General features: G+C 41.0%; 1 protein-coding gene across 1 annotated transcript; it reads right to left on the reverse strand.

Moving 5' to 3' along the window:
- Nucleotides 1-15651: 15651 nt before the first annotated feature.
- LOC147433829 (uncharacterized) lies at nucleotides 15652-46203 on the reverse strand. Its single transcript, XM_086490447.1, has 6 exons — nucleotides 46033-46203; nucleotides 45525-45670; nucleotides 42664-42800; nucleotides 42448-42595; nucleotides 42215-42371; nucleotides 15652-16114 (listed from the first exon to the last, which is right to left on the reverse strand). Exons 1-6 carry the CDS (start codon nucleotides 46046-46048, stop codon nucleotides 16023-16025), a joined length of 696 nt encoding a protein of 231 aa, XP_086346573.1. The 5' UTR covers nucleotides 46049-46203; the 3' UTR covers nucleotides 15652-16022.
- Between the last annotated feature and the right edge of the window lie 25886 nt (nucleotides 46204-72089).

Below are 72089 nucleotides of genomic sequence, written 5' to 3' on the forward strand. Positions count from 1 at the left end.
CTTAGTACTTACCATCATCACTTGAAGCCCCTTCTGTGAAAGGGACATTCGCTCACAAAATGTGGTGTGGTTTTTCTGTATGCTATTTGTAGAGATGGCTCGTGAAAAGGTCAAGCCTAGAAGAGCGATAGGTGATTCCTTGCATGCTCAAGCAAGAAGACGTTGATATAAACGAGTAATGCGATAGATATGCAAGAATTGGAGAGTGGGCATGCAATGATCCAGGAGTGCTCTTCTCTGCTTGCAGGAGATTGCAGAAGACTACCTCATTGAATTCTTCAGCGAGACGGATATATCCTGGCTGTCCATGCACATCACGTCACAATCATGCCTCAAGATTTTGACACCCTTCAGAGTTTGCATTTCCGCTATGATGGGTTGCTTCAATCAGTACCTATTGGAGACCATAGAACAATGGATATTCTTAACATCCCCCTCTTTGTGGTACCTTTCAAGTTCATTATAGGTCATGCTATTGGGGTCAGAAACGAGCCAAAGAACCGAGCCAATAGGGGTCCTTGGAATTTTGAAGGCCCCGATTCGCTCAATATTGACCCATGTTTTTGCGGTATTGGTTGTCGACTTGCTTGGTTCTGACCCATGTCGTCACGGCAGTGAGGTTCGGAACCAAGCGAATAGGGAACCCTAATGAATCAGGGGCCCGATTTTCTTGGTACTGACCTATATCCACTAAGCAATATAATCACTAGCATTGATTCAGGTTAGGCACGATATCTCGCTTTTCTCTGCAAGCATGCAAGAAAAAATATACGTAATAGATCCGCTTATCTCTCCTGCATACAATCAAATGTGAGTTACGTCTTGAAAAGTAAAAACTGTGTTGGATTTAGGATCTTCTTTTTCCTCATTAAAGGTTTTGGTGTTTTTTGTGTAGTGAACATTGGAGTTTGTGTTGTTATTCGACGTTGAAGAGAATATTGTCTACTACAAAAACTGTGGGTAAAGCAGGGGATTCCATAGGCGTGTAAAGACGTAAGGCGCATCTTTATGTGTTAGCTTGTAGAGTCTGTTTGTAATGCCTTACTGAGGCAAGTGCTTATGTATGTAGTGCCACAAAAAAAATTATATGTTGTGTAGAGCACATATTGTTAGAACATGATCTAAGGACCTGCCACTCAGCATCGACGGGTACAAGAGTTGGGTAAACTCTAGCTTGAAAGTGTCAAAATCGAATTTAGTCCTTGGATGTGATGAAAATCTCAACTTTGAATGGCCTAACCTCCAATCCACCGTGATTTGTGTCCTTGGTCGTCCGATCCTAAGTTTAACTTGCACTCGTTGAATTGTAGCTCGCACGATCACTTCTAGTTAATTGACTGAATTGTGGCCACACGATCGACAATCGGCTAGAACAATGATATTCTTCATCGAAATGATTAAATCCCGATTCCCAAGGGTTTTTCGTGATTCTAAGTCAAATTCTAGACTTTGGCGAGACTTAAGATTCAATTTTTTGTCAATTTTTACCAAAGTCTGCTAATTTCATCCTCGATTCGCAATTTCGGCGCATGAACAATGCCCTAACGGCCAGCCAAATTCTACTCAAAATTCAGTTTTGAACAGGGGTTTTTGAGTGATTTTTCTCGATCAATCGATTGGGTTTAATGTTTTTCAGATTCTCTATTTTAAGTGGTTTCGCTTTCTGCTCATTTTTAGACAAATTTTTGAAATTTTTACAGCTCACGACTCGCTTGTTCGGTCTTTTTTCTCACTTTTTGTGTCTTTTTTTTCAAGCTTTCGCAATTGTCTTTTTCTGCTTGACTTGCCTTGACTTGATTACCTCTATGGATTCAATAAAAAAGCTTTTTTTGCCTTTATTGGAACCTACCCTCCTTTTTATTACTTTTTTGTTTTTTTGGTATTTTATGATTTTTTTATAAATTTTTTGAGAAATTTTGATTTGTATGGATTTTTTAGTGAATTTTCCATTTTTTATAGATTTTTTGAGAGTTTCAAGAATTTTCTAATTTTTTGGTGATTTATTAATGCAATTTTTGGAGTTTTTTAGTGCCTTTTTATGGCTTTTCAATGACTTTTTTTGTGAATTTTAAAACTTGTTTTTTGACATTTTAGGGATTTTTAAAATATATCTTTGATTTTTGGGTATTTTTAATGGATTTTTATTTTAAAAAAACTCTTTTTTGGGTTTTATTAAATAAAACTAATAATAATAATAAATAAATAAATAACACAAATGAAGCTTAAGTATAATAAACCTTTAACCTATGCTTATGTGAACTGTGGAGGATTCGGCGATGGCAGAGCATAAAAGACGATGAAGATGGTCAGAGAAGACAACACAGATGGTCAGCGCTAAAGGCAAGAGCATGCATGGCGCGCAGTCGGGAGAGAAAAGGCGACCTGGGGTCGACGCACAGAGAGAGAGAGAGAGAGAGAGAGAGAGAGAGAGAGAGAGAGAGAGTACTGCTCTGCTCTGCTGCGCACGATAGAAGAGAGAGAGAGTGTGTACTTCAGGTGGATATATATATATATATATATATATAGAGAGAGAGAGAGAGAGAGAGAGAGAGAGAGAGTACTGCCGCTACTGCGCACGATAGAGGAGAGAGAGAGAGATAAAAGCGACGCTGGCCTTTGTCAGGTGCACGCGAGGCGAGAGAGGGGAGAGAAAGAGAGTCCACGCTGGCGACGAGGATGGATGGCAAGCATGAGAGAGAGAGAGAGAGAGAGAGAAACCAGTGTGGTGGGCTCAAGGCTCGTTGCTTGCCGAAAACGACAAACAAAGAGAGAGGAAGTGGCGACAAAGGGAAAGAGAAAGAAGGCCTTTGTCGGGCAGTGGACGAAGAGAGACAAACAAAGAGATAGATTATCTTAGGCGTTTGGGACAAGGGGGGAGAGAGAGTGGGAGATTATCTTAGGCGCCTGGACCAAGGGGGAGAGAGGGAGAGAGAGTGGGGCGAGAGGATGAGAGAGAGCATGTTAGGAGCGCCTACGATGGTTGGGGGAGGTTTTTTTTAATTTAATTTGTTTTAAATTTTAATAGGTGTAACAGACGATTCTCATCGAATCAATCCATTGAAATCGATTTTTTTGTCGGGGTCGAAATTTTACCGTCGCTCGCCACGAATGTCGATGCCTTGCCGCCTTGCATACTCAAAGCTCGTAAAAATTTCTCGAGCTCACATCGAAGCAAGTTTTTCAATTTTTATTTTTCAAATGTCTGAAAATGCCAAAATTAGCAAAAACGCTAAAAATCTTTCAAAAATCCAAAAAATTATCAATAAATCCAATAACTTTTTCAAAATTTTTATAAATCTCAAAAAATCATCAGCAATCACAATCAAATACTTTTGACATGCACAAACACTCAAAAAATAACAATTTTTGTTGAAAATGTCAATTATGACAAAGTCAACAACTCGGCCCTCGAAAATAGCAAAACCCACAAATCTCAACAAATGAGGGAGCCAAGGTGCTCAAAATCATGTTGTAATTATGCACGCAAAACGGCTAATCAAGATCGCAAGATATCAAAATTTTACAGAATTAATAAAAAATTAGTGCAAAGTTTAGCAAAACATTATCCGAGAAAACTCAAAAATCTCTTAAAATTCTCTACACATAGGGGATTGATTCAACCAAATCAAAACTCAATAATCACATCGATTCAATTACCAATTAATTTTTTCAATAAAAACCAAAACTAAGCAATTAAATCAATCAAATTAGGTCAAAAATTGACACAGTCCAAGTGTGTAAATTCCTTTTCTGAACTCCAAAACACAGTAGTTAACCATCACACCCATCAAATTTGCAATCAAACATCGATTTTATCGTGCACATTAAGCACTTTTTAGGCGCACACACACACACATTAATAATTGGTAGATTTACCAATTTTTAGGTGTGCACACACAAGGGTTAATCATGTTGAATTTGCAAATTGAATTCACAAATGTCTAATTGGTATGACCACAACACAAATCAATCATCACATTTGCAAAATCATTATGAACACACTGATTTTTAGGTGCACACACAAGGGCAAAATATTGCACACACACCTAAAATTAGGCATATACACACTCAATTAGAATGCACACACTTCCACTTTTGCCAAAAGTGTATGCATTCGGTCTCAACAATAGTAAAGTTACTTACTAAATGGATATATTTCATTTGGCTTTAATGCCTTAAGATATAAATACTAACTCTTTGTTTTTCTTAGATTCCAAGACGCAAGGAGAAAACAACATTGTGCAAGGAGTCCTCTCAAATACACTTCACTTGATTGCTTCCAATGGAAGCTAGGTCACATACATTGTGCACGCAATGAGTTTTAATGCCATGCCATCCAAGATGTACATCCCAAAATAATGAATACAAAGACATTTTGTGCCGCTCAAACATTGTTTAAAAAATGTACACTTTTCATTGTTTCAAAACTTTACACATTGTATTGTTTCTTTCAAAATGTATACAATGATAATTACTACTCCCTTCGCCTGCTATTGCTATCCTGTCTCCTCCCTCGATTACTACCACTGCTCCCCTGCCCTCTCCCTCGGTTGCTGTCCCTTCTCCCTTGAGAGACGTTGGTCTTGCGTGCCCTTTTGTGTCTTTCAATTGCATGGACCTTCTCCATGGTGAAGCTTCCCTCTGTTCTTGATCTTTCCGGGGACGTGTAACCCAATCCTCTACTTTTGTGGCATTCACATAATATTGATTGATTGCCTCTTACATGTTTCGAATATCATTTTGAGACTGCTTGGCCCGCTGCATTGCTTCTTCAATGCATGCCCTCTCAAACTCCTCAGCTTGAGCGCTTTTCTCTCTTGACCGTATGTGCATCGAAATTATAATATGCTAAATGGCCGTTACAAAAAAGTTGTGCACATCATAGGGGATGCAGTTATGTAATTGAAGGTCCTATAAAAGCATGATAATAGGAAATTAAGTAAAGAAGTTACTTCTTTTAATACAAACATTACAACAATACAAGCATTGAAACAACACGCATATTTACGTTTGGTACATCCAAAATTTGGCTAGCAAAGAGCATAGCATTCATACACATCCGCCATCCACATCTATAGTCATCAACGTTGGTGGACATGCTGAAGTCTAAATAGCAATGAACTGTAAAATTGCTTTGGAAAAAGTAGTCTTGTCAAGCTGAAGCAAGAGAAATTTGACGGTACAACATTAGCATCTGATAGGAGACAGTTTTTATAGAACAAGCCAACATGGATACGAGTCGAGCCAAGAGTTCAAGTGCAGCAGAGATAGCTAGTAGTAGTGGCAACACAAGCACAAGTGCAACAAAGAACTTTTACAACTATATAGCTACCGTGGAGATAAAGTACTATATGCAGATTCAAAAGGCCATAGGAACCTTATGAGTAGCAGCAAAAGTGGCACAAGAGCCAAGACCTTATTGATTAGAGTGAAGCCAGATCCAGAGAACTCCCGAATGTTTACATACTTCGGTGGAGCCAGGTATTGCAAGCTCAAAGATGAGGACAGATAGAAGTGCAAAAAATTGACCCAAGTGTTTATTGAGACATCTGCAAAAGTCAGTAGACCATATAGTTGGTGCATATGCAATCAAGGTCATTGTACATGGATTATAGTGGTTGGATCTATAGTCGAGAGCTAGAATTGGAAGATCCAATAGATCACCCAATAGAAGCCAGTCTAATTGGAGAACCGAGTCAAAGTACAAAGGTCACGACGAAGCAGTCTACAACTTGATGCTCACTGTTTTGAAAGAAGATGACGACAACTTGGCAAGCACAGAAGCGGAAGCTCCTCAACAAGAGCTTGACATGACAGAACCAATTGAAATATCACAGTCGTGGTGTATTGCTCAGATTCTGGAAGAAAAGATGGACATTTTCTAGAGAATTGTCCAAGAAATCCGGACAACAGAGGCATAGCAACTATAGAGCAAAGCACGGAGCAAATTGCAAATGCAAAATTCGATGTGAGTGCATCTAACTTATCATTCTTTGTGCAATTAGATGCTCTTGCATTACCATTAGAAGCACCTGTAAAATTACGTAAGTTCAAATTCAGTATCAAGATACACATGCACATGAAAAACTTAAAATTGATCCTCTAAGCAACAAATTCCTGCGTGAATTTGGTCAAAGCGTCCAGATATCACCGAAGGTCGAAAACAATGTTAGGTTTGCAAGTGATTTTGCATCCACTACCGTTAATGTGAAATCATTCACGAGTCTAAGGGACACATCAAACAGGATGATGTTAGCATTGTATGGCACCCATAATTCATATGCACAACTATGTAGGCCAAAAAGGGAAATTGTACAAAAAGGTTTGAAAGGCCTACATACCACCTCATAGAATTGTGCCCAGTGATAGATTGGGAAGGATGGTTCATTTCAAAGGAAAGAATCGATTGCAGCCCATCCTCTCTAGAGCTGAATGACATTATCCGAGTGAATCGAGAAATCAAAAATCAAGCTTCGACGTTGTGACCAAACGAGCTTATACTTTGACCAAAATCGACATAGATATAGACAAGAGTCTAAAATCTATGCTGCCTTTGGTCCTGAAACCACAGAAGCTCGTGTCATGGGAGACCCACGGGATAGAAAATATTAGGGTGAAGATAATGCTATCTACAGCTTGACTTGGGGAATCATATGTCATGTTTCACGAAGGTACATAGGAAACTATGCAGAAGGTTTACAAATGCCAAACATCAACAGTGCTACCTACAATGTACCTTCACAGTCCAAAAGGTGAGATCAAACCAAATTCAAACAATTCTAAGCCCGGCTCATGGAGAAAGCTTTAGTGATCACCCTAAGAAGGGGGAAGTTGTAAATTCATCAAACTCAGCTCTTGTATCGGGAAATGCAACACCAGTTAAAAGCCCTAAAGCCTCTAGCTAGTAGACATCTTCAAAGCAAAAACCATTGAAAGATCATATGGTTGCTGGAAGTTCCTAGTTGACCCATATTTCCACAGAATTTGCAGACAAACACCTATATGAAGATAATCAGGGACAAAAGTTTCAGTTGACTTCTAAAGTCTGTCAAAAGCCACGAATCCCATAGTGTTCAAGCAGTTGCATGTGACCAAGCTCACATATGCATATCGAGATGCAGATGGCAATGAATACCATAATGTTCATGACCTTGTACAAACCTTTACGGATGTTAAAGTTAAAGATTATTTCAAGATGATGCAAAGCCTCAAGTTGCCAGAACAGGTAATAGAAAGGTCAAAATCAACGAAATCTAAAGTTCAAAAGGCTACACAAAGGTCACCAACCAAAATCTCATCCGAAGAAAAAATTCTACCAAAAAGAACAATGGATCTTTTAAGATCAAAGGTTACCCAAATGCAAGCATAAAATACTTAACAATTGCAAGGAAAAGGTATAGTATTATAGCAAATTGAGCCAACATCGACTGAAGCACTTGATTAAAGAAAAGAAGATGCAAAAAAAGTTTGACTCAAGGCACCAACACAGCAAGACCAATCAATTCAGAAAGAAATCTCAAGAAGATCAAGTGCAACATCATCGTGAACATGAAGAAAAGTTGTCAAGTGAAGTAAAGCTAGATTTTCAGCTAGACAAGAACCTCATGTCTTTTTGCACTTGGAAAAAACGAAGCCAACCACAATTACAAGATTCTCCTGAATTCATTAGCATATCTAGAAACAAACGAGCAGAATGTTGGGGAATCATCTCCACCGCCATTCAAGTAGGTTCACAGATCATCATAGCCCAATTTCATGTGATAACAGCAAAAGATATAGCAGATAACATCATAGTGGGAATGTCACTAGCCCAGAAGGTTTTAGAGATACAAAGTTCAAACAAGATACAGTTGTCACAAACAACGATGAAGACCGGACGACAGCCCAAAGTCCTCGAGTAAAACTCAAATGGAGACCGATGCCAAAGCAAATCTTATTGAAGATGTTTCATCTCCAACCAAGACAATCTCAGAAGAGCTTAAAGCAGATCAAGCAAAAACAAACTCATCACCAAAAACAAGTGCAGTTCAAATAGAGCAATAGCAACCACAAAAGCTATTGAGCAGGTAAAGCCATCAAGGCAAGAAGTTAAGAAGATTGAGGTTGCACATAACCAGGAAGCAATAGGAAGTCCAAAGGTCAGTCAATCATTGCCAACAAAGTCAACAGATAGAAGTCTTAATGGAAAAGAAAGTCTCAAGTCACCTTCCATAGAGACCAAGCTTGATCAAGACAAGACTCTGGCAAAAGAAGGACAAGGACCTTCAATAGAACCTCCAATGAGAATAGCTATAGTGCTCAGTAGTGCAAATGGAGCAAGTGTCAGATGCAATGCTCTACTGGGGATAAAGAAGAAAATTGCAATATGGTTGCAGACAACATCCAAAGTGTTCTAGAGATTACTCCATGCAAAAAGGACACTAAAGCAATGCTAGGTAAGGCCACAAGTAAAGAAGAAATGGTTGCTACTCCTAGCATCCAAAAGCATGAAGAGCAGGTGAAGTTTTAAGGAAAGTCTTCAAAAGACATGCTCGTCATTCTTGGACATCAGTGGTTAGACCAACACAAGGCCTACAAAGTAGATACAATGTTGATACTCTCTTTCCTAAGAAGTAGCAACAATTACAAGTACCATTAATGCTAGATTCAGAGTTGCAAATGTCCCAAGAATCAAAGACATATCTTGGAGACGAAGGTAAAGCTAAAGTGGACCTACAAATGATTAGCACGAAAGGTGTGGCAACATATGCCTCTACATCAAAGAACCCTCATGGATCAGCTTCTTCAAACAATTCAATCTTTCAAAACGTCAAATCAATTGCTGGCCCAAACAAAACCTCTAGGGAGACACCCAGAAATGCAAAGGTATTTCAGTCCAAGTACTCAAGAAAGTAAATGAACGTCAAGTAGGTGTTTTTCCCGAGTAGTTTAGTAAAATTCAATGATCCAGTGTGGATTGAAGACAGCGGATCAACACAAAAGAACAAACACATGAAATGGATAGCATCACAATGGAGCTTAAAAGAACATGAGTAATATAGAGGTAACAGACAAATATGGGTACCAAAACCAAAAATTCTAGACATATGAAGTGAAATCAAAACCCTCCCAAGAGAGAAGGCCAACAAGGTATCAATCTCACAATATCCCAAGATACCAAAGAAGTAGATGTCAAAAGGACAACATCGCGAATGCTACTCAAGTCTACCAAAATTCTCAAGAGAATACAGAATAGAAACGGATTTCAAGGAATGTTCCTTGCGCAAAGATTCTACACAAGCTATACAAAGATTTGGAAACCAGTTAATCAATGGCCAACTACAATTGAAACAAAACTGCATAAAGATCTCAAGGGTTCAATAAGACCTCAAGCCAACCAAAGTCATCAAGGAAGATACAAAGATGATAGTAGGATTTAGTTTCCTAAGTCTTCCAATCCTCTAAGTCAATAGCTAGATGTCGACAGTGAACAGAGGTCTACAACAACCTCAAAGACTCCTTTCAACATGCTTAATTGGAAAATCAATCAAACAATAGAGTCTTCATAGTCAAAGAAGGAGAACCCAACCAACACAGCTGCAGATTCAAAGTTGATTAAACAGATATGGCAAAGCAAACCTTCAATGCCAACTTGGTCCTTTGCTAATCCACTCTTTGAGGATTCAAGCTTACTTCTACGTGAAGAAATGTTTTTAGTAAGCACAAAAATGTGAAAAGTCAAGTCGCCAAGGTGCAAAAACACTCTTTGGCATAGTCAGGGTCCGGCTGTTGAGCCATGAAACGAACAAAGTGTTAGTCCCAAAGCTTCAAGTCGTAATAAACTGTGTTCTAAGAATCGTGTTATTAAGCTTACACTCAAGCTGGAAGGGTTGAGCATATCTAAGTCGTGTCGCTCATGTTGGACGAGATGACCATAAGAGTTGAAGTCTATTAACTTAATCATGTTGGAGTAACGTAGAGTCCAACACTCACACGCAGTGCACAGTAAGATGAGAGCACACACATATCCTTGACGGTGAAAACCCTTCTTAAAGGGGTGCCAGCTAGTAAAGCCACGTCATATGCTTTTATAGCTACCCCTTCTTTTTGAAGAACCTCTCAAAATTCTTTCTAGTACAACATATTGTTTTCACATGCATTTGTGTGTATGCATGTATAGAACGTCCCATCATTGGACTTACTCATTAGACACTCTTTTTTGCTTCCACCTACGTACCTTTTAGCGGACTACAACAAGCAAACCAACTTCCCATCATGCTACCCTCATATATTTGCTACCCTCTTATTTTCATGTCCATCAACAAATAATCCCTTCAATCCTTTAATAATATTTCCTATGCTCATAAGTACTCCAATAATGCGTGTATCCCAAAGGAACTTTTTTTCCACTGGGTTTTTGTCATTTGGTCATCTAGGTATTTGACCCTAATTTAGATCCTCATCATTCTACTTCCCTTGTACATACTCTTAATAAATAAACAAAGCCTCACTATTATGCTGCTACAACGAAAAAATGTGAAATCGTCTCTCACATCAGAGACAAATTTGGACCAATGAAGATGCTACAATCAAATAAACCTCATCAACAAATTCAACGACAAATGAAACAATATAGCCCATCGACAACCAATCAAAATCCTTCCACAGCCTCCACAGAACAGTGCCTGAGGACGGGCACTAAAATTGGAAGGGGGAATGTTAACTGAGCCGACGTCATTTAACAAAAGCTGCTAAAGGTCCAAGCGTTACAAATTCACATCGAAGATAAATATGAAGAAGTAATGAAGATTGGAATTACACAGTTTTTTCAAAATGGCATGTATTGTAAATTCTTGATTTAATTCAAACCATTGTAATATTTGTAATGTGTTACGAGGTCAATGATAGTTCCAAGTTGTAAAGAATAGGTCAGTTAGTGTGCTGAGGTTGCATATTCAGTAAGTTGTGAAGTCCTAAAGGCCTTGGGCGTCCGGACATTGCGTATTTTTAACATAAGTATAATAGACAGTGTGTAAATGAAATTAGAATTCTCATCTTCATTTGTTGAGACCACTCTTTGGTGAGAGCTCATCAGGTGTGTGGCTATGGAGTCATTGAGCTTCTCCTTGCTCATGTGACTTGATTAACACTAATCAATGCTTAATTCTCTTTCACTACGTCTCTCTCATACTCTTGTGATTTCTAATGGTGCTTTATCAATTAAATCGTAACTAATTAGTGATTAATCCCGTTCTAATCTTGTGTGATTGCCTTCTATTCTTTGTGTGTGCATGTAGATTTTATTGGAGTGCAGATGCTCAATAGATCTATGTGTGTGCGCTTATAATAGTGTGTTGCCTAATGGGTTAGTGATATGTGCATCTTTGCAATCGTTAGTGTGTGTGATTGGGTTGATTTGAGGTGAAGAGAAGTGGATATGGAGATTGCCAGACATCATGGCTTAACTCCTCCATAGGCCGAGAAGCTCACCTCATAAAGTCACCATTCGTATTACCATGATTAGCTCACTAAATCGATGAGTGTTTCCATGCCCTAGCCGGGTAACTCATCCCTCCGCATTGACAGTTATTGTGGTCATTGGAGCTATGCTACGATGGTACCCCCAAGAAGCGTACGCATTTGTCTAACTGATCTCTGCATAATTGAAGAGTTGTCAGCATATTACAAGGGTCCCAATAAAGTCCCGGAGCAAGTGATAACGTGTGTGTGTGTGTGTGTGTGTGTGTGTGTGTGTGTGTGTGTGTGTGTGTGTGTGTTTGTTATTGATAGATCTCATATGACAATAATCTAAATCTTTATAAAACTATGATGGTCTAACTCAAATTTTACTAAATACATGTGTGTGCATCGTCGTGTGTGCAGACGTGCATGCTTGTCTACACGGATTTGTTCATTTGTGTGTGTGTGTGTGTGTGTGTGTGTGTGTGTGTGGTGTGGTGTGTGTTGTGTGTTTGTGGTGTGGTGGTGTGTGGTGGGGGGGGGGGGGGGGGGGGGGGGGGGGGGGGGGGGGGGGGGGGGGGGGTTGATGGCCTTACATGTTTCCTTATCAGAGCTACACTACCTTTCAAAAGAAGTGGAAGAAATTTTAAAAACTATTTTCAAACCCTTCCAATTTGTTAGCAAAGAAAATGGGAGTTTCTTCAAGGCCTTCAAAATGAAAAGTAGATTCATTCTTCAATATGCTGGCTAAAACTTGTATGACCTTCCAATTTACGTATCTAAAGAAAAAGGAGTTTCTAGAGAACCGCCATATTTTTCCTAACTTTGAGAGTGGGAGTCTGCTTTGTGTGTTTCTTTTTTCTTTGTGAAACACCAAAAGTGAATGTGTGCGCATACGTGTGTACCTGGGCAAATCATAGTCTACCATTTTTGCATATCAGATAACTTGGTGCAACCTTAAGATGGTGATAATGTGACTCAATCTTTAGAATGTTAAAGATATTGGTGCCGGTCCAAGTCACTTTTTATAAAATCTAGGTACATGTACATGTTTGTGTGTACACATGTGTGCTCGTGTATGAGGCGGGGCCCTTTGATTGCAGTCCGAACATGGAGGAGTATATAGTCAAGTTCAACAAGACACCATTCTCGCGGATGAGCAGATTATAGCTCAAGGTTTCCAATTGGTGTCATTTCACCTAGGGGGAGATGTGTTTTGTAGGAGCTATATATCATCAAGAGGTTTTTCACAGTGGTACTCAAATCAAAAGTCAACATACCATATTTTTCAAAGCAAAAGGCAAAGCTTCAAAGGTAAAATATTTTTGAAGAACAAGCCTCAGCACTAAAGGGCACGAAAATTTAATGAAGCTAAGCAATGGGATCAACGGTGGGGGATAGTGCGCACAAATCTCAAGGATGTTTAAGGGCTCAAAAAAATGGGCGTCAAGTGTGTGCACTGGATTTGATCCGAGGTGGGGGCCATGAGAGGCTTGTTGCCTATCCAAGAGTCCCGTGCGCACATGTTGTCCATAATGGGAAACATATGCATGATAAGTAAACACGGACAAGCTCCCTGCTTGTCCAAGTTTATTTTTTTGTGTCCTAATTTACTTTGGCTCTACCTACGGCTGCGCGCGTCCCGATCTCCGTGTCCTAGTTCCCCTGTCGTAGATCCCACCGCTTGGGCTTAATTAAATTGCCCGTGCCCTTTAGTGCTGAGGAAGAACAAGCTTCAATATCAAGGCACTAAGATGCAACTCTTTCTAAAGGATATTGTGTACTCCCTCCCATACTCCAAAACCTCTTTAGTTGAGCTACCACGCATCCAAGCACAACAATGGCTTTGTATGTAATATATGTTTATGGGGATGGCATATTGTTTGTGCAATTATGAGGAGACAACACTAATTTTATAAAGTATTCAATAGCTACAACCTCTCCATTAGCACAAAGGGGGGACAGATTGCAAAATTTAATGGTGATGGCTTCCACACATGGCAAACGAAGTTTAAGGGTTACCTTACGAAAAAGGGTCTTTGAAGAACCATAAAGCCAATCACTTCAAAGATGCATAAACCCATTCTAAGAGTGTGTGAAATCTAGTAAAATCAAGCAAGCTCTAGGAATAATCATCATTACTTGAATTTTAATGATGAGTAGTGCTTATGCTTGGCTTCTCTCAAAGAAGAGCCTCATGCTAGAGTCAAAATGTCCAAAATCGATCTAAAGAGAGAATTGTACAACATCACTATAGAAGAGTCTGAAGACATTGCTAGCATGATCGATTGACTAAAAAGCATTGTCACTCAGCTCGCCTATATCAAATGTGAAGTACCCAAAGACGACAAAGTACCATTGTGCCTTGCCCAAAAGCAATGATCACATTCAAAGCTTTCAGTCGTCATTAATTCCCTTCAAAAAGAAGAGCAGAAGCAAAAGAGATGTCAAACTTCAAGGAAATGAGCTTTCGTAGTTCCATCCAAGTTTGGAAAGACGAGACATGTAGCCAAGGATTGTTTTGCATCCTAAGCTTGTACTCGTTGTGGGAGTTAGGGTCACCCTGCTTCCAAATGCTTTCAAAAGAAAAAGGTAGAATCATCAAGGGGAGCTTGGGAATTGGCAACTTCATCTGCAATAAGAGCGACTAGCATGGGAGCAAACAGCCTCATTCAATGAGGCTGGTTGAGTGTCTCTTCCTTTGAAGAGGGGATTTGTGTTACTCTTATATGGTGGCATGTCAATTTAGTGCTCCAACTAAGACAAATAATTGTTGTCCAAAATAAGTGTCAATGAAAGGAATAGGACCCTGGAAAAGTAGCGTTGTATGTACAGTGCTAAGGTTAATCTGACCCAATATGATTGGGAGATTAAGACCAACAAGGCCTTTGTTAATGCTTTTGGGGCTACGAGTGCCCAACAGGCTACTTCTCCGCAAAGCATCTGGACACAAAGTCACGGCGAGAGTCAGACCCTCGGGGAGTTGTACTTTGTGAGAATAATAATAAAGAAATACCAGAAGGGGCACCTCTACTATTTAAAGGTTCCTTAGCATATAACATACTAGAGATTGAGGTTACACGAGCGATGAAGATTGACAAAGAAGACCAAGGGATATGCCATATACTGGAGGTGGGGTGGAGAGCGAGGGGCACTATGTATGCAACTGCCCTGCATATGAGAGAATATGGGGCCAATAAACGAACCATTTTCACTAGCAAACCCACACTTAAAAAGATTGATATTGAAATCCTATTTCTCTTCTTACTACATAGGCAGACTCGTCCAATCACCCATACAAACTAGGGTTGGGCAACAATCATAGCTCATTGACTCTTTCAAAGAGCTGCCCCAAGTCCACCCACCAACATTCACAGAGGGATGATGCACCAAAACACAAGGATCACAAACCAGAGAGTACATTATAAGGCAATTAGATAGATCCAACTACAACATGCGCATACAAAACAAAGGGAGACAGAGCGAGCCTTCTCAAATCCAATTGCTATGTTGTGGACTCTTCCCTCCGTACCCACCACCTATGCGTGCTATACTTCGAATTTGGCACCCTCTAGAGAACATCAATAAAGCTTTCTTTATTTCGTTCTTTGTCAAAAGAAATCTTAGAATTCAAGTCTATCTTTAAGGTCTCATATAACCTCTCTCTCTCTCTCTCTCTCTCTCTCTCTCTCTCTCTCTCTCTCTCTCTCTCTGTGTGTGTGTGTGTGTGTGTCTCTGTGTGTGTGTGAAAGATAAGCATCCTGAACCATGATGAAATCTTAGCAACTAAAAAAAGAACTGAAGTCAATAATTACGTGTTTTATCAGGCATATGACATCAATAATGATCAAAAAGATTAACAAAATAAAAGCGAAGTCTGGCACTACATAAAATGAGAAGTAAAGTCCCAACTTTCACATCTGAAGAACTCAATGAAACAGAGAGAAACTAAATGATTTCAAAATATCGAATCCAGAGCCACAGTTGTATCCTTGAAATTCCAACCAAAAATCATAATACCTGTGTTACAATCACAACCACTGCCGGTTCAAGAGACCTGCTGTATTTCTGCATCATTTCCGCATCATTTGCACGGAATGAGGAAAGGTGACCATATTGTTGCCCATCCAGCTGTAACTGGCAAGCATCATATCATTTAGCCCAACGAATTTTACTACCAACATGTCTACAATCTTATTGCAGAGGCTGACAGCAGAAACAAGAACACATTTCCAAGCAATCTTCACTACACAAAAAATCAACTCTTCAAAAGAGCTGCCGATTGACAAAAGAGAGCTCCTGCTTGACAGCATAGCCAACAACTTCCTCCTCATCAGTGTCCTAAACCACATAAAATACCCATTTCCTCAAAATCATTCCGTGTGGGTTGAAGCACTCCCAGAATGTCTTAAAAATGACTACACACTTGAGGACTTGACAATGTCGATACAAATCAATGTTAACCACGATCAAAATTTTTGCTCACAAATACAAAGAAGCAACATAAGGTAATGCTTCTCAGTTGCTACCAGATGCACTCTAATTAAAGGCACAAATCACACAACAATGTTGTGCTAATGTATCTACATAAAGTCATAATCGTCGACATCATCATAAGCGGCTAATACAGTATCCTCGTCCGGCTTGTCCACGAGTAATTGCTTTTTCTTGGGTCCTGCATCAAAATAAGAAAAAGCTCAAACCAAGTGCTTCCTCAAATCCTATCAGTCAGATCAGCATTCAAAAGACAACACCCAAATAGACTTAAATTTAGTAGTCGCAAAATTTAGCACTGAATTATTTTGACATGCTGGCCTAGCTGTCACAAAAGCATCTACAGTCTGTGAGGCTTGCACAAGGGACCCCACAGTTTTGGGCAAACTCTTAAGACTCGTATAGAGTGTCACAAAAAATGCTGGCATCATAGTCGCGTTTGGACAACTGGATGCTGACAAGGCTGATCGATGACAGCTGGATTGTACAAATGATTGACAGCTGATGTGATAGGCTGTATGGACACAGATGACGTGGCAGACTATACGGAAGCAGTGATGAAATGGCAGCCATACCCAAATGCTTTCGTTAGCACTCATCCCAGGTGCTTTTGTGTCACCCCACATGGGCAATGAGTCAACGAATTGCACTTTTTGACCAAGTAGTTTTTAGCAGTTTCTTTGTGGATTGCTTTAAGCAGCCGGGAGCCATAAGACAAAGGCCAGCTTACAAGTTGTACTCTGATTTCGAGAGTGGTCAGCTGTTGTTCTATGTAATTGCATGACATTAATGAAAGTAGAAATATCACCACGGATGCCTACCTTAGGTTCCAAGGTAACTCTGACCTGTTGTGAGCTTTGTGTTCACCTTTCAGAGGCTTTCACTTCAGCTTACAACTTTTCTCACATGCACTCGGGCCCTTGGCCCTCATGGTAGGGAACCTAGGCACATAGAGGGTTTGCACCACTGCCCATTTTATATTTTTTCCCGAGTTTTGTGGATTTTCAGTGTTGAATATTTTTAGAGGTTTGTCCGACCTAGAGTTAGCTCACTACATCAGTGGAGCCCTTGTCACGAGGACGTGGCAATTGCTAACTTGAGTTGTTGGTTTCTTTCCGATGATTTTATTTTTATTTTTGGGACCCTCTTTTTGAAGTTGCAAATGACCGGACATTGTGTGGCCAGTGTGAGACGGCCGATGGCCGAGAGTTTCACCCGCAGTCGGGAAGGGCAGGTCACCACGAGTTGGTTGGGCTAATCGGCACTGGAATCCGAGCAATAAAAGGGTGTCTAGGCTCACTTCAAAGTCATTTAGGCCCCTCGCGACACTTATAAGTTGGTGGGTACTAGGGAATTAACTTAAAAGAGGCAAACTGGACACATGGCGGCTCCAGATGCATTTGCCAGATTTGCATGAAGAGGGGGCGCCCATTTCAAGAGAGGGGGCTGATTTCAGCCCATTAAGTGCTAGAGTGTGTGTGAGTAGTGGGTGCAGGTGATCGCAGCTTTAATGGAAAGCTTGCCTTCTCCCTTGCTCTATGTAGAGCAATAATTTTCTCTCGCACGTGTCTCTCTCCCCTTTTGCACAAGGTAATGCCCCACTAGTTGGGCTTCTCAGATGACCATGTACAGCTATGGGGGTTTTATGCGCGTTTGCCAAGGCCAGAGCCTTTTGTACTGGAACCGGATTAGCTAATTGCTAATCCCCTTCAGGTACGCACAGTTCCATCACGAAGGAATGCGAAAACGGAGAGTCTTCTCACGTGAAAACTCGTCCGATTAAAAAGGGAACTGTCCCATTGCGTGTGGGAGCACCTGAGACACGCGTAGGCGTGCTCGCTCCACTCGAAACGGTCCAAAACAGAGAATTACAGCCTGCTGTGTTTTTTTGCAGATTTAGGGTTTCGCACCTAAACTGCAGGGAATCGCCAGGGGAGCCTCAGAAAGGCCTTAGGATGCGTGTACAAGGCAGTAGGCACCCAAAAGTGGCAAAACAGAAAATTACAGCATGCTGAAATTGACCTGCAGCTCACTAGAAAGCTTCCATACCGCAAAGGAAAGTGTCCTTGACGTGTACTTTTGACCTACAGAGATATTTGTGCCATTATGTTGGTGAAATTGAGTCAAAAACCTGCAATTACAGCCATGGACAGGTTTGGACAGCTTGGTGAGGGCTAGGTGCAAGGGTTTGGATCGTTTATTTGTCAAGGGAGTCTCGGGAAAGCATTGGGTGCTTGTACAGGCCATTTTGGAGAGATTTCCCGCGAGGAATCTCGTCTAATTCAAGGGGCAAGTGACCCTACAGGTGCGAGAGCTCGAGGGCTACCCAAAAAAGTGATCGGCACGCAGATCGGAGCGCAAAAACAAAGAATTCAGCTAGCTGCAATTTCTCGCCAGGTTTTGCAAAGAGCTCTAAAGTGCGTGGAAAGTCAATGTTTGCTTGGGATTTTGTCCGTGGAGACTTCTACTGTGGTTATGTTGCCGAAATCGGGTTGGAGTAGAAGAATTTCAGCCCGATCTAAGTGGGACATCTTGTGGAAGTTTACGGGTTTTTCTCAAGTATCATAAGAATAAAGAAATACCGAAAGGGGCGCCAGTCTTTGGGGCCAACAGGGTGTCGTTGTCTGCTTGGTAGCGCTCTAGCTGTCAAGCCGTGGTTTTTCTTTAAGTGTTGTATTCTAGTCACGGGCTTATTCGTGAAGTTCCTTTGTGTCGTAAAGTCTAAAGTAAAGAATTTCGGGTGAAAGCCAACGCCTACCGCCTTGCGGGCCGGTTTCAAGGTTCCATTGCCGGGATATCAATCACTTTTTCTTCAAAGAGTGAGCCTCAGTTGTTTTGGGTAAAGACACAGAGTACAGGAACTTGGAATTACACTATGGCTGACAGGACAGATAACACCAGGAAAGAGGGTTCCTCTTCACAAGACAGACAGGAACTTCCGCATGACGCTCTGCCAAAAAGTGGTCAAATTAGGGCTGATTTTCTGCTTCGTTTTTAGGGTTTGCAAATATGAACCAAGATGAGATAGGGAGAGGTCTCACGGTGGTAGATTGGCCACTAGATCTCCTGCGGGAGTGATATGGATCTGCCAGGTGACACGCTGCTTGCCGATTCTCTGAGGCGATTGCTTGGATTCTTTGACGCATCAATAAATCATCTTGAAATTTGAGCTTACTTTGTCGTGGGTGGTACGTCACACGTTGTGGAATTATGCTCATTTGCAGAGGCAAGAGCTTTTGCACACGTAAAAGTTTAGGGACGGGTTGCAAAGATGCTACTTGGTGAAGTTCAAGAACTATCCACCTATGAATGCAAAGTGGATAGGAAAGCATAAACTGTCAGAGTCACCAAATGTATTGCAGCTTTACCTTGAGATCTTTGGGTTACAACCTACGTATCCCCCAACCCAATGTCTAGAAAGGAGGGGTAATGATAGAGCTAGCACATCAAATGTACTCATGGATTCAGTGCAATAGCAGTGTACAGTTTGACAAAAGTATGAAGGTCTCATTAAGTCATTTGTACACATGTTTTGACAATCTTTCTTGCGGATACATGCGATGATAAAAGAGTGCTAACAACACAAGATCATCACTGGCATGTATTTATGGCACGCAATCGAGGACGTTTGCGATTTTAAGAGGGTGGTATGTCACGACGACGTGGCAATTGCTAACTTGAGTTGTTGGTTTCTTTCCGATGATTTTTGTTTAATTTTTGGGACCTCTTTTTGAAGTTACAAATGATCGGACATTGCGTGGCCTCTGTGAAACGGCCGATGGCCGAGAGTTTCACCCGCAGTCGGGAAGGGCAGGTCATCACGAGTTGGTTGGGCTAATCGGCACTGGAATCCGAGCAATAAAAGGGTGTCTAGGCTCACTTCAAAGTCATTTAGGCCCCTCGCGACACTTATAAGTTGGTGGGTACTAGGGAATTAACTCAATAGAGGCAAACTGGACACATGGCGGCTCCAGATGCATTTGCCAGATTTGCATGAAGATGGGGCGCCCATTTCAAGAGAGGGGGCTGATTTCAGCCCATTAAGTGCTACAGTGTGTGTGAGTAGTGGGTGCAGGTGATCACAACTTTAATGGAAAGCTTGCCTTCTCCCTTGCTCTATGTAGCGCGATGATTTGCTCTCGCACATCTCTCTCTCCCCTTTTGCACATATGGTAATGCCCCACTAGTTGGGCTTCTCAGATGACCATGTACAGCTATGGGGGTTCTATGTGGGTTTGCCAAGGCAAGAGCCTTTTGTACAAAATCCGGATTAGCTAATTGCTAATCCCCTTCAGGTACGCACAGTTCCATCGCGAAGGAATGCGAAAATGGAGAGTTTTCTCGCGTGAAAACTCGTCCGATTTGAAAGGGAACTGTCCCATTGCATGCGGGAGCACCTGAGTAATGCGTAGGCATGCTCGCTCCGCTCGAAACGGTCCAAAACAGAGAATTACAACCTGCTGTGTTTTTCTGCAGGTTTAGGGTTTCGCACCTAAACTGCAGGGAATCACCAGGGGAGCCTCGGAAAGGCCTTAGATGCGTGTACAGGGCAGTAAGCACCCAAAAGTGGCAAAACAGAAAATTACAGCATGCTGAAATTGACTTGCAGCTCACTGGAAAGCTTCCATACCTACAAGGATATTTGCGCCGTTATGTAGGTGAAATTGGGTCAAAAACCTGCAATTACAGCCATGGACAGGTTTGGATAGCTTGGTGAGAGCTAGGTGCAAGGGTTCGGATCGTTTATTTGTCAAAGGAGTCTCGAGAAAGCATTGGGTGCTTGTACAGGCCATTTTGGAGCGATTTCCTGCGAGGAATCTCGTCTAATTCAAGGGGCAAGTGACCCTACAGGTGCGAGAGCTCGAGGGATACCCAGAACAATGATCGGCACGCAGATCGGAGCACAAAAACAAAGAATTCAGCGAGCTGCAATTTCTCGCCAGGTTTTGCAAAGAGCTCTAAAGTGCGTGGAAAGTCAATGTTTGCTTGGGATTTTGTCCGTGGAGACTTCTACTGTGGTTATGTTGCCGAAATCGGGTTGGAGGAATTTCAGCCCGATAAAAGTGGGACACCTTGTGGAAGTTTACACGTTTTTCTCAAGTATAATAAGATATAAAGAAATACCGAAAGGGGCGCCAATCTTTGGGGCCAACAGGGTGTCATTGTCTTCTTGGTAGCGCTCTAGCTGCCAGGCCGTGGTTTGTCTTGAAGTGTTGAATTCAAGTCACAGGCTTATTCATGAAGTTCCTTTGTGTCGTAAAGTCTAAAGCAAAGAATTTCGGGTGAAAGCCAACGCCTACCGCCCTGCGGGCCGGTTTCAACCCTAGTCCACTCCATGGTCATCTTGTGTCATTCCACCTCTAGAGTTGTTGAGTTGCCAGCTTCTCTCTCTCTCTCTCTCTCTCTCTCTCTCTCTCTCTCTCTCTCTCTCTCTCTCTCTGTGTTCATGTTTCTCTTCCACTGCACACTCTTAACAGTATCAAGAGCGATAGGGATCTTCCACGGAAATCTGCCCTTGCCCCCCCTTAGCGCGTGCCTTTGTGCTGGTTGCGCTACTCTTCCACGACTGATTTCTGTCTGTGCCAGTGTTAATATTTGTGCTCCATTTTATGCTTTAAGTCCAACCTTTACTATTTTTATAAGAAGAAACGCTCCTTGCGTTTTTTATTTTTTGCCACTACACTTTGGTTCTCTCTCTCTCTCTCTCTCTCTCTCTCTCTCTCTCTCTCTCTCTCTCTCTCGATAGCACACTCCTTGGCAGCGGTTCACTTCCTCCTCCACCAAATTGCTTTCATCTGCCTAGCAATTGGATTTGTGTGCCCCTTGTCGGCTTCAAGCCTTCGATCAGCTTCGGCACAGTTCAAGGCTCTTTCTGTGCCTTCGACGTCTCCCTCCAAGCCTTCAATTTTGCTATTTTTAGCCGGGTATTCGCTCTCCCAACCATCACTCTCAATTTGCGGGATTGCTTTATCAGCCACCTCGGCATGTGCTAGCAACCCCTGCCTACCATGGTAGCATCCGATGAATATCCTTGATCTCTCAGTGATTACCTAGACTTTGTAATCGATTCCAATCACTCCCACCTCCTCGCATCGGTTTTTTGTGCTTCATCAAGCGCGGCTTCCAGATCTCCTTTGGTCTTGTGCTTCTACTTCAAAAAACTTCGAGATTTTTTTGGTGTACTTATGTTTTCTTGCAATCATGTCGACTTTTGGCAACGAGATGCCGATCTTTCACCCATCCGAGAAGTTGGATAGTATGGATGGTCCAACTTCACGGTTTGGAAAATGACTAAGGTTATTCTTATGGCAATCGACTTGTGGAATTGGCTTATGAAGCTTACCAACGCGATCATAAGAGGTGGGAGACAACAAACCTGAAATTTTCAACGCGCGCGCGTGTGTGTGTGTGTGTGTGTGTGTGTGTGTGTGTGTGTGTGTGTGTGTGTGTGTGTGTGTGTGTAGGAGAGAGAGAGAGAGAGAGAGAGAGAGAGAGAGTTCAGCTCACAAATGAATGAGAGAGGTCGATAGCTCTCAACTCATAGAATTACATAGGAGAAGAAGAGAGAATTCAATCTATAAATATGTGAATATGTGCCCCTCACAGTATTTCTTTATTATATTAAAATTCAACAGTAATACATAGTGTGCTTAGAGAGAGAGAGAGAGAGAGAGAGGGCACCTAGAAAGTGATGAAAAAGGCACCATACAACTGGGCTTTCAGCCCATTGAATATGTGTATGCAAAGCTAAGATATTTGTGCCACTTCGTCCGCTCCTGCTAGGCTCCGAGTGTTTGTGTGTCCACTTTCCATGCGTGCATCACCTATGTGTCCTCTTTCTATGTATGCACAGCCTGTGTGTCCTCTTTCCATGCATGCACTACATATGTGTGTCCACTTTCCATGCATGTGTTGCCAGTGTGCTCGATATTTGTGGATCACCACTTCAGCCACCTCCGATCGCCAAATCAGCGACCTACTATATTGGGTTGTCGAGTCCAACTGAGGTGCTAGTGTGACCACCTATTGCTATATGTGGATCACCACTTCAACCACCTACTATCACCAGATCAATGACCTGCTATTTTTGGGTTGTCGAGTCCACCACCTTCGTAGAGTTATTATACCTCTCTGCTCTTCATCTAGGATTAGGGCATACTTGTCTACGGCTAGTGTGCACTCAGGCTGGCCACCCATGGATTGCATGCTGTTGTGGCCAGCATGACCAGATTTGATCCTTGTCGCTTATTTTTTAGGAGCCCTATTTGGGCTTTACTTCTCCCGCATTTTATCTGGGCCGTGAGGCTGTCCATATGGCTGGCCGACTTGCATTGTAGCAAGTATATAGGTGGCCATGGGGTCCTTACTCCTATGATGTGTCATATCCGTGGTACCCCCTTAGTGTACAACTATTATGGTCCTTTTTACCAGATGGACAACGGTCAACTACAAGTTACACCTTTTCTTTTGGCTCAGGAACAGTTTGATGGAGCAAAAAGAAACAGCCTACAGTTGCCTTGTCTTCCACAGAGGCAAAGTGCAGGGTTGTTTACAGTGCTACATGTGGGTCAGTGTGGTTACCGCAGCTACTTTATTATATTCATTTCCTTCCTAGATTTCTTTGAATCTAGGCGTTTCCTCCTAAGATGAACCATACCTTACTTTGAAAGGGGTTGGACGGGTTTTGATCTCAATCAGTTTGAAGCTGAACCTATTGCGTGCTCCCGTAACCACATGCCTCAACCTGCTACGTTGCTTGTCAGAGAGGTTCGTCAAAGTTAAAAAAGAACCATGGTTCCCCTTTCCTGCATCATATACGCCTCCCTTCCTGCTTCGTTCCCACCGCCTTCACCTCCTGCTTCGAGGCTGCTTTTGTTTGATGCCGACTCCGCCTCCTGGTTCATCACAGCCATCACCTCATACCCCCTTCCCCTTCAGTTTTTTTCCCTTTTCAGTGTCGATGCAAGCATCATACTTGATTCTCCTTTGTTTCTTTTTTTTTAAATCGTAGGGACATACTTTCGGAGATGGAATTTCCCAACAGACGGCCTTCATGTACTCTGACAACCAAAGTTATATAGCCATTGCGACGAAACGGGTATCCCATGCCCGGACCAATGAAAGCGCAAAGCAGAAGGTACCGGTAGGTGCGCGTCGCGATGTAGTGCAAGATTGGGACAAGAAGCAGGAGGCGGAGTGCAGCACAGAGGAAACGCTAGGGATCGAAGCAGGGAGAGAGAGAGAGAGAGAGAGAGAGAGCTCACGTTTTTGGGGAAAACTCAATAAGTGAGTTTTGGGTTTTCCCACTTTTATTATAAGTGACTTTAAAAAATGTGTCCAGGTTCAATATGAACATGGACAAAGTATAAAAATGTACAAAAAGGGGTTATTTAGGCCTTTAACCCAACAACCTCTGACTAAAACGCATAAATGACGCCTTTAAGTTAACCAACTCCCACCAGCTGTATGCAATGCTCATAGCCTTAGCAAGACTCTTGGTGAGAACATCTGCAGGGTTATCTTGTGTATGGATCTTAGTCAAGGTGACTAGACCATCCTCCAATACCTGTCGTATGAAGTGGTACCGTACATCTATGTGTTTGATACGCGCATGAAACATGGCATTTTTTGCTAAATAGACAGCACTCTGGCTATCACAACCCAACACGGGTGTATGAGCAGGCATGCCAAGTTCTTTTGCAAGTCTGCCCAACCAAATGGCCTCTTTTGAAGCCTCTGTGGCTGAAATATATTCAGCCTCAGTAGTACTCAATGCCACAATTTCCTGTAACCTAGAACACCAAGAGATTGCACCACCAGCAATGGCAAATACATATCCACTGGTAGATTTCCTAGTATCCATGTCACCTGCCATGTCTGCATCACAATATCCCTGCAACTTTAAGTCACTTTTGCCATAACAGATACACTTTGATTGTGTACCTTTCAAATATCTCAAAATGCATTTGATAGCTTCCCAATGCGCTTTGCCAGGATTCGACATGTATCGACTAACAACTCCCACTACATAAGCAATGTAGGGACGAGTGGCAACCATAGCATACATAAGAGAACCACAAGCTGATGCATAAGGGATTCCCTTCATTGCTTTCAATGCCACCTCATCCTTTAGGCAATCTGCTTTGCTAAGCTTAGTGTATGGAGGTAAAGGTACCCCAAGAGACTTAGCATCAGCCATATTAAATCTGTCAAGTACTTTTGCAATGTACCTTTCTTGAGATAAAAACAACAATTTCAGCTTTCTATCTCTTTTAATACGCATGCCCAAAATATGCTCTGCATCACCCAAATCCTTCATAGCAAATGCTAAGTTTAGCTTACGTTTCAGAGCATCAAGACTAGTCTTATGTTTCCCGACAAGCAGCCTGTCATCAACATAGAGAACAAGTATGATGGGACTACCATCTTCATCCCTTTTCGTATACAAACAATGATCTACACGGCTGCGTTTAAAGCCTTGAGACAACATAAAAGTGTCAAACTTCTTATACCACTGTCGTGATGATTGTCTCAAACCATACAGAGCCCTTTTCAGTTTGCATACAAGTTCCTCGCGTGTAGGAACTACAAAACCTTCAGGCTGTTTCATGTATATGTCCTCTTCAATGTCACCATGCAAAAACGTTGTCTTTACATCCATTTGATTCAATTCCAAATCAAGCACCACAACGAGAGCAAAAAGGACACGTAAAGTTGTACATGACAAAAGATTTCTTGAAAATCAATTCCTTCTTTCTGTGCATATCCTTTTGCAACCAATCTTGCCTTGTACTTGGGTTTTTCATCCACTATCTTAATCTTGTATACCCATTTGTTAGGAAGAGCCTTTCTCCCTTTAGGCAATGGCACAAGATCCCAAGTATCATTTGCATACAAGGATTTCATTTCCTCTTGCCTCGCAAGCTCCCACTTACTGCTTGACTCACATGATTTGGCCTCTTTATATGTAAGGGATTCACCCTCATCTGTCAACATTACATGATCCAAAGAGGAGTTAAATCTCTGCGGTTGCCTTCTCAAACAAGTTGACCTGCGTACCCAATGATCTACATTCTCAGGCAACGGTTCATTTTCAGCTCTATCATGCTGCTGAAAATCATTTCAACCAATTCAGGTGGTTGTCCATCCTCATTAGGAGCATCAAAATCATGTCCTACCTCTTCTGGCTCAAGGATAACCGGTTGATTATCAATTTCAGCTTGTGGTAATGCATCATGAGGCTCTTTTTCAACATCAATGGGTGGCACGGAAGGCTGAAATCTAGCTGTTTTCTTGTCAGCATCAGATTTTGTAGCATTCTTAAGCAATTTTGCCTCATTGAACACTACATCTCGGCTACGTATTACCTTTCTAAACTGTGGTAACCACACTCTATAGCCCATTTCACCTTCTTCCCAATAACCTAGAAAGACTCCTTTAATGGACTTCATATGAAGCTTTGTTCTCAAGTCATTGAGTACATGAACAAAAGCTTCACACCCAAATACTCTCAAATGATCATAAGAGGCAGGTTTGTCAGACCAAACCTCCTCTGGAATGTCATTTTTCAGCGTACTATTAGGAGAGTGATTGCAAATATGAACTGCAGTTTTCAATGCCTCCCCCCAAAACTCTTGGGAAAGATTAGTGGTGCATAAAGTACGATTATACCTCTCAGCCACACCATTAGAGGACGGATTATAAGGGGCTGTCAACTCCCTTTTAATCCCATCTTCATCACAAAAACGTTGAAATTCAACAGATTCATACTCTCCTCCATTATCAGATCTGAGACATTTAAGCTTAGTACTCTTTTGCGTAGTGACAAAAGCATGAAACTTCTTAAAAGCATTAAAAGTCTCACTCTTACTTTTCAACAAATGCACCAATCCTTTCCTAGTACAGTCATCAATGAATGTAACAAAATACAATGCACCACCAAAAGACTTAACAGGCATAGTGCATACATCGGAGTGAATAAGATCAAGAGGATTAGCTTTGCGAGAGACACCAGAGTAATAAGAAGATTTCTTTTGCTTTCCATAAAGACAATCGTTACAAAAATCAAGAGGATTAGCTTTGCGAGAGACACCAGAGTAATAAGAAGATTTCTTTTGCTTTCCATAAAGACAATCGTTACATCAACCCTCTTCAGAGAGGAAAGCACATCAATACCCTTTTGGCTCATATGGCCAAGTCTCTTATGCCACAATTCCGTGTGTGAAGCAACTTCAGCAACAGCAAAGAAACTTGCAAGGCTTTGCCTTGCATCGAAGATAGTACAAAGTACCTCTTTTAGACCCTTTTGCAAGAAGCATAGAGCCCTTAAGCAACTTCCATGAACCCCCAGCAACGATGGTAGTATAACCATGTGCATCTAACTGGCCAACACATAGCAAACTTTTCTTAATGCCTGGTACAAACCTGACATCATTCAACACAAGCTCTTGACCATTGTTAAGAGCCAAACGCATAGTACCCATTCCCTCAATATTGCAAGCAAAATTATCACCAAGGTACACCTTGCCATAATTGTCTGCAGCATATGTAGCAAAACACTCCAAAGATGGGAGTCACATGGAATGAAGCACCAGAATCCACTATCCATGACTAGGATAGGCCATCATTAGCACTGAGCAATGCATCAATGACATCTTTCTTCGAGATAAGCATGTCTTCTACATTAGCTATCACCAAATCTGAGGGGCATGAAGCCGCAACCAAGATTTCCTCAACGTCTGACAACTCCTCAATGACCACACTAGAGGATACATTTGCATTCTCAGCATCCCTCGAGGAATCACCTACTGATTTTTCCCCTTTCTTCTCATCTTTCTTCTTCTTATCTTGCATTTCCTTCTTCCTTTCTTGCTCTTTCTTGAAATACCTGCAATCGGGTTTCTTGTGACCCTTTCTACCACATTGATAACAAGTGACATCCTTATCCTTTGTCTTGCTCTTACTTCTATTTTGAGTCCTGTTGCCAACATCACGCTTTTGATTTCTACCTCTTGCATTGTAGGCAAAACTGCCACCTTCCCCACTAGACTTACTTTAATCTCTTCATTGAGAATAGACCCTCTCACACCGTCATAAGTGAGGGTGGGACTGTTGCTCAAGGAGACAACCGAAGTTTCCCAAGTATCTGGCAATGTCATAAGCAAGAAAATAACTTTCAGCTTATCATTGAATTGTTGAAGCCCACTGTCCTACAACTGACTCAACCCACCTGTAAAAGCACTCAAATACCTCGATGATGAGGAATGGGAGGATGTGCATGATTTACAGCCGGCTACTACGGATTGGGAGGCCTCTCAGGCTAGTGGCTCTTGAGTCTTGAGTCTTTGCCATTTATCCACCTTTTTGTATGGCTGCTTGAGCATTGCCCTCTTTGCCATTTGTAGCTACTAGCATCTTTATGGTATTTGTCACCTTCAGTCTTTTGGTATTGTGGTCACTGAAGTCTGGTTTGAACTTTGCCCCCCTTTGGTTTTTTTGTAGCACCTTGGCCGCTGGCGGCCCTTGAGGCTTGTTACTATGTTAGCCATAATTAATTCCAAAGTGTTATCTCTGACTACTACTCTTGCAATTATTTGAGAGCATTGTGTATGTACTATGGGCATTGTGTTTGCTCATTGTTGTTCATCTGGCTATGTTGTTCATCTGGCTATGTACTCTGGGCGCCTCACATCCCAATCAAGTCATAATAAGGTTAAATGGTCTTCGAATCGTGTTTTTTGTGGGTATTAGAGTCAAAGGACTCTAATACTACTTGTATTCGAACACATAACGCTAAAAAAAATATTATTTGGGTGTTTTTTTAGCTTGCCGTTCCGCGCCGTTCCCGTTCCGGGCCCATTCCCGTTCCCCCGTTCTGCAGGGGACCCGTCGCCGTTCCCGTTCCGCGTTCTGGGTAACTCTGGTCCCAGCAGCTTCGAGGAAGCTAGGGAACTGTGAAACAAGTGTTCTGGTGCATTTTAGCGGCAAAAAACAGAGATTTCAGCGTGCTCTATTTTCTCGCCAAGTTTGTCATAGTGCTCTAATCTGCGCCGGAGTCACCTAGTGGGGATTTTGTCTGTAAAGCCTTCTATTGTCATTATGTTGTCGAAATTGGGCTAGACTAGGCCATTTTCAGCTCAATAAAAGCGGGATGGCACGTGAAACTTTACAGGTTTTCCCCAAAATTTAATTGCAATAAAAAAATACCGAAAGGGGGCTCCAACCTTTGGGGCCAATGCACTGTCACTCTCTACTTGGAAGCATTCTAGCTACCGAGTCATGATTTTTTTTTGAAGTGTTGAATTCCAATCACCAGTCTATTTGTGAAGTTCTTCTCTTTCGTAAAGTACAAGTAAAGTTAATCAATGTAAAGATTGGGTGAACGCCAAAGTCTACCTCGCTTTAGTGAGACTACGGGCCGGTTTCACCTGCAGATATAATTGCGGACGATTACTCTTCTTTTAAGAGGGGGGGGATGTCACAAACTGCTGACATGTCAACCATTGAAGACCAAGGGGGTTAGGACTCCTTGCACCTAACCCTAGCCACCTGTAGATCTCGAATGAGGGGCCTAAACCCTAACAGAAGGAGCAGAAGAAGGCTTTCCAAACTTAATGAAGATAGTCGAGAGGCCTAAAAGACTAAAGAGGATTAAGATTAAAATCCTGACCCAACCCTAACTTGCCAAACCTTGGCTGACAGGCCTAACCTTAAAAATAAGGCAAAGACACACACACAAACTCAAAATTGTGATTTTGCTAATGACGTGGCATTTTAAACGGACCAGGCTACGATTTGCGGAAGATATAGTTGACTTGGCAGATTGTACAGTCATGCTTTTGGACCAAGATGCTTTTGGACGACCTACTTTTCATGTAACTGCTTTTGGGTGAGCCTCTAAATAAGAGTTATCGGATGTCTCTCTCTCTCGGTTCTACCCACGGAGATGCAAAGCAGAGCCACAGAGTTGTACTTTGTCAAGCAATATAAAGAGATACCAAAAGGAGGGCCATCGTTTGGGACCAATGTTGTTGCTCAATGGACTATTTTCTTCTTTTTTTTTTTGAGTAATTTCTATTTATTGAAATTAGGATATTCAAATGTGTGCACTTGAACTGTAGAGGTTAAGAACTGTAGATCTACTGGAATTGATAAAAGTCATCAAGAACAGACAACTCTGATGTGTCATATGATGGGTGACATTAAGCATCTCGAAGTGGTTGTATCGTTAGTTTGGTGGGAGACACCGGCAAGGGGATATTCCTAATGCATCACGTGAGGGGTGACGGGAGCATTGAAAAGGGAATATTCCATTGGTCTGGCAGAAATCTAAACTGAAAAAAGGAATACGCATAAAGACGCAAGCACAACAATAAGATGGGTTATGAGAATCTTTTCTAAAAGCTAAATATTTTTAAGTGATTTTTTTGAAAAGCAGATGCTTTCCCACGAGGAATCTATGTTTGCATTGCATTTGTGCCTGGAACTGCATCCAGGGATACCTAGGAAGTGTTGTGTGGCATCAGTTTTCAGCTCACTCCATTTTATTGAGTTTCACATACTTTTAAAAATTGACTGGCCACCCACTTAATAAGTGGGAAGCCAATGACAAAAATAAAAAGCAAGGCTCCTAAAAAAACCGAGGCTTGTCTTTTAGGCTGAAAATAACTTACGATCTCTCTCCCTTGAGTAGCAAAAATCTGCCGCAACTCTATCTCTCCTCTAGCGCCCCCTTCCCTGCTATTTTTGCCAATTAAATTATTGTTTTTGAAAGCTCTTGTTATTTGTGAGCATTTACAAGTAATAGGAGCGAGGAACATGCATCTAGAAGCATTTGGAAGCACAGAGTTGGACATCCACTCTTTTGCAACAAGGAGAATCCTTTGATTGAAATTTTGTTTGAAAAATTGATTGAAAATATTGTTTGGAATGGAATTGATATGTTTTGAACTTGTATTGGTACCGATTAGAGATTGCTTGCTTCTGGTTTTGATATTGGTTTCAATGATGTCTGAATATCTTCGACTCAAGCTTTCTTGCGAGTATTCATGTTAGTTGTAGGCTCCATTCTTGTGCAGTCTGCACCGCACCTTATTCAACCTACTGATTCATCCGTAACTTTTGGCATGGACACTGCTAATAGCCCAAAACCTTCAAGTACAGTTTTCTCTGAAGAGAATTTGCGAGGTTCTCTTCCTCCATCTACTTCGCATCGAAGGCCAAAAAGGATCCTTGACCAAATTTCCAATGGACCTAGCTTACCTTTTTGTTCTTTTCTTGTGCCCTTTGACCTATTGATAGCCCTTCTAGCCTCCTTGGCACCTCAATCTAGATCTGGGGAATTCTCTAATCTACCAGCTCATTCCCTTTCCTTTCTTTCCTTGTGCCCTGGGACCTGTGGGTAGCTTCGCTAACCTTTCTTGTCCATTGGCACGTAAGTTTCAATCGCCAGAACCCTAAGACACACTATCAATTGATCCCTTTTCTTCTCCGAAATCCTCTGATAAACTTGCATTCGATTCCCTTGATTCATTCTCTCCATTGGAAGACTCTTACCTTGGTGAGGTGGATACTATCCTGTCCGTAAGATAAGTCAATGAGCCGGCATTTCCAAATCCTTGCTTAGCATGTCCCATAAGTCTTTGAATAGAGTCAGACTTCTGTTGTAGACAATACTCGCGAATCTCTTTTTAAGTTTTGGCAAATCACAACAAAACCGCTCAATCTGGTCCCTCAAAGTAATCTTCCGAAACGAAGACACTCGCAAATAAGTATCCCAATACCTCTGGCAATAGTCATCCAATGTATCTTTCTTAGTCATTCTCAAATGATGCCAAGCCGTGATGACATCTCTTTCATATTCGTCTGATATACAAGTCAACATGAAAATCTTCTTGAATTTTACCCACGATGCAAGTGCTTCTCTGAGTAACAATAGAGTAAACTACCATATCTGTGCAGTTCCTTTCAAGTAAGATGGCCCTTCGCACCTTGGAGTGTTCCGTGAACCAACCTCCAGAGAAGTCGACGTCAAACTGTTGTACAAACTCAAGGGCTCGATGGGTATCTTGGTAGCCCGAAAACGTCTCAAGTCTGACGGCATGATCCCCTTCCTTAAACTCCTTGGTCTTCTTGCTCATCTGGTCACTATCAGAAGAGGACGAGCTCTCCTCTTCTGATCTGCTAGATGGCCTCCCACGTAGTGTAGACTTTTTAAGAAATCTGGTTTCCTTGATTTTCTTGCTTTTTCTCCGCTTCTTCCACCTTTTCTCATCTGCACTATCACTAACTACTCTTTGAATACGAAGAAAAATATGAGTCATCCTCAAAACAAACACGCTTCTTGGGTCTGTTTGCCACCTTGAAACTCGACTTTTGGCCCAAATAGTCGGGGACGATTTCTTCTTCTTTTGAAAGTGCTTCAAGCCTTTCATGATGTGGTTCATCTTCTTGTCAAGAGCTCTGTCCAGCTCTTTCTACGAATACAACTTCCGTTTTTCTGCACTCGCCTGTCCTTTCAGCTTCATTCCCGACCTAAGAGGAGAATCAATGGTTGCACGCCATCTCGAGTGAATCTCATCGATCGGGTAATTCTTCAAGTGTTTCACAAATTTTGGGTCTCTGGAGTACTTTATCTTTTCACACACATGTCAACCTGTAGTTGACGTTTGTACCATAGTTACACGGAACGGGAACGGCGGCCTTCGGAACGTTCCCGAACCGGGGAGGCCCCGGAACAGCGGAACGGGAACAGGGGCCGGAAAGGTGAACCTAAAATATGCCGGGGGGGGGGGGGGGACCTGTTTTTGACTCTCGAGAGCTTGAGGGTTTGGATTATCTAGGAGAGGATGGGAAGGATACCCACCTTCCCCCCCCCCCCCCCCCCCCCCCCCCCCCCCCCCAATGAAGCTTGCAAGTTGTGCCATATTGATGGTGCTTGAGCCTTGAAGCTTGAGGCTTGAGCCATATTGATGGTGCTTGAGCCTTGAAGCTTGAGGCTTGAGCCATATTGATGGTTGCCCGTTCCGCTTGAGCCATATTGATAGCTTTTAAAGAAAAAAGGACCTCCCGCTCCTCCCTTGTGTTAGTCTTGAGAGGTTTGAAATCTCCCCCAAACTGCCACCTCTCTCACTCTCTCTCTATTTTGCCAGGCCGTTCCGAATGCCCGTTCTGCGCTGTTACATTTTGGATCCGGAACGCTTTTTCGTTCCCGACACCATTTCGATGCACACAACCAGTCGGGACGCCATTTCGGGACGATTACTCCCCGTTTTGCCCGTTCCGTATTACTATGGTTTGTATTCTGCTCAGGCAAACTTCTCCGCCAAAAATTTGCCCACTTCTTCTTTCTTTTCTTCAGTTCTTACCCCCGGTTTCAAAATTTCTTCGCCTGCGCGCTCGGAGGTGTTCTCTCTGTCGGATTCTCCGCGAGAACCCATGTGTACTCTTGGGTTCTTTCTGGCTTATGCCCCTTAAGACAGAGCAATGAAGATGGGAGCACGCCCGATGCGCAATGGACTAAGGGGGAGAGTGGCTAATAAGTGCGGGGCACGGACATGAAATTTCCTTGACAAACAAAATCTTGATTGCTCTGTCAAATTCTCTTCTTTATTATTGCTCATAGCAAAGTACAACTCTCGAGAGTCCTCTACTCTCAAACTCTACGTTTAAATGCTATGCAGAGTGAGGACCCAAGGAACCTTATTAACAATACAAGGCATGCCCAAATGCAGAGCCCCAAAAGCAATCAATTCAAAAGCACTAAACCCTACAAGCATCTGCTCCCAAAAGCTAGCAAAAATTATGGAAATCCGTACAACCTGCCACGTGGCACAGCCAACGCAAAACGCGGAAAATCCGTACAACCCTGCTACGTCAGCATCCATACAATTTGTCACGTAAGCATAAGCATATCAACACATTTTACAAAAACTTCAAGGTTCTAGCTTTGGCTTTTTAGGGTTTTAGGCCCCACAACCTGTGCTTCGTAAGTTCTTCAAGTTAGTCAGTTCAGTTTCTCTTGTCCGCTCGGCTATTTCTCTTCCAATTGGTCATGCCACGTCACCCCTTTGTGACATGAAAATACGATTTGAGAAGATCAAATGTCAATTGGTTGTAAATTTCAGTTTGCCCATCCGATTGTGAATGAAATGCACACGAAAATTTTTAACTTAGTGCCATATTTTCAAACAAAGCACACCAAAAACGGGATGTAAACTTGGTATCACGACCCAACACAATAGACTTAGGGAGACCACACAATGGATACCAATGCTTTATGAACAACCGTGCATCATCTTGTGTAGTAACATTGGCCTTGCAAAAGATTAACATGCAAAATTTGCTAAATCTATCAACGATTGTTAGACATTGCTTGTTCCATGCAAATGTGGAAGGAAATAAATTAGTTACAAAATCCATACTAATGGTCCGTCAGAGATAGGCAACGATATCAATAGCCCTTGTTGCTTATCGTGAGGGACTTTAACATTTTGACATACAGCACACTTAGTAACATAGTTGTACACATCCATACGTATATTTGGCCAATAGAACGACCGTTTAACATTAATACCCCTATAAATGCATCATGTGCGTCAAGCAAAATTGGTGCTTTGTGAGAAGATAGCACACACAAACGGTTCCTAACGAAAAGCCAACCATTACGAATGACATAAATGCACAGACCTTGTGCATTTAGTGCTTCTAACCAGTGCTTTTCAAATTCAAAACCCACGTAATTGTCTTTTAGATCATCAAAACCAACACCTTGAATAGAGAGAAAACAATGGGACTCTATGGAGAGAATTTGACCTTTCCTACTCAATGCATCCGCCACACGGTTAGCTTTGCCAAGGACATACTCAATCGTACCACCAAATTGTTCAAAAATTTGAGACCATCGTGCTTGCCTATCACTCAAATGTGCACAAAACATAGATGACAACCACTTGGGCTCCTCAATGTAGCTCTCTTTTAGCCTGGACGTGAGAAATGAGAGGGAGAGAGGGTATGCCGCTCTCACCTCGAATGAGGACTGGCTGCGACACATTATCGTCGATCAGAAGCGTGGGCTTAAACATGCGAAACCGCTTTATGCCCAAAATCATATCACATCCTACAAGTTTAGAGACTACAAACCGACAAGTAAATTGAGTTTGTTGAATGACCAATTTGACATCATTAACTTCTTGAGAGATCGAAGCGTCCATGCCTTCAGAAACCCCTACACCGGGAGCGTGGGGATAAGAGAAGTTTGAAGACGTGCACGTTTCACAAGAGATTCACTTATGACATCATGAGAACTTCCAAAATCAAATAACACCACAATCCTTTGAACATTCACATGTCCATAACATTTTGCGAGTTCATCTTCTTTGAAAGTCCTTCGAAAGTCCCCACCTGCTTAGCTTCTTGCTCTACCACACTCATAGCATTCTCTTGAGTGGTAGTGTTAAAAGTTGACGCAGTAGAGGTTTCCTTTTTAGATTCTTTCTTAGGACATTCCTTTTTCATGTGACTTACGAATGAACAATGGAAGCACCTACATTCCTTTGCATACAATGCCTATTCTTCTCTACTAAATTGACCACCTAAAACTCCTTTAGCAATCTTTTCATCAACTGTGAGTTGAGGTTTATCAAATTTTCCTTTATCCTTATCCTTTAGATTTATCGCTCTTTGCTTGAGATTAAGATGGAGAATAAGATTGAGAAGAAAAACGGGAGGAGTTTTTTTTATTGTTACCATTCCCATTAGACTTCTTGTTCTTGTCCTTAGATAAGTCATGAGGAATAGAGTTACCATTACCTGAGGCCGTCTTGAGATTACCCTTGTCGTGCTTCATCTCTTGGAGTTGAGCCAACCGGATAGATTCTTGTAATGTCTTCGGATCACCTGCTTCCACATCAAACTAAATCAAGTGATCCAATCCAAATAGAAACGCCTCCAACCTTTCCTCATCCGATTTTTGCAATTGTCCACCTAACTGAGACTCGCGGTTAGCATACAACATCACAAGTTTACCTTGTTGAGACAAAGACCGAAAATCCTCCTTCAATCGCTTCAAGTACTGTGGAGGCAAGAAGCGAGTCTTTACTTGCTTTGACTCGCTCGTGTTCCTATTGGGCAAACTGATCCCGATCTTCTTGGATGCATTCCTCAAAAAACGTAGAGGGAAAATATTTGTCGGAAAATTCAGCCTTGCATTGAATCCAAGTCTTGAATTGAATTCTTGGTATATCACTCGCAATCCGCTCGAGGTATTTGGTCACACGCCTCATCTTCGACTCTTCTGAAAAATTGCCGATTGCAAAGGCAACTTCAAACTGTCGAATCAAAGCGATAAATTTCAGAAACATCTTCCCTTGCATCAAAGGTATCAAAGGAAGAAGGTCAAGAGACCTTTATATTCTTCCCGAAATGACGGGATTTCTTGGCAATGGTTCTGGATTGGATGTTCATGGATATTCTGAAAGAGGAATAAGGTGATATTGTGGATGATAGGGAAAGTTCTTTAAGATTTCTCTGAATTTCAACATAACAATTTAGCTCACTGGGTTGTGAAGAATCTCGAGCGTTTCGCTTCTCGGATTCTCAAGCTTCTTTAGCATTATTCTCTTGTAGCCTTCTCAAAGAATCCCCAAGTGTTGTCGACTTCCTGCATAGAGAAAAAAATTTCCAACTCTGCGAGCTTTTCCTGCAGGACTTAGGGTTTCGCCTGCTTGCTTCTCTCTTGGCTTGTCATGGCTTCTTCCTCTATCTCCCCATAGTCGTCCTCCTTTACGGAGAAAGAGAGGAGACCATCCTTTGATACCATTGTCACAAACGGGAGCGCATAACAATATAAAATATACTCAGATAAATGGAATTTATCATTTAATATTGAAGCCAGATGATATAGAGAGATATACAGAGAGAGAGAGAGAGAGAGAGAGAGAGTGAGAAGATCGACAAGGTATTGGGGAATAAAGATGGCCCTCCCAATAAAAGTATCTTTATTACACTGGCAAGCACTTGAACCGAACGTATGACCACGTTCATTCTAGAGTAAGACTTGATGGTTCCTAGAAGCCTCAGTTTCCTCCTAGGACAGAATCCTATTCCAATGAACTTCTGTTCCTTACTCCGAATCCTCGAGAACCAAGGTTCTCGCCTCTGGATCTCACCTTCCAGACTCAGGATATAGCATCCCTGCAACTCTTGTCAGACTCTATTCCCAGAATCCTCTTCTTGCAAAATAACTATGCTTTCCCTTGGACGCGAAGGCCTTCCTTGGGAATCTCAAGTTCTTGATCTCAACTCAAGAGTCTATCACTCTCAGATTCGTGAATCTACTTGCCAATCTCGGGTACGAAACCCTTGGGCTGATCTGGCTCTAGTTTCTCAAAGCGCTTTTCTTATGCACAGGCTCATGTCTTCCTTTGTTCCTACTCCCTCACCAAAAGGAAGTACACCTACAAACAAATACTCAAAGAGATCATAACATGAAAAATGTTACCTTCAAAGCCTCGACGCTCGACACGCAATTCGGTTCTCGAAAAGCAATTCGGCAGAAGAGAAACCTCCCTTCCAATCCTACACACAGAAGAGGTGTGCTCTCGGGTTCCTTCTCGCAAATCAGTCCCGTCTACAACGTTTATGGGCTGAAACCAGAGAAAAACGGCAACTTCTCGCGATAGAAACTCTCTCTGCAAGCATTTCTTTGCGAGGGAACTCGCGCACTGGGTCCTGGCGACATCTAGTACACTTGGGGCAACCATAAGCATCACCGGAAACGTCTTCTTCGCGGCTGAAATCTACAGCAGCATCTTCTCCTTGCAAGCGTTGGTCTTCTCTGTATCTGAGAGTGAGAGAGTCAGCTTTTGCAGCTCCTGGCAGCCGGCAGGAATAGGGGAGGGAGAAGGGCGCTGGGGGGGGGGGGGGGGGGGGGGGGGGGGGGGGGGGAGAGAGATCGCTGATGCTCAGCCAAAAAGAGAGAGAAGAGGATCGTGGGCTGCCAAGAAAGAAAGCGCTGGAGTTTTTTTTTGGCTTATTTTAATTGAGGGTTGCCACTTATTAAGTGGGTGGCCGGCCTTTTTTAAAAAAAATGGTCTAAACTTGCCCAAAAACTCAATAAAACCTTATAAGTTGAAAACAATGCTTGCACCACACTTCTCAGGCGTCCCTGGATGCAACCCCTTTCGATGCCCTCGTCAACCACCATGTGACGCATCAATGTGACATCAACAATACCCAACACCTAGTCCTTTCCTACCGAACTTACGGTACAATCTCCTTCGCGATGCTCTATATCACCCATCCTATGACGCATCAAAGATGTCCGTTCCCGGATGGTCAAATACTTCCTGACGCATTAGAAGTACCCGTTCCTGGTGGCCTTACAGATATTCCCGTGCACAGTGTTCTCAAAATTACTTTGAATGACGCACTAGGAATACCTGTACTCGAATGTCTCCAGTGAGGAAAAACCTCACTTATAATTCCAATAATTCACATAGAATTATTTTTTTCTCGGTGTCTAAAGTGAGAAAACCCTTACTTATAAATCCAATAATTCATTTAGAATTATTTTTTTCGTCGGGGGAGAGAGATCGCTGATGCTCAGCCAAAAAGAGAGAGAAGAGGATCGTGGGCTGCCAAGAGAGAGAAGAGGATCGTGGGCTGCCAAGAAAGAAAGCGCTTTTTTTTTGGCTTATTTTAATTGAGGGTTGCCACTTATTAAGTGGGTGGCCGGCCTTTTTTAAAAAAAATGGTCTAAACTTGCCCAAAAACTCAATAAAACCTTATAAGTTGAAAACAATGCTTGCACCACACTTCTCAGGCGTCCCTGGATGCAACCCCTTTCGATGCCCTCGTCAACCACCATGTGACGCATCAATGTGACATCAACAATACCCAACACCTAGTCCTTTCCTACCGAACTTACGGTACAATCTCCTTCGCGATGCTCTATATCACCCATCCTATGACGCATCAAAGATGTCCGTTCCCGGATGGTCAAATACTTCCTGACGCATTAGAAGTACCCGTTCCTGGTGGCCTTACAGATATTCCCGTGCACAGTGTTCTCAAAATTACTTTGAATGACGCACTAGGAATACCTGTACTCGAATGTCTCCAGTGAGGAAAAACCTCACTTATAATTCCAATAATTCACATAGAATTATTTTTTTCTCGGTGTCTAAAGTGAGAAAACCCTTACTTATAAATCCAATAATTCATTTAGAATTATTTTTTTCGTCGGGGGAGAGAGATCGCTGATGCTCAGCCAAAAAGAGAGAGAAGAGGATCGTGGGCTGCCAAGAAAGAAAGCGCTGGAGTTTTTTTTTGGCTTATTTTAATTGAGGGTTGCCACTTATTAAGTGGGTGGCCGGCCTTTTTTAAAAAAAATGGTCTAAACTTGCCCAAAAACTCAATAAAACCTTATAAGTTGAAAACAATGCTTGCACCACACTTCTCAGGCGTCCCTGGATGCAACCCCTTTCGATGCCCTCGTCAACCACCATGTGACGCATCAATGTGACATCAACAATACCCAACACCTAGTCCTTTCCTACCGAACTTACGGTACAATCTCCTTCGCGATGCTCTATATCACCCATCCTATGACGCATCAAAGATGTCCGTTCCCGGATGGTCAAATACTTCCTGACGCATTAGAAGTACCCGTTCCTGGTGGCCTTACAGATATTCCCGTGCACAGTGTTCTCAAAATTACTTTGAATGACGCACTAGGAATACCTGTACTCGAATGTCTCCAGTGAGGAAAAACCTCACTTATAATTCCAATAATTCACATAGAATTATTTTTTTCTCGGTGTCTAAAGTGAGAAAACCCTTACTTATAAATCCAATAATTCATTTAGAATTATTTTTTTCGTCAGATAAAGATAATTTCGCAACACCTAGACCCGCGTAAGACTAACCACCCGACCATAGCCACCATCCCGACAGCACCCCCTAGTTGGGGCAACATCTGAGGACATATGCATGCACCTGTAAGATCAAGCGTCTTATACCATCCGGCCTTTCCTCCTCGAAGTCCTCATGCACTCCTAGCCTAGCAGGCTAACCATTGGTACTTTGCCAATGAAGGTAAAAGTTTACAAATGAGGCCTTGCCCTTCCTTTATACAAGTGACCGCCACACTGGTCTACCTGAACACTGGACACCCATCCCAACAATGTCATAGACTAGATCCCGTCCCCTGTGATGGGGACATAACATGAACATCCACCTCACAGTAGACAAAAGCTACTATGTCAACATCAAATAAATGTTTCATAAAAGTTAAAAAGCATTCTTACACAAATGGTCAAGATCCTCATGATTTCTCAAATTCTCAAGATTCATCCACTAAGCATCCATAGCAAGGTAAGCTTTAAGCTTCGCCCAAGTTGTCACGTGCGGATTCCACTTGAAGCCATGTGGACAAGCTACTGCTACTAGTCAGCACCCGTCTAAGTTAGTCTAGCTTAGGATCTAGCCTGGCAATTTTGTGAGCCTCTAGGACGTACATGATCAAGCAAGTCATAGTTGCATACCCTCACTTGCATAGTACAGCCACTTAAGCATATAGGCATATGAACAATCACTTAACTCATTTGCTAATAAGAGACTTTGACATGACATTATAAAAAAGAGGTAGGACGTCCGGCTATAAAACCTATAAAGAGTCACTTGGACTTCAGATTTTTGGACCATCACAACCTAGTACCCGCACGGGCATCCAACACCCACAGTACCTCATCACCTAGCGTTTCCATCGCCAACACCCAGCATCATTAGTGTTTTTGCATCAATTTAGCCCAACATTTTCAAATCAATTCAACCCAACGATTTTAACATCAGATCAGCATCAACATGAAGTATTCAGTATTCTAAACTTTAAAGCAAGTTCTTGCTCTAGCTACAGAGCAAGGGACCTCTTGAGGGTGATTGGGACCCGAAATGCAGTGTCATCTCTCATCTCTCTCTTTCATTGTGCAATTCAATTTCTCTCAAGTGAAGTAAAGTAGCCTTGTGTTAGTGCGAAGTACTAGATCTAGCTCTACTACCATTTTAATAATGAGAATCTATACATACTCTTCTAGCCCCTTTTGCTTCGTCTGCTATGGCTAGCAAAACCACCAATAGTGAGCGAGATTTGAACACGACACATTGGGATAATACCCTTAACTAGCTGCGCTAACCAACACGGGTGAGAGGGGTTCTTGCTGTTGGGTAACACCTCACTAAATTAAGAAAAGGGGGCATTTCTTATCCTGCTCTCCCCTGCACTGTCGTCCCGCTCCCCATCACCAACGGGAGACTGCTTGCAAATGCGCTATCGGCAACCTCTCCTTGAACTATGCACTGCCACTCACGACATTCGAAAACATGCAGGCGCTCAATATTGCATCTTCCACTACATTCATCTTTTTTTTTTTTTTTTGCAACTCCGCTCCCAGCATCTTTGAATGATTCTCTTTAACGGGATTTTCTTGGGATCGTGGGCACATACTAGATCTGAGTTAAAATCGTTAACCCATTCCACTGCACCTGACACAATTCGATGAGTCGTTTGCCTCGAATACTTCTCATAATTGCTTGTTCTATCCTTATTTGAAAGGATTTGCTCTAGAACAAAGGTCTCTTCAATCTAATCTACCGTGGATCGTCCAAAGGCTCTGAGGAAGAGTCACCCTTGAATGGTCTAAGCAAACTAACATGGAAGGCATTATGAAACCACCAATGGTGTGGGAGGTGGAGTTTAAACATTTATCCGATCATAACTTTAAAGGGATCATAGAATCGTCTCCACAGCTCTCGACATGGTCGTTCCTTGCCTATCATTTTTCTTACTCTAGGCTTCTCAAACGGAAGTAAAACCCAATCGCCAAGCTTGATGTCAATTTGCTGTTGATGTTTATCTGCAGCCTTTTTTGCTTGTCCTATTATATCCGTAAATCTTGCTTGACCTCGGTGTAGGCGGTGCCTAAATATTGTACAAACTTGTTAGCTTTAAAAAGAATTATTCTTGGTGAGAATAATCAGGGTAACTTTTCGAGTACAATTCAATTGATAGGGGTAGCTAGAACATGCAGACACTTTTCATTTTTATAAGTAAATGAGTAAGAAAGAGACTCCTACATGATTAATAGTATCTTTCGTAAAATCTTTGAAAAAAGGGCATTTTGCAGACAACCAGCACCAGATTATTTATAACATACAAGAATGAGGTGGATAAAAATGAATGAAAAAAAACAACATGTACACAAAGCAAAATGGCTGTGCTTACCCGTTTTCTTTTTCCCAGTGGCTTCCTTCTCGGCCTTCAATTTCTCATTTGCAATTATGGAAACACTTGATGCCACCTCTTTAGCATCTGCTGCTTTTAAAGATGTCATAGCATGCCGCATGAGAGCTTTGAGCAAAGTTAGGTAGTGAAAGCTTTTCTGCCAACACCAAATGAAAAACAGCTCAGCGCTTTCAGTGAAAAGGAAGGCCAGTTACTGTAGAAGAGACAAATACCTCATATGGTCTCAATTTCTGTGCTAATAGCTCTGCATAATCATCAAAATCACTTTCTGCCTTCGGAATGAAAGTATCCAGTGTACGATCCCCATTCCTCTTACCAAATAACTCTGTCGTAGACTGATAATCTGACTCTTCAACAAGCCTGCAGAAATGGTACCAACCTATCAAATCTTAAGCACAAAATAACCCCATATATGAGAATAAGCATACCTCTGCTGTCTAAGTTTCTCCTCAAGTATGCTTGCTGCCTCCTCCTCTGGAGTGAGAGGTTTCTGGGGTATGTTCGTCACCTCTGCAACCTCTCCTTTCTTCTCTGCTTTTGATTTTTGGGGCCCTGAGGGTTTAACCTAAAAACATAGAAAACCCAGGTAGAAAATCAAAACACAAGATTACCTCTAGGCAAAAATGTTTAATGACAAATTTAGCCACCTTGATAACTTCTTTGAACCTCGAGTTGCAGACATCGACCAGTGCTCAGACAATCTAAGTGAGCTGGTGAATTTGAGGGGTCATGGGTCAAATAAGAAAGCTTTCTAAACTCACGTTTGGCACAAGAAATATACGTTTATAAAGTCAAAGAGGACTGAACATAAAAGCTATGACAAGGTCTAAAATAATTACACACATAGAAATCAAACGGCTCACATAAACCACTAAAAGAAAGAAGATTTGAAGTGACTTACATGAGAAAAAATTCAATTTTACCAAAACTCTAATTTGTTGTCAATCCTATCAAGAACATGAAATGGTGCAAAGGCTTGATTCCTCAACTACACTGTATAACAACAGAGCCCCAAGACAATTCTTAATTAAACAAAAGGACCAAGTGGGGAGCGGGGAATCATTTTTAAAGTTTTATTTAGAGAGAATGCAAGGAGATGCTTATCGTCATGCGTAGAGCAAGGCAAGTTGGCTACCGACTTAGCCATGCATACTTTCTTTTTTGGTGAGCCCACACACACAGTTTCCCTTGCATTGTTCTCATTTGTATGTATTTGCGTGGGGTGAGGAGGTGCAAGTCGAAGGAGGGAGGAAAGGGCAAGTAAAGGAGGAGGTAGGAGCAGCAGCGTAGGAGGGCAGACAGCTGGCTGAGGATGGGAGAATCTCTCGTTCGACTCAAATTCGCTCATAGTGTGGAAACTCTCTCTCTCTCTCTCTCTCTCTCTCTCTCTCTCTCTCTCTCTCTCTCTCTCTCTCTCTCTCTCTAAACAATGTATTTCGTAAAGCAAGCAGCCTAGGAGGGGCCATAGGTGTATTCAGAATTGAAAAATGAGAAGACCTAATTCAAAGGTTTCAAACTTAATGCTCAAACACAGAAACGGTAAACCTACTAGTTACAAGTTTACAACTTACCACTTCATAGATTGTTTTCAAACCAAAACCTAGTACTTCATGGTGTGAGGATTCAAACGAAGATACAATTACACATGATATATGTAAGTTTGTGACATGTGACAAGTCAAAATGTCAAGAGCCATGACTCACAATATCCATGATCCAAAACATCAATGTCATAAAACACGATCAAAGGTGAGAGTCCTAATATGTCTAATACATATCACTGAAATCGATGCAAACATACGATGGGGTCCATAATCAAAATAGTAGTCCATAATGTGAATGATCTTGCTCAAGAATCTTTTTAAAAAAATCATGCTCAAGAACCTTTTAAAAAATGACATCCTGAAACGCCGTTTCGACCGGTCTGAAACAGTGGGGAAACTTCGTTCCCGTTCCCCCCTCTCCCCCCCCAAAAAAACGCCATTTCATGTGACTATGCTTGTGGTGCGGGTGATATTAATACAGGAACTGAATGAGATCACTTTTTATCCAATTTGCATGCATTGAGCGCGACAGCTCGTTCAGAGCAGCACAGCTTTGTGGCGAGGTGACGTTTGTCATCAGGGGATTGCAGGGTGAGATGGCCTGTCAGGGATCTGCTAGGGGAGGGTAAAGGCCATGTGAGGTGTGACAACGAGGGCAGCATACACACACACAGATGAGGTGCAGAGAGAAGAGGGTGGGATATAAACAAAATCTTCAAAAGTAATGAATTTATTTTGTGGTGGAGGGGATATAAAAGGACCTAGAATGAAGCATTACACAACAAATTATAAAACATCACACAAAACTTGTTAACATGCAACCTAACTCCAATCCTAGTCCCAAAGAAAGTGAAACATCATCACCGTTTAATGTGCATAGCTCGGACAATAGCTATATTAATGTTGAGAGCAGGGTGTGCATTTGCATACAGTTAGGTCCTCATAATGACTAAAGCAAACAAACCAAGTCTCTATCGCACTCCAAAGATTGTATCTTCTTGAGGATATCCCAAACTTAGTTTAATTTGGATAATCTTAGTTAAGCAGTACATACAACTAGCTAGTTCAAACACTCTGTTTCAGCCAAAATAGGCATAACACACAAACAAATAGGTCTGTGAAACCCACAATCAGGCAATGATGAGGCATATGACAAAACCTACCCAAACGATTTTGCACAGACTATAAATTTGAATGCCCTGCCCTCAAAAGCAAGTTCCTATTCAGAAATAATTGTTGCTTTGATTAACAAAAGAAGTATTAACTATCTCAGATACACGATATGTCATTAGAAATACGACATCTGCATCTTTTCCCAATAAATTTCTTTACTAATGGTTTCCTCCCGACGAACCTCTTGTTACTACTGGTCAACCTCTTAAGTGCGTTATCAGTAATTACTATTGCATCCAGAAAAAGTTGATAACCTTTGCCATTCCCATGGCCCTAAACATATTCTGGATTCGACCTTAGTGATTAAGTCTTGATAGCAAGTGCAAGGGCCAGTAATATGAAAAATTCACTCAGAAAAATTCACAACAGCTCTTAAATGACTATATAAAATTGAGCTTTGTGTGGGATAACTGTCAACGCACATAAAATAAGCAGAATCGAGGAATTCAAAATCGAGTGATATGGCAATCACTGCTGCAATAATAGCCTTTCACTGCTGCATCAAATTGCCTTCCACAAAACCATGTCCAATTATGTTAACAAAATTAAGTTGAGTTAAGTATAAAGAAATACTGGTTTCGGTTTCGGCTTTTCTTCTTTCTCTTCATCTTCCCAAGATTCCTTGACATCTTCCTCTTCAGCAGCATCTTCATCATCCCACTGGTTCTTTGGCTGCTCTCGAGCAATGGCAGGCGGTGGTGGCACAAAATCCTCAGACTCTACAAGATAGTACACATAGTCTTGTCATGCCATCTTTGTCCAAGTTCAAGCTTCAAAAGCAAATACAGACAGAACATGAAACGGGTATCAAAACCTGATAAGCTAACAGCTAAAACAACCCTAGCATGAGAAAGAATGGCGTCACAACAAAGAAAATACAATAATGATCATCTATGGTATACACAAAGATGTGAAAGCCCTAGGGTCTAGATGAAAGAAAAAGGATAGACTTCCCTAAACAGAACAAGAACAGCCCACTAAAACCCTGCGTGCTGATCTAGTCTTCAAGAGAGAGGCTCCACCCATGCGTAGAGCAAAGCGCAAACAAATGCAAACGAATAGATGAAGTCCTACTCCATACCCCAATCGTCGTCCATGGCTTGCAGAAGCTTGAACTGGAAAGATCTGCAGGGATGAAGAATCGAGCTGCTGGAGGGACTGAGTAAAACTGTCGGCAACTGGGAGGCGCACGCAAATGGCAAAGCTTCCTGTCACGCCTTCACTTCGAGCTCCAAGAGAAAGTTTGAGAATGATAGATGCGTTTTACATACTTTTGTGAAATCTTTTTTTTTTTGTGTGTGCAGTGACGTCCAAACGTCACTCGAAAAGGGGGGCGGGCGGAGGGCCTTTTTAACACCAGGAAGGGCAGGGGGGACTCTTCTACAAGTGACACGGGCACTAGGTGAAGGGATCTACTACGCTTAGGGGCGCCTGTGAGGGGCGGGGAGGATGAATCGTCGCATTGGAGGAGGCTAGAGTTATTACCTAGTAGAGTCACATCTACTTCAAGGTGTCACTATAGGCAAGTTGGATAGGGTATTGGTCTTGGAGTAGGAGGGTGAAGAGTAAAACCCATTGCCATGTAGCTCGCGGGGGGGGGGGGGGGGGGCGCCTCACTTTTTCACTCTCCAATAGAAGGTGCTTGTCTCATTTAAAGTTAGAATGCGAGTGGTTAGCAAGCCATGGACTTCTAGATAGCAAGACATGCATCTATAACGATAAGAAGATTCACATTCTATTTCCCTTTTACATTTATCTACTACATAATCAGAACCTCTTGATTTTCTAGGGGCATCACTCCAATAGCTTCATAGCTCTCAACGTGTTACAATATTGAGCACCTTTCTATTGTATGTGGTTAGCATTACAATAGGGATAGTCGCAACTGCAATGGTTAATTATTGTGTTGTCTTTCATTTATGGCCACCCTTTTAATCAAAGGGGGTGTGAAAAGAAGGTAAAAAGAAAACAACAACAACATCTCTTACAAAGAGCAGCACGCATGAGGGAGATGAGGCCAAGGTGATGGCTACAGTTTGTTTTCCAGCTTGTTGCAGTTCAATAAGATGACCTCCAGGCATGGGCGAACCTGTTGTTACAGCTTTTGCATACCTTGGTGACATTGACTACGATACATGGATATGTGGAAGCACCTCGAGATGGGTTAGGTGAGTTAATCCTCATGAATTGGAGTATGAGCTTCTAATTCATTGGTTCAAAAGTCAAATTTTTTGAATCTTGATTCAAACAACAATTTGGAGGAACAAAATTTCATCTCTTATTTGCTTGATGGCCTTACCTCCTTCCTCGAAGAGTTTTCAACATCGTTGGAGCTCGTTTTTTATCGTGTTTCTTCTTCTTCTTTAATACCCCCTCTGAATAAGACCTCTTCTTATCGAATCCACCACTTCCCAATCAAATTGTCTAGCCCTTGCCCCTATGGGTAGGTGGGCCCCAATCTTCATATGTTGTCTCGTCACACCTGCTCCACCTAAAGAATGTCTCAATCCTCAAAAACATATCAAGAAGGCTGTAAATCAAAGTGAGGTAATTGTTTCTTATTAGCACTTACTCTTTCCCACGTTGAACTCTCCTCAACATGATCCATACATTTAAATATAGACACTTTGTATAATTAGCATTTCTTGTTCTTTGGTCGTATGTGTGAGAATTTTATGAAGCTTATGTGAAAGTGGTTGGCCCTTGATATGTCCACCATCTCATCATTTTGAACAAGTTTATCACATGGACCCAATTTTCTTTTGAGTTTGTTACTAATCAATATGGAATGTAGTTCACTTCCTTTAGCCAATTTGACCTTCTAAGTTTTCTTTCCAACTCTCCTAAGTATTGTCAAAGATGCACAAAAGCTTAATGATAATTATCACATATATTGATAAGTATTACCATATATGTGGTAGTGATTTGTGTGAGCACACTTAGGACCGTTGGGGGCATGTTTTCCCTCACTAGGAGGTTTTTCCCCTCGTGCATTGTATATACACCCATCATTCTAGGGCTAACTTATCTTTCTATTATGCACCAAAGTAATATACTCTTTATTGTGTGCCTTGAACTTCTCCATTTTCTCCAAGCTATGTGTGCATCCTTGCAACCCTAACTCCAACAATTGGTATCATAGCAAGTTGCATACATCGCCATCACCCACCTTCTCACTTTCTCCGATTTGGGTGAGCTTTGGTGAGCATCAGCAAGTCAATTAATACTTCGGGTAAGTTTGTAGAGCTTGGTTTGCTTAGAATTTTGATTTGGGCTCATTTCGGCCTCTGATTCCGCTACAGATAGTATTGCGCATGCAATTTCGTCCTCTTGTGCAAAAAATTTGGGCATTGTGATTTTTTGCATAAAAGGTCCCTTACAGTCTTCTTTGGGTTGTGCTATATAGCACGTGTTAGTCCTACTTCGTTTTCCTCTTTCCAGACAATCTTTTCATCAAGTGCAGTCACTCACTATGGCCGACAACAACACAGATGTTTTCAAGATGTTCGTTGTTGAGGATAAACTAGATGGAGAAAACTACCCAATGTGGGCTTACATGATGGAATTTGGAATGTTGTGTAGGGCATTGATGTACGTCCGCCTTTTGTGGATACATGCTTTGTTAAGAATGGTGTAGGTTCTAATAGGTCTGTTGCTGCTAAGTTGTTTTGCCTACGGCTGAGCAAGGTCATTTAGAGATGTGCAGCCTCATGGATTGATTGCTTAATTTGTGAAGTGCACTATTACTCCTCACATTCACTCAACAAAATCAGCAAAACAGACTTGGGATACTCTATCTTATCTTTATGCAAGTCGAAATGAGACTAAAATTGCATTGTTGTGTAAAGAGCTGGAGTCGAAGATTATGCAAGAGAAAGATGACATGGAAACCTTTCTTGCTGGTATCAAGGATATGACCGACTCATTTCTGTAGGCGAAGTCATTTTTGACAGTTCAATTGTGCAGATTGTTCTCGATGCATAGCCAGATTCTTACCAGACTTTTGTTATAACTTGGAGACTTATGACCCAAGGAACCCCTCAAGCTATCAAGTTTGATACATTATGTACATTATCGTTGCAAGAGACACTTTCAAGAAAGAACGGGGCTAAACAGTGTGCAGTTGAATAGGCTTTTGTTGATGCTCAAACAAAAGGTGGTAACAGCAATATATCCACTTCTCATGGTTCTTTAGTGAGTGAAAAATCACATGATTCTAATGTTGTTGATGGCAACACCTTGTCTAGGAATTTTGGTGAAAAGGGCAAGAAGAAGATGTGTTGCCATTATTGCAAGGCTAACGATCACTTGATAAAGCAATGTCCTAAATTGAAGGCAAAAGAGGCCAAGAAGAAAGAGGCCATCTAGTACAAGTGCAGTTATTGTAGAATCTTATGGGAAAGGAGATTGTGATGCTGATGTAGATGCAGAGTGGGCACTTAGTGCAGAGTGTACTTATGATCCTTTTGTCCATGATGCATGTCTGTGAGTTGCTGCAAATTCACGTGTGTTGTACTTTGATAGTGGTGCTACATAGCATATTACTTCTTGTCATGACTTGTTTACCTCTCTCGAGTCTCTCTCTCATGGGAATATAGTCACTTGTGCCAACAATGCATCTTATCCGATCAAGGGAGTTGGAAAGATTGTGCTAACTGCTTTGAATGGCAGTTATATTCACACTTGTTGATGCACTTTATGTACAAGGGATTAAAAATAATCTTTTGTATGTATTTGCACTTGTAAGACTTGTTCTTGTTGTTCTCAAATTTGTGGATGACAAATGTGCAGTTCATGATCTCAATTTTGGTGATGAAATAGTTGCATCTGGGATTTTGTGTCATGGGCTATAGAAGCTCACTTTGTATGACAAGTGTGGATAGAATTTAGCAAATGCAGTTGTGGATTCAAAGGTTGTTTCAGGTCCAAAACTTTGGCATGTACATTTTGGGCATATGAATTTTGCCAAATTTCTACGTTTGCAAAAATCTAATATGGTTGCTTCTTTGCCGTCCTCTTGAAGCACCTTCTGAGCGTGTTTGTGAAGGTTGTATTTTGGGTAAGATGCAGCATTCGAAGTTTCCAAAGGATGGTTCAATAAGGACTACATGTAGGTTGCAACTTGTGCATAGTGGGCCTATGGAAACTTTATCCTTGGACAATACCTCTACTTCGTGACTTTCACAGATGATTACTCAAGGCATGCATGGGTGTATCCGCTTAAAGATAAGTCCGAAGTGTTCATGTGCTTTAAGCAATTTCTGGCTATAGTTGAAAATGTCTCTAAATGTATTTTGGGCACCCTCCATTCATATCAAGGGGGGGAGTATATGTCTTATTTAATGCATTGTTCACAAATCATGGGATAAAACAATAATGTATAGTGCCGTATACACCTCAGCAAAATGGTTTTGCTGAAATAAAAAACAAGTTGTTTACAGACATGGCACGATGTATGGTCAAGAGTCAAGCATTGCCACATTCATTTTGGCTTGAGCTTATCATATGTGCTACTTACGCACTTAACAGGTGTCCTACCAAAGCCTTGTAGTCTATGACACCTTATGAAGTATGGCATGATAAAAAGGCATCTATTGATCACATGCACATTTTTGGTTGTTTATCTTATGCTTTAGTCCCACAAACGCAGCGCAAAATTGGATGATAAAGCTATTAATCTCATTTTTGTTGGTTACAGTACTGAAAGCAAAGATTACATGTTATACCATCCGTAAACAAAATATATGCTGGTTGCATGAGATTTGTGTTTGTGGAAGATTTTGTTCAGTCTTTGGGCTCATTTCGACCTCTGTTTCCACTACAAATAGTATTGCACATGCAATTTCGTCCTCTTGTGCAATAAATCTGTCAGTGCAATTTTTTGCATTACATGTCCTTACAGTCTTCTTTTGGGTTGTACTATATAGCACCTATTAGTCCTGCTTCGTTTTCCTCTTTTGAGGCAATCTTTCATCAAGTGCAGTCACTCACCATGGTCAACAACAACACATATGTTTTCAAGAAGTTCATTGTTGAGGATAAACTAAATGGGGATAACTACCCAATGTGGGCTTACATGATGACACATATTCTTGTGTCAAAGGGAATTCGGAATGCTGTATAGGGCATTGATGTATATCCGCCTTTCGTGGATGCAGGCTCTGTTGAGAATGGTGCAGGTTCTAATAAGTCTGTTGCTAGAGTTGTTTTGCCTACGATTGAGCAAGGTGATTTAGAGATGTGCAGCCTCATGAATTGATTGATTGCTTAATTTGTGAAGTGCACTATCACTCCTCACATTCGCTCAACAAAATCAGCAAAACAGACTTGGGATACTCTAGCTTATCTTTATACAAGTCACAAAATGAGGCAAAAATTGCATTGTTGTGTAAAGAGTTGGAGTCAAAGATTATGCAAGAGGAAGATGACATGGACATCTTTCTTGTTGGTATCAAGGATATCAATGAGCAACTCATTTCTGCAAACAAAGTCATTTTTTACAGTTCAACTGTGTAGATTGTTCTTGATGCATTGCCACATTCTTACCAGACTTTTGTTAGCACTTAAAGATTTATGACCCAAGGAAGCCCTCAAACTATCAAGTTTTGATGCATTATGTACATTGTTGTTGCAAGAGTCACTTTCAAGAAAGAACGGGGCTAAACAATGTGCAATTGAATAGGCTTTTGTTGATGCTCAAAGAAAAGGTGGTAATAGAAATGTATCCACTTCTCATGGTTCTTTAGTGAGTGAAAAATCACATGATCCTAATGCTTTCGATGGCAGCACCTTGTCTAGGAATTCTGGTGAAAAGGGCAAGAAGAAGATGTGTTTCCATTATTGCAAGGCTAATTATCACTTGATAAAGAATGTCTTAAGTTGAAGGCAGAAGAGGACAAGAAGAAAGAGGCCGGATCCACTACAAGTGCAGTTATCGTAGAATCTTATGGCAAAGGAAATTGTGAAGTTGATGTAGATGCAGAGTGGGCATTTAGTGCAGAGTGTACTATGATCCTTTTGTCCATGATGCATGTATATGAGTTGCTGCAAATTCACATGTGTTGTACTTTGATAGTGGTGCTACAAAGCATATTACTTCTCATTGTGACATGTTTACCTCTCTCAAGTCTCTTTCATGGGAATATAGTCACTTGTGCCAACTATGCCTCTTATCCGGTCAAGGGAGTTGGAAAGATTGTGCTAACTGCTTTGAATATTATTTCACACTTGTTGATGCACTTTATGTACGAGGGATTAAAAATAATCTTTTGTATGTATATGCACGTGTAAGACTTGGTCTTGTTGTTCTCAAATTTGTGGATGACAAATGTACAGTTCATGATCTCAATTTTGGTGATGCAATAGTTGCATCTGGGATTTTGTTTCGTGGGCTATAGAAGCTCACTTTGTATGACAAGTGTGGGTAGAATTTAGCAAATGCAGTTGTGGATTCAAAATTTGTTTCAGGTCCAAAACTTTGGCATGCACATTTTGGGCATCTGAATTTCGCCAAATTTCTACATTTGCAAAAATCTGATTCTCGAAGCACCTTTTGAGCGTGTTTGTGAAGGTTGTATTTTGGGTAAGATGCAGGGTTTGGAGTTTCTAAAGGATGGTTCAATAAGGGCTACATGTAGGTTGCAACTTGTGCATAGTGATGTTTGTAGGCCTATGCAAACTTTATCCTTGGGCAATTACCTCTACTTTGTGACTTTCACTGATGACTACTCTAGGCATGCATGGGTGTATCCGCTTAAAGCTAAGTGGAAAGTGTTCATGTGTGTTAAGCAATTTTTGGCTATGGCTGAAAATATCTCTAAATGTATTCTAGGCACCCTCGTTCATTTTGAGTGGGGGAGTATATGTCTCATGAGTTTAATGCATTTTTGGTAAATCATGGGAGAAAACACCAACATATAGTGCCGTATACACCTTAGCAAAATGGTTTTGCTGAAATAAAAAACAAGTTGCTTACAAAAATGGCACAATGCATGGTCAAGAGTCAAGTGTTGCCACATTCATTTTGGCTTGAGGCTATCACGTGTGCTACTTATGTACTTAACAGGTGTCCTATCAAAGCCTTGTGGTCTATGACACCTTATGAAGTATGGCATGATAAAAAGGCATCTATTGACCCATGCACATTTTTTGTTGTTTAGCTTATGCTTTAGTCCCACAAACGCAGCGCAAAAAATTGGATGACAAGGCTATTAAATGCATTTTTGTTGGTTACAGTACTGAAAGAAAAGATTATAGGTTATACCATTTGCAAACAAAACATATGTTGGTCGCATGAGATGTTATGTTTGTGGAAGATTCTATTCAGTCTTTGTTATCATCCCGTTATCATGTACCAGAGACAATAATGTAAGCTCACAATACATTTATGACACTTTGTTGCCTTTTTTTAAAGGTGGAAACTTGAATGTAAATTTCAATGAGGCAAATGTACAACCTATGGGGGTGTCTAAAAATGTTTGAGATGAGCCTATTATTGATGCAAATGTATATGATGTGGAAAGGGGTTAGAATGAGGAGGCTAGAGGTATGCCAAAATGGTTGGTGCATACTCTGCATGATAGTAAATTAGATGCACCTATGTCTAGTCGTACTCGTTTAGGTTCTCACCATGCATCTTATGCGTCAAATTTTTATGCTTTGGCTGTTTCTAGTTTATGTGATGAGGAGGAACTTGTTTCTTTTTATGAAGCACATAATTCAAAAAATTGGATGGCTACCATGCAATCAAAATATGATGCACTTATAGAAATTACACATGGACTTTATGTGATTTTCCTTCTGGTAAAAGGCCATTGGTATGAAGTGGGTTTACAAGTTGTAACATAAGCCGGATGGTGAGATTGATTGCTACAAGTCTAGACTTGTTGCAAAAGGCTATGCACAACAAAAAGGCATTGATCATGAAGAGACCTTTGCTCCCACTTGTAGTATGCCTATTGTTCCTTATCTATGTGCATTGGCAGCTCATTTTGGATGGAAGTACATCAATCAGGCATTGTTATTGCTTTCTTGAATGGTGATATATCTGAGGAAGTTTATGTAACGTAGCCTTGTGGTTTTTTCAAGGACAAGAAAATAAAGTGTGCAAATGTAAGAAAGCTTTGTAAGGGTTGAAGTAGTTTCCTCGTGCTTGGTATGACAAAGTTGACACTCATTTGGTTGAACAAGGCTTTCATAACAGTCCAACTAAAAGCACTTTGTGTGGCAAGCATGAGGGTGATGTATTTCTCAGCGTAGTTCTATATGTATCTGATTTGCTCATTACTTGTTTAAATGAGACACAATTTGTTGAATTCAAGCCTAATTTGAATGCTACATTCAAGATTAAAGACTTGGTGCCTTTGCATCATTACTTGGGTATACAATTTAAGTAGTGTGATGGAGGTATTGCCTTCTGTCAAACAAGCTACATAGAGACATTACTATGTAAGTTTGGACTTGAGGACTGCAAACCTATTGCTACTCCAATGGAAACAGATTTGAAATCGAGTCTTCATGATGCTAGTGATCTTGTTGATGTCACTTTTTATCAAACTGCTATTGGATGCCTTATTTATGTATGTCTATGAGGCTAGATATTCAGTTTGTAGTCACACATGTCAACAAATTTATGCATAGCCCAAGGTCTAATCATTGGCAGGCTGTTAAGAGGATCTTTCGCTACTTGAGTGGCACCTTACATCTTGGGTTGTTTTATCCCAAGGGGGGATCATTGCCACCAGATTTGCATGCTTTTTTGGACTCAAATTGGACTGGTTGTTATGACATGCGAGTGTCCACAATTGGCTTTTGTTTCATGCTCAAGTACAGGGCAATCTTCATAGCTACAATTGACTATATATGGCTTACGGCTGATTTGGGTGTTAGACAGGACACTGCTAACAGCATCTACCCTGATAGTTAGAGCGCATTGGTAGTTGCAAGGAACCCAATTTTTCATGCTTGCATAAAGCACATTGAGGTGCATTATCACTATGACAGAGAGAGACTTTCAGTAGGAGGGATCACCTTGGCTTATGCGCCAACACAAGAAAACCTTGCAGATATGTTCACAAAGGCATTGCCTCATGAGAAGTTTGAAGCTTTGGGATTGTTTCCCTTTGTGGATTGATGGTGTCCTCAGGGCATGGCACTTCCCTATACACTATGTGCCAACTCTCATTCATGAAGGGGAGATTTGTTACCATATGTGGTAGTGATGTGTGTGAACACACTTAGGAACGCTATGGCATTTTTTCCCTCACTAGGAGGTTTTTTCCCTCGTGCATTGTATACATGCCCATTATTATAGGGCTAACTTATCTTTCTATTGTGCACTAAGCAATACACTCTCAGTTGGGCTTCTTCATCTTCTCCAAGCTGTGTATCCATCCCTGCAACCCTAATTCCAACAATAATGTATTTTCATCTTTATGGTCTCACACTTGTCATGCATCTCTAAGATAGACTTGCCTCACATATGTCATGCATCTCTAAGATAGACTTGCTATTTTTCCTTACAACCTTGATGCTTCTTATATGTGTACCAACATATGGCATGCTCTAATTTGAACCCTTTAAATTTTTTCTTTTAGCAAGTCCAAGCATCTATATATGTCTTGTAAAAAGTACTTGGTTGCCTTTATTTTATTCTATTGTAGTCCTTCTCTACATAGGGAGCACAAGTTTGAAACATATGAAGTATATTCCATGAATAGTGCTTGGCACTTTTGTTTGCTCTCTTTACAAAGAGTAGTCTTCATAATTCATACTCAACATATTCACACGGTCCTAAGTATGTCTCTAGGATTTTGTTTACATGTTTTATTTGACCATTTGTTTGTGGATGCTTTGTAGCACTCGTGGTAAACATAGTATCAAGTCTGCAAATACACCCCTCCAAACAACTATTGAATGTCCTCTTCTTATCCAAAACAATACCACTCAACAAACCATAGAATCAATATTGGTTACCAATAGACAACTTGGTCAATGCTAGGGTAACATCACACTTGGTATGGATAAACCTAAACATTTTAGGTCAATGTTGGGCATGTGATCTTTGTCCTATGTACCAACATGTTAGTCTAGTCATAGCGTATGTGGCACTTTCTCATGTGACCTTCTTGTGAGCTGTATGTGGCTTATAGCACCAAGTCCTCGTTCCCATAGAGGAGGGTCCCACCATTTGTAGAGCTCCTATGTCCTCACAAGAGGTAGCTCACACATAGCTCAAAATGTTATCCCTTGCAACTGAGGGGTCGATCCCACTAGCATGAAGAGTCTTTTCGATAAAGATTGTCTGCATCAACAAAATGATATTTTTCACATCCAATTGCCAAAGAGGCTTAACAACTTCAAGAAGGAAGAACTCTCTCTCTCTCTCTCTCTCTCTCTCTCTCTCTCTCTCTCTCTCTCTCTCTCTCTCTCTCTCTCTCTCTCTCTCTCGCACGCGCGCGTCCCTTTATTTCACTTCTAAAGATTACAACATTTTCATCCAAGCACAACTTTAAAAATGTATGTATTAATTTTCATCTATAAAATTTAATTATTGTGCTATTATAAAGTGGTAGACATTGACCTTACATAGTCGTGCCCTCTTTGTGGTTTAGGGATCCATGGAAATACTCTTCCATTTCCCTTAGGGGATAATTAAAGGATGGCCCATTTTCAATCTCTTAGCCTTATTGATTTGTTACTTGTTAATACATCTAATCACATAATCTTTAGACATTCTTTATAAAATGATGTTTGGAAGAGTTGAAGAACACATGCCAAGTAGGTTTGTAGACACTTTCTTCCATATCCTACTCGTTATGAGATAGCAGGAGGGGTCCAAAATTCATTCCAATTATTGTTTCAACTATTGGATTGCCTAAGCGAGACCATGAGAGGGATTACTATGGTGAGGCTTAAGGCAAAATGCCCAAAAAATGAGATAGACTTAGAGGAGCACATGATCTTGTGCTTTTTGAAAGATTGAAGGGATAAGCAATTGCATATCCATCTCTTTGAAAAAAGGGCATACCACTTTTAGCAAATTTTTATGTTATTTGTGGGTAGTTGCAATCTAATGGGAGCATCTAATGATATGGCTTTGAAGCAGTGAGCAAAAAAAAGCAAGCATAAAAAAATTATATGTCAAAAAAATTGGATTTATGCAATGGAATTTTGGTTAATTATAGAGATTAATATTCTTGTGTAATAATTTGCAACATTCACATAACAATTGCCAGATTACTCATGCCAACACACAGATACTGATATGAAAAGAGAGGGGGTGTTGTCAGAGTATGCGGTGAAAGAAGAGGGGGCATGAGAGAGAGAGAGAGAGAGAGAGAGATGAACAAAAGGCAAGCGAGCACTATAACTTGAGATGGAAAACTCTGAGAATGATACAAGACAACAGACGGAGAGCCCCCTAGGCCACATATATAAATATGTAGTGAGCCACGATAAGGTCGAGTAAATGTCTCTATCATCAAATACCACGACAAAAATTAAAATTCTCATCCTAAAAATATGAAAATGGTGAGAACAAGCTTGAGATGGGAAAAGTGCTGGTGCAAACCCTAAATGTGTGTGAAATCCTTGTCCAAGAGGTGTACGAGTGACCAACCCACAACCAAGGATCATTGCTCATGTGATGAGAATCTTGAACGGAGGAGGAAAAGCATCAAGAAGGTGAACATAACCCTAACACCCCCCTACACAACAGATGTTGATAGGCTGCTGAGAAAAATGCAAGAATCCTAACAAATCTAGAGATGTCAAAATCCCATAGGGATCAGTGCCAAATCCTCAAAAGGACGAATTGTACATCACCGATTTGATGATGGCCAAGGTTGAGATGATACCAGTTAAGTCAATGAAGGAAGCTGAAGGAGTGGCGAAAGGACTATAGAGTAGCAACTAGAGCTGAGTTTGGGACTATAATACGGGGAATCGCATGAAAAGGGACACTTTGTCCAAAGGGACAGAAAGCTGATAGGAAATAAGACGTAGCTAAATAGATAATTGAGTAGATTACTTAATGGAGAGAGACAGATTTACATACACGAGATTATAGAGTAGAGAAAGAGAGAGAGAGAGTACACACGATATACGTGGTTCACCCAATGTGGGCTACGTCCACAGGAAAGCAGCCACTCAATGGCTTTAGTACTTCAAAACAAGAAGTAGTTTACAAAGGGATTATACCCTTAATGGAGCTCCCGCCTTGCTTCACTCTCACCACCTCACACTCACCTTGTTGCATCAACTTCACACTATCTAAAATGTGTGTAGAAATGGCCTCCTTTTATAGGCCAAAAGGGCTGCCCACTCTCATGAGAGGCAGCCATGTGTAGCCGCCCTTGTGTAGATAAGTCCAAATCGGACCCTCCAATCCGCCCATGTGTGGCCGCCCTTGAGAAGACAAGTCCGCTTTTGAATTCGGCCACCGGCCACCGGCCATTGACTACCGGCCAACCGACGGTTGTTTTCTGACCACTTTCTGATCGCCGTCCGGCCATAATATTTCGGCGAAAAGGAATATTCCGGCGAGGGAAAAAAAGTCTCTTGCCCCTGGTTTTTGACTGTGTGAAAATTTTGGTTTCAGGTGAGTGATTTACCTTTACGCACGATGGCTTCTCCTCATAATGGGGGCCTTACAAATGTGCGCTTTTACCACAGAATATTACAAGGGTAAATCATGCTCCATACTTAACAATCTCCCACTTGGAGACTGATCTCCAAACCAAACCTGTGACTGCTTTCCATTCTGGCTTCTTATCCTTGAATGCCGATTGAAGATGAGAAAAAGCTCAACTTCTCCTTGTTGACCACCTTTGTAAACATGTCTGTAGGATTTTCACTTGTATGCACCTTTCCTAGCTTTAGTTGTCCCTCTTCCAAAAGAGTGCGTATGAAGTGATATCTCACCTCAATGTGCTTTGTCCTTGAATGAAAGGCTGAGTTCTTCGCAAGATGGATAGCGCTTTGGCTATCACTGTACAAGACACAATTGTCTTGTTTGAATCCAAGCTCTTCTAAGAATCTGTGAAGCCACATAATTTCTTTGCTTGCCTCCATCATTGCTACATACTCTGCTTCCATGGTAGAAAGTGAAACCACTTTCTGCAGCTTTGAAGCCCAACTTACTGCTGTGCCTCCAACCGTGAACACATAGCCAGTAGTGCTCCTTCGAGTATCTTTGTCACCTGCCATATCTGCATCAACATACCCTTCTAGAAAAATATCAGTTCCTCCAAAATACAAAGCATTTGTTGTTGTCCCTTTTAGATACCTAAGTATCCACTTCACAGCTTGCCAATGCTCTTTACTTGGGTTGTCCATGAACTTACTCACAACTCCCACTGCATGTGCAATGTCTGGCCTTGTCCAGACCATAGCATACATTAGAGAACCTACCGCTGCAGCATATGGAACTTTAGACATATAGGCTATCTCCTCTTGTGTCTTTGGACACATATCCTTCGTTAGTTTAAAATGACCAGCCAAAGGTGTAGAAACTGGTTTTGCATTTTGCATTGCAAATCTTTCTAGTACCTTCTTGATGTAATCTTCTTGAGATAGCTTTACTGTCTTCTTCGTCCTGTCCTTTGATATTTTCATACCAAGTATCCTCTTTGCAGCACCTAAATCTTTCATTGAAAAAGATTTAGACAGCTCCTCTTTTAGGTCTTTGATGTCCTGCATGTTAGCACTTGCAATCAACATGTCATCAACATACAACATTAGGATGATGAATTTTCCATCTCCCAAATTCTTCGTGTAGACGCAGTGATCCGAGTTGCATCTTGTGAATCCATGATCCAACATCCATCGATCAAACTTCAAGTACCATTGTCTTTATGCTTGCTTTAAACCATACAAGCTCTTCTTTAATCTGCAAACCATTTTCTCCTTACCTTTTACTTCATACCCCTTTGGTTGAAGCATGTAGATTTCCTCCTCTAAGTCACCGTGAGGGAATGCCGTATTTACATCCATTTGCTCGAGATTTAGATCATGAGCAGCCACAAGGCTTAAGACAAGCCTAATTGAGTTCATTTTTACAACAGGAGAAAATATTTCATTGAAGTCAATACCTTTCTTTTGAGAAAACCCTTTTACCACAAGCCTAGACTTGTACCTTTTCTTCCCACCTTCTTCTTCCTGCAGCTTGTACACCCATTTGTTTCGAAGTGCCCGCTTACCTTTAGGCAACTCAACCAACTCCCATGTTTGGTTGCGATGTAGTGAGTCCATCTCCACTTGCATGCTCTTCGTCCATTCTTCTTTGGATTCATGTTGCATAGCTTCTTCAAATGATTCTGGCTCTCCAGAATCTGAGATCAAGAGATGGTTCAAGGAAGGAACAAACCTTTTGTGGAGGTCTACTTGCTCTTGTAGATCTTTGGGAAATAGGTTGAGGCTCCTCATTTGGTTGACGTTGTTGCACATTGTCACCGTTTACAATCCTTGAGTCTTCACCGTCCTCAAGCTCCATGTACTCATCACCTGTTTCTTTTGTTTGTTTTCTTTCCAAGTAATCTTTGTACATATTTTGTTCGTTAAAAATTACATCCCTACTCCTTAAGATTTTACCATCTTCAGGATTCCATAGGCGATACCCAAAGTCACCTTCTCCATAGCCAATGAAGAAACACTTTTTGGACTTTGCATCTAGCTTTGATCTTAGGCTTCTATCTATGTGCATGAAAGCCTCACACCCAAACACTTTGAGAAATGCATAATTCACCGGTTTACCTGTCCATGCCTCTTCTGGAACTCCCCCATCCAATGCCGTTGAGGGTGACCGATTGATTAAGTACACATACGTACTTACAGCTTCCGCCTAAAGCTCAAGCGGTAGGCTTGCATGTAGCCGCATGCTTCGTGCTCGCTCCATGATTGTCCTGTTCATCCTTTCCGAAATCCCATTTCGTTGAGGTGTCCTTTGCCTCCGAATGCCATTGCTAGCACAAAAGCTTTCAAAAGCTTGGCTGCAATATTCGCCTCCATTGTCGGATCTGAGGCATTTAACCTTGGTACCTGTTTCATTCTCCACAAAGGCTTTCCACCTTTGAAATATGGAAAATACATCGGATTTATTCTTCATGACATAAACCCATGTTTTTCTAGTCGCATCGTCTATGAATGTTACATAGTACAATGAGCCACCAAGTGATGGTGTACTTGCAGGACCCCAAACATCAGAATGAACCAACTGAAGTTTTTTATTTTTTCTTTCATTTCCTGATTTTTGAAATTTTACCCTCTTTTGTTTACCATAAACACAATCTTCACAGAACTCTAAGTCCACTTCTTTCAAACCTGGTAGAAACTTCTTTGTTTGAAGGATTTGCATTCCTTTGGCACTCATATGCCCAAGCCAGTAGTGCCACACCGCACTGTCAACTTCTGTAGTTGCTGCACAAGCTGAAGGTTGCGTGCTCATAGTACACAAGTAAAGTGTACCAACCTTTTCTCCCTTGGCAACCACCAAAGATCCCTTTGAGATCTTCCACCGTTTGTTTCCGAATGCAATGTTGTGACCTTCATCATCCAATTGTCCTATAGAGATCAAATTTTTGCGAAGAGAAGGAACATGCCTAACATCTTTAAGCTTCCATTCATTTTCGTTAGCAGTTTTGACAAAAACTGTACCTTTGCCGACAATCTCACAAGCTTCATCATCTCCCAAGTATACATACCCAAAATTACCTTTGGTGTAATCTTGGAAATGTTGCTTGTGTGGTGTCGCATGGAATGAAGCCCCGGAATCTACTATCCCGGAATTAGACACATTGTCTAATGAGAGAATTAGAGCATCTTGCTCTACTTTACCTGCCACATTGGCCTCCGATGTTGGCTTGTTCTCTTGAGACTCAGTCTCCTTCTTCTTCTTGGACCAACAATCCTTCTTGACGTGGCCCTTCTTGCCACAGTTCCAACATTCAAGAACTAACTTTGTGCGTGACTTGCTTTGTCTTGAGCGATCACGACCCTTCTGGTTTTTAAACCTCTCCTTAGGCCTTCCTCTTGTTTCCACTGACAATGCAGCACTTGATGACTCTCCTGTGCTTCTCCTTCGTATTTCCTCGCTTAGGAGAACACCCACAACATCATCAAACTTAAGAGTATTTGTACCAGAGATAGAATTACTTACAGCCATCACAAGGCTGTCCCAACTATCCGGTAGAGATGATAGTATAAGGAGAGCTCGCACTTTGTCATCGAAATTGATTTTCACCGATAGAAGTTGACTTATGTTTGTGTTAAAGTCATTTAGGTGTTCTGCAACTGAACCATTCTCTGCCATCTTTAGATTGAACAAGCGCTTCATAAAAAATACCTTATTGGATGTCGATGGTTTCTCGTAGAAGTCGTCAAGTGACTTCATCAAGTCCTCCGTGGTCTTCATCTCCGAAACATTGAACGCCACCGTTGATGCCAAGCTTAACCGGATTGTTCCCAGGGCCTTTCGATCAAGGACAATCCATGCTTCATCTGCCATCGTTGCGGGCTTCTTTGCAAGACCGCCTAGTGGCAAATAGAGGTCCTTCTGGTAGAGATAGTCTTCAATCTGCATCTTCCAATGTTGGTAGTTTTTGCCGTTGAACTTCTCAATCTTTAGCTTCCCTTCCTCCGCCATAACTCCCACTCAATTCAAGGAATCCTTTCCTTGAGATAATTTAGCTACGAGCAAACCTTGCTCTGATATCGGTTGATAGGAAATAAGACGTAGCTAAATAGACAATTGGGTAGATTACTTAATGGAGAGAGACAAATTTACATACATGAGATTATAGAGTAGAGAAAGAGAGAGAGAGAGAGTACACACGATATACGTGGTTCACCCAATGTGGGCTACCTCCATGGGAAAGCAGCCACTCAATGGTTTTAGTACTTCAAAACAAGAAGTAGTTTACAAAGGGATTATACCCTTAATGGAGCTCCCGCCTTGCTTCACTCTCACCACCTCACACTCACCTTATTGCATCAACTTCACACTATCTAAAATGTGTGTAGAAATGGCATCCTTTTATAGGCCAAAAGGGCTGCCTCTCTCATGAGAGGCAGCCATGTGTAGCCGCCCTTGTGTAGATAAGTCCAAATCGGACCCTCCAATCCGCCCATGTGTGGCCGCCCTTGAGAAGACAAGTCCGCTTTTGAATTCGGCCACCGGCCACCGGCCATTGACTTCCGACCACCAGCCATTGACTACTGGCCAACCGACATTTGTTTTCCGACCACTTTCTGGCCGCCGGCCGGCCATAATATTCCGGCGAAAAGGAATATTTTGGCGAGGGGAAGAAAAGTCTCTTGCCCCTGGTTTTTGACTGTGTGAAAATTTTGGTTTCCGGTGAGTGATTTACCTTTACGCACGATGGCTTCTCCTCATAATGGGGGCCTTACAAATGTGCGCTTTTACCACAGAAAATTACAAGGGTAAATCAAGCTCCATACTTAACAAAAGCTACAAAGTTGAGGAATCAACAACAAAAAAAATCAAAATCAAGTAGTGTCTATTCCTCCATCTCAAGGAAACATAGACTTCTAAATGATTTGTCCTTCCAAGATATACACACGATATCAAGAATATTAGTTCCAAGGAGATTTTGGAAAAGCCCACCTATGAAAACACCACCACCATTGGGGTCGAGACAAAATATCCATAAGAGATCCTGCAAAAGCAAGTCAACAAGACAAACTACATAGGAGAACTCCCCCTCTATAATAGTACTAGAATGCCATGAGGTAAGGAACGATTGAAAGCATGCAACGAGAAGAATGATGGTCGATGTAGAAGCTATAGCCTTGGAGTAGACCATCTTGCCACAATCCGCAAGTGTAAGCAAGCATGATGCAAGTGCAAAGAAAGAGGCTACCACCAAGATGGACAGAGAAGCCATCACCAAAGTAGAAATCATCCATGAGGTCTTCATTGAATGAAGGGAGCCACTTTTTGGATCTAATTTGCAAATACAAACAAAAATCTACTTGTGTGTGAAGTGAGTGAGTGCACATTAGTTTTTAAGTATGCATATGACATTTTGGTACTTTTACTAACCCAATCTTCATGCTATTTTGTTGTCATATTTTGCATAAATTGATGTGTGGATGGACCTCACATAGTCTTCAAAGCTTTGACATGTCTAGAAGTCAAAGCTCGCCAATGATGGGCTAGTCTTCAGAAGAAAGGAGAAGCTCAATTTTTTTGAAAACTATGCAAAATCACTATCATGAAGCAATCTCTCAACTGAATCTAAAGCTGACACCCTTTGAGCATGGAGAAGCCTCACGCTAGAGCATAAGGAGAGTCTATCTAGAGTTATGCACACAAGTTTAGGGACATCTATCTAAAAATCATTGTCCACGATAGAATAGATTTAGGCAAAGGCAACATGTCTTCCAAAGGACATGCAAGCATATGTTAACACTAAATAATCCAAAACAATCTTGGAACGTTTCCATCATACTATGGTAGCTTAAGAGATAAATTTCCAAGATGTGGGCATATATGGAAACAAGCCTATTGATGTTTTTTTTTTTTTTTTGAGGTGGGGGAAAGTTTACTAATGAAAATTGGAATCCTCCCTTGCATCCGTGATCCATATTAGTGTTAAAGAACGCATAGTCACTTGAATAAGCTATCAAGTATGAACCATGACATGATGTGCTTCAACATTGAGCTTGGGACATTGCAAGAACACCTGATTGATTTTGTATTGTTTGCATTTTTCTTCATCATGTGGCTTGCTAAGAGGACATTCCAAGGACATGTGTTTAATTTTCCAATAGGTATGGTCGATCAAATCAGTGTGCATGATGGATCCCACTTGCCTAAGGTAGATGTAATAATATCCCTAGTTGTTTTGGATCGTCTTTAGTTATCTAATGAAAGGATGCCCCAATGTAACTGCATAGTTAGACTTTTCAAATTCTAATATTGCATATGTGAGGTGGTAGTCAATAGCATGAGTTGACCACTACTCCCTCCAGTAGCCCCAATGTCTCTCTTATGTGTTTATTAGCAAGTTGAAGTTTCATTCTTGTTTTTCTTATTACATGCTTTCCTCATGATTTCCAAAATTGTTATGTTGTAATGGATATACGAACCCCACTATCAAGTATAGCAACATACTTGCCCCCAACATGCTCAATAGGTAAGGTGGCATTACCTTCATCAGCCTCACACTAGTCTCCAACTTTGCTCATTGGAATAGATCTGATCTCTTTTTTAAGAGATTGTTCTCCTTGAATTTCTATTATGTGTTTGAGAGTAAGACCTTTGATTCCTTCTCCAAGCACTTCCTAAGAGCTTTCATCAAATGGGGTCTTAACTTTAGAAGCTTACTCCATGTGATAGTGATGACCACATATCTTGCTATATCACTCATTAGTAGTTTCACATTGACCATTGTATATAGTTTTTACTATCTTGTTTCTCCCACTTATGTTTTGTAGAACCTTTCATCATTTTGAGTAGTAAAAAACAACAAGCAACTTTGTGCCTCCACCTTCATTGTGTGTCATCTTGGTTGTGTTCTTGCAAGAGTTCAAGCTCTCTCCCTCTCTATCTCTTTGCATAATTTACCACATAGGTTTACAATGTTGCAACATATGACAGAACAAAAACAATGTGAAAAACTATAATGGAAGTGAAGTCATAGTGAAGCACATGAGTGACAATTCAATCGACATGGATCTCCTCAACCCAAAACCACTAACAAACACTCAAAACTTCCCAAATAAGAGACCTATAAGCATCCCCTACTCCTAGCTTCTCTCAAGCATCAAAACCCCAATTTTTTCTATGTTATAGTTGTAATTGGGAATGCCACTCTAGCTAATTTAGAGGGTCCTAAGCTAAGAATTCATCACAATGCACGATGTAGAGCAGCATAACAATGTCAATCATAGGGAATCAACCTGATTGGTGCATGGAGACTACATTGGCTTGTTAGGCAAAATGAAATGGTGTATCCATAGTAACCAATGAGCTAACAAACAAGCACAAATAGATCAAGACCAATAGGTAGACAATCTTGACTAGATGCCCACTAACTAGGTTAGGCATTTTGATGAGCAAACTAGTTTGGAATGGAATGAATCAAAAGGGGAGTGTTATAATAGTCTTAGACCACCTAATTGGCCCAATACAACATCAATCCAAGAATGCACAAAATCATGACCCATGGTTTCCAGGGTGCTTAAAATCAATGCAGAAGGTCTCTAACACTGTAACAATACCTAACTAACACATTTGCAATCAAAGTTAGTGAAATATACTTCAATTGAACCACTGAAGTAGTAGATTAGGCCATACATAGCCTATTGAAAGAGAAAAAAAAAAAGGCATTCATAGTAATTAAATTGAAAAGCAGAAGGAGGAGAGTACCAATGTTGACTCGGAGATGCAAACAAACACCATAGACATGAGAAATCTTGAGTAGACTTCTTGATAGGAGCTCATTGTACAAAGTGTTGCTCAACTTAAATAAAAACCCCTAAAATGAGTTAAAAATGTCTTTTACACCTAGGGATTTCAAAAAGATCAAAGTCATAAGGTATCCAAAACTTAAAAATTATTAGTGTTGATGCAATTATCTACGCACATAGGCTCATCATTCATTACAAGCTGGAACTCTTATCGATCCCAAGTACTTTTATACAATCCTATCTTGCGAGAAATATAAACATATTTTACACTTGAATGTGGGAATTTTAATGCCCACCTTGGCCAATAGCTTCAATTAGTCCAATCTTTTAGTAGTCTTTGCATCCCTTCTCCATTTCAACTTGCCTTGTGTCAAAAATGTGTTGGCGTTATGGAGTTACCATTGTAACTTGTAATATGTACAAATACACTAATGGTAGTCATATGAAAAGTGGGAGCAAAAGTCTCATTGAACTCAATCACCTTTTCATGACATACCCTTTTGCCATAAGTCTAGCCTTATCACTATCAACGCTACCATCAAGCTTACGTTTCGACTTGAAAACCCTCATACCATTGACCTTTTTTCCACAAGGCAAATCACATAGAGACCATGTGTCATTCTTATCAATATGATAATACTTAAATTGCATTAACCAATTTTCTAACTCTTGTGCTTCATCAAATGACAAAGGTTCTTTATCATCATACATACTAGACATAGCCAACACATAACAATGTGATGCATAAGAGGCATGCTAAGAACTTGATCAAGTACGACTAGAAAAAATGTGTACCCTATCTATAGGTAGTCAAGGTTTACACCAACCATTTTGGCATACCTCTAGCTTGCTCATTGTTATTAGTTACACGTTGTAAATCTCCATAAAAAATTGGATGATCTTTAATATCATCTGAAACCTTCATTGGGGCTACACATGAGCCCCAATAGGATAGAGGCAACAACATATCATATACAATTTGTGAGCTCTATTTGTCTCCTTGGTACATGCTAGCAAGGATGAAATGCATCTTCCACAAACCCAACATCTTGACTAATCAAGATATGCTTTGTTTGTGGATGATGCAACCTAAAGCTTTGCTTTCTAGACTGCTACCAATAAAAATACACCACAACCTTATCATCTAACATTTTGCGTTGTTGCTCAAGCTATCAAGCATAAGCCAAGCAACCAAACATAAAAATGACCAATGGATGGTTTCTTGCCATGCCAAGCCTCATATAGAGTGGTAGGCTACAACGATTTAATGGGATACTTGTTTAGTACACATGCAACAAACATAATAGTCTCAAGCCAACACACATGTAACAAAGCTTGGATTTTGATCATACAGTGTACCAACTCCATAATTGATCTATATTTTCTCTTAGCAACACCTTTTTTTTGAGAAGTATATGGCACATTGTACATTGGCAATTTATCCCACAATTACCTAGAAATGTATTGAATTCCTTAAACATATAGCTTGTAGCTATGATAAAAAAGGGATTCCCTAACTTAAAAACAAAACAAGGCGTTTATCTACTTTCTCTTTTGTTGAGGGCCCCCTCAATTAGAATGAAGGGTGCCCAAAGCACAACCAAATACATTTCAACCATAAGAAAAATGGAAAAATTTGCTTGAAGCAAATAAACACTTGGGACTTTGCCTTAAGCAAATACACCCACACATGCCTCAAATAATTGTCAAAAAAATTAATAAAATACAAATGATTTTGAAAAGATGGAGTATGCATCAGACTATAGATGTGACTATGAATAAGCTACAATTTTCAAGTAGTTCACATATAACCATCTTTAAGAAAGTTGGAACGTTGTATTTTACCCAAAATAGAGCCTTCACATAAAAACAGTTGTTCCTCATCAAGAAATGGCAACAAAGCAACCATATTAGATTTTTACAAGTGTAGTAAAAAGGCAAAATTCAAACGACAACGTGCACAACCAAAGTTTTGCATCTGAAATAGCCTTTGAATCAAAAGCTAGACATGTTGAATCGTTCACACATTTCTTGTAAATAGTGAGCTTATGTAATCCACAAAACAAGGTGGTAGATTCCAAAATAATATGACCCAAACCAAGATTATGTATGATACGTATATCATCCAAAAACTTAAAGGTCCACAAATGTTTAATAGTTTGGACAACCTACAGGATTTAGCTCTATCTTTTATCATGCAATGATGGATGTATCCTTTGAACACTCTTGTCTGGTGTGCTCACCCAAATGCTGTATGTCCTAGCAGGCTATGGGTGCCTTGGTTATTTGCACCGTCTTCATAACAACCGCATCTTCCTCTTCAACCGTGTCGATGTTAAAATGTACAGGAGTTGAATTCTTGGAACATGAAGTAGCATAAAAAGAATCATCATCAACATCTTCCATTGTTTCTAGACTATCAAACACATAAACATAGTCATCTGTAAGCAGAATGTGACAAGTAGAGGATAATGTATGATCAAGGAGGTAATGCTTTTGCACTTCATGATCCAATCTTGGCAACACATTGACCTTGGTCACAGACCCTTCTGCCTGTTCAATTGCTCACAACCCTTTAAAAATGACAGAAGGAGGTAATAGGCTTTGTCGAAAATATTGACTAAGGAGAAGCTCTCCGTTCCTTAATGAAACACTATATTCCATGGGAGAACCATTTGTCCTGGTTACTTCTTTAGACAATGCTTGACTCATGCAAGGGTGTGTGTATTCTCTCTCTGGCTCCTACAATGAGGGCTCGCCCCCCCTTGAGTAGGAATCATGTTGACTTTTGGAACACCTTGAACCCTTAAAGCTTGGGGAAGGTTCTCACTTCAAGCTCAACTCTATCAAGCTTGGAGAAGGTTTCCACATCAACCTCAGCCCTAGCACCTCAAGCACGACAAGCACCTCAAGCACCTTAGTCATCAAGCACGACAAGCACCTTAGTCGGCAAGCACGACAAGCACCTCAAGCTTCGGCCATGTTCCCACCTAAAGCACAGCCCTAGCTTGCCTAAGGTCAAAGGACTTTTTAACACTACCCTTTGGAGGTCTATAGTGAAGCTAACACTAAGGTCTTAAGCTCCATTAGGTAGCATTTCTCTTCGATAGACCATCTCTCAGTTGGACCCCTTTAACCTTGGCCCCGTGTTGAAATAGATTCATAAGCACATGTCTATATTCTAACCCTTGTTCCCATTTGTTCTCCCACATTAAATGATTAGTTTAATATGAGAAAATCATTTGGGTTGGTTAGATATTAGATTTTATGACAAATATTTTGTTAAATTTAGTAATTAGCCAGAATATGGGGGAGGAGCATTGAGCACCCTCTCATCGTCCCTGCCTTTTACATTATAAATTGAACATAATATATAATATACATATCATGCCTTGTCATCATTGGACCTTCCAGTCCCAAGAGCCTGTCAGTCTCCATAATCTATGATAGATGATCCACCTCCTCACCAGCCATATGTGACCTTTCCGAAGCAAAACTGATTCAGATCGATCTTCATCCAAATGAGACACTTAATTCCACTAGCATCAGCTCTTGACAATGGCTCTTTATGTCATTCTAATGTCGTTGCTCCGAATTAGAATTTGGAAGAGACTCACCTAAAGTTTTTGATTATTCAAGATATTTCTCTTGAATCTGTAGGTCATCATCTAATTGTTTTTGAACTTCCATCTGAATATTTGCGAAGGTTTGAGATATGGACAATCCTCTGCATCAGAAACGTTATGACCTCTCTTCTGACAATGATCACACCTTTTATTTGGTCGAATATTCTGGAGCAGAGATTGCTGGCACCATTCCTTGACAATTTCCAATATGGCCAAGAGATCTTCATACAAACAAGCATGATACTTTTGAAAGGATCTCCAATTAGTATATTTTGTTGAACAATGGTACTTCAAGTGATATTTGGAATGATAATACTAACATTTCCTAAAAGGTTCACATACAAAATCAATCCACTACTAAAGAAACGATTCATCAATCTTCGTTCCCATTATCTCTCCATTTTGCTACATGTTTTGATCTGGTCTCTGACAATTATTCAACCTACATCTCTTAGCCCCTCCTGAATGCCATTTTTGTGACTTACATAATATAGTATAGTTATAATATATATATATATATATATATATATATATATATGATAAAATATGATTATATTTTATATATTTATATAATTATATATAGTATAGTTAGAATATATATACTTAACTTATAATACATAGTATATATCATAAATAATATAGCGTTATACCTATATTAGCTATTATATATATATATATATAATTTAATTTATAACATAATATATATAGCGAGAATATGATATTTAGAACGTATTAAATATTTATTCAAGTTCTAAATAAATTAATATAATGTATTGTATAATACATTGTTATGTATACGTGAATCACATATAGTGAGGTTTTTATTTTTTCAAATGCATGTATTTTTAGTGATTGTGAGAGCGACATGTTATAACACGAAGATTTGAATGGATCTTAATGATTACAATTGTACACACCTTAAAGGATGGATATTGAATATCCATTTAGTATGATTTTTTAATGAGCACGTTAACTCTTTGGAGCTATATTCTTTTCCACTCTCTTTGTGTCTTACACACACTCTCTGTCATCATATTTTTTTCACTCTCTATTTCAAGCTTTTCTCCTCCATCTTTGTTTCAAACATGACAACTTCAACCATGCTTTTGTGGATAAGTTCCTCTTCATGTTGCCCTCATAGTGTGCCTAAAGCCTAGTATTGGCCTCTCAAGGGATCCAATGACAATTTAGCTAATTTATTTAATTGAGTATGAATTTATCAAGTCCTCTCTCTCAAAGGGGAAAGGGGGACACTTGTTCCAAGGCTAGCATGGTTGCTTGATATGCAACCTGCATGTGATTGGCTAGGCTTGTAGGGATCCAAGGAATCTAGGAGCTAGCTTGGGGGGTATACCCCCCCCCCCCCCCCCCCCCCCCCCCCCCCCCCCCCCCCACACACACACACACACACACACACACACACACACACACACACACACACTTATTGTGTGAAGTGCAAAGTGCAAGAGCTCCATCTCCTTCTCCAAGCTTGTTGAGAAGCTGAGAGCCTACACCAACACTCTTGGCTATGGAATGCAAATCCAACCAAGAGCCACACTTCAATGCTTAAGCTTGCCATCTTCTTCATCTTCATTACTATGCTATTATGATATGCTAAGCAAGAAGAGAGATGATAAGTAAGGAACTATTTCTTTCTCCTATGAATGCTTCTTCTTCTTCTTCCCTACCCTCATTCCCCACTAGCTCTCTCCACCTTTGAAGGTGTTTGAGGCCTTGGGACTGAGGCCGGGGATGGTTAATGTTTTTACAAAGATTATGTTATGTTTGTGATGCATGAAGGTTTCCATCTTCATTGCATCACCTAGGTCATAAGGAACACAAAGATTGTATTGTACCAAGTCTCTCTTGATGGGAGAATCTATAATACAAAAGCCTATTGGAGGGGGGACCGGCTCCACATAAATCCGGTCCTCAATTGTTGTCATGTTCTCTAATTCTCTCTCTTACAAAAGTATTGTTCATGCCAAGTTAATTAAGTATAATGGTTATGATGCTACCGCTAATTAAGTTCACCCTCTATGTTTTCAATGTAGTATCAAAAAAATGCTCACTTTAATTC

This window comes from Adiantum capillus-veneris, chromosome 19 (genome assembly GCF_014529385.1).
Source record: "Adiantum capillus-veneris isolate H3 chromosome 19, ASM1452938v2, whole genome shotgun sequence".
NCBI classification, from domain to species: domain Eukaryota; kingdom Viridiplantae; phylum Streptophyta; class Polypodiopsida; order Polypodiales; family Pteridaceae; genus Adiantum; species Adiantum capillus-veneris.

Excerpts from the sequence above, each read along its gene's own strand:
- LOC147433829 (XM_086490447.1), bottom strand. Across the intron at positions 42,596-42,663 it reads GAGAAACTTAGACAGCAGAG|GCTTGTTGAAGAGTCAGATT; the intron begins GTATGCTTATTC and ends CCATTTCTGCAG. Across the intron at positions 16,115-42,214 it reads CACTGGGAAAAAGAAAACGG|GACCCAAGAAAAAGCAATTA; the intron begins GTAAGCACAGCC and ends ATTTTGATGCAG.